Source organism: Mesocricetus auratus, unplaced genomic scaffold (genome assembly GCF_017639785.1).
Source record: "Mesocricetus auratus isolate SY011 unplaced genomic scaffold, BCM_Maur_2.0 Super-Scaffold_100023, whole genome shotgun sequence".
Taxonomy (NCBI): Eukaryota; Metazoa; Chordata; class Mammalia; order Rodentia; family Cricetidae; genus Mesocricetus; species Mesocricetus auratus.
The window spans coordinates 21368684-21440772 of NW_024429204.1; the positions used below are offsets into that span (position 1 = coordinate 21368684).

The 72089-nt window shown below is 47.1% G+C and overlaps 5 long non-coding RNA genes across 6 annotated transcripts in view; 2 read left to right on the forward strand and 3 right to left on the reverse strand.

The window, feature by feature from the left end:
* Window positions 1–4514: 4514 nt before the first annotated feature.
* LOC121133699 lies at window positions 4515–10018 on the reverse strand. The gene is made up of 2 exons (XR_005870667.1): window positions 9703–10018; window positions 4515–5372 (listed from the first exon to the last, which is right to left on the reverse strand). It is a non-coding gene; the product is annotated as an uncharacterized LOC121133699 (long non-coding RNA).
* A 24047-nt stretch (window positions 10019–34065) lies between these two features.
* On the forward strand, window positions 34066–34972 carry LOC121133666. The gene is made up of 2 exons (XR_005870618.1): window positions 34066–34109; window positions 34476–34972. It is a non-coding gene; the product is annotated as an uncharacterized LOC121133666 (long non-coding RNA).
* Window positions 34973–45234: 10262 nt separating this feature from the next.
* LOC121133688 lies at window positions 45235–55671 on the reverse strand. Of its 2 annotated transcripts, XR_005870650.1 has the most exons (4): window positions 55219–55671; window positions 54912–55025; window positions 46487–46527; window positions 45235–45853 (listed from the first exon to the last, which is right to left on the reverse strand). It is a non-coding gene; the product is annotated as an uncharacterized LOC121133688 (long non-coding RNA). The 2 variants fall into 2 exon arrangements; XR_005870649.1 differs by lacking the exons at window positions 45235–45853; window positions 46487–46527 and adding an exon at window positions 49337–52074.
* Window positions 46466–47180, forward strand: LOC121133689. Its single transcript, XR_005870651.1, has 2 exons — window positions 46466–46688; window positions 46896–47180. It is a non-coding gene; the product is annotated as an uncharacterized LOC121133689 (long non-coding RNA).
* A 15011-nt stretch (window positions 55672–70682) lies between the features above and the next one.
* Window positions 70683–72089, reverse strand: part of LOC121133647 — a 4592-nt gene continuing 3185 nt past the window's right edge. The window contains exon 2 of the long non-coding RNA XR_005870574.1: window positions 70683–71192. This is a non-coding gene — a long non-coding RNA (uncharacterized LOC121133647). The remainder of the gene's footprint in view (window positions 71193–72089) is intronic.

Consider the following 72089-nt stretch of genomic DNA (forward strand, 5'->3'; position numbering starts at 1 on the left):
AGAGACCTTGTCTGAAAAAGGATGGAGCAGGGCTGGAGAGAGAGCTCAGGGAGCAGTAAAATGCCTCCTGTGCAGACACAAGGACCCGAGTTCATATCTCTAGAACTCATGTAAAAGGGGGCATGCTGGGAGTTCATATCTCCAGAACTCATGTAAAAGGGGGGCATGCTGGGATGTACCTAGCACCCAAGTGCTGGCTGGGATGAGGGAGGTAGAGATAAGGGGATCTCGGAAGCTCATGGGGCAGCTAGCCTAGTCAAACCTAAGAACTTCAGGTTCAGTAAAAGACGCTGCCACAAAAGGCAAGCTGTTTGAGAAAAGACTGGGAGTCTGCTGCTGGTCTCCACACACGTGGGCACACATGTAAACCCTCCTGCACACATGCACATGCCTCAAAGTACATTCCACACGCACACACACAGACAAACAAAAAGGTCTGACCTCTGAGGTTATCTTCTGTATGAATACATATCTGGGCACATGGATGGACATGAGCGTGCTCGAGTGCACATACACACACACACACATTAAAGAATGTACAATGCCTATTATGTAGGTTCTCCTGCAGTGAGTGCAATAACCCCACTTCATTCACGAAGTGTACCAATAAGCGAGAGCTTAAGGAAACAAGCGATTCAAAAGCTAGCTGCAAAGTGGCACGCACAGCGCCCCCTTCAGGTTGCTCACGCAGTAGTAAGTATGGGGTGGCAGGGAGAGCGAGCTCTGGGGACCATCTGCTGAGATCTGGACCCTGTCCCACCACTTGTTGATTTGGATCTTGAGCGAGCTTGTTCTACTGCTCACTGAGCCTCAGTTTCCTCTGCTGAGGAATCTAAGAGCCTACATCAGGACTATTGTGGTCATTACATTAGATAATATGGTAAAGAATATAGACTTAAGTGATTCTAATACTGGGAAAGCTGCAGTTATATGTGTGTGTGTATACACACACAGACACAGACACACACACACACACACACATATATATATGTAGAGAACAACCCAGGAGAGCTCACAAAAGCAACTTTCTCTGTGACACATTCATACATTAATTCAGTTATTATTATTATTTGTTGTTATTGTTTGAGACAGGGTTTTACTGTGTAGCTGTGGCTGTCTTGGAACTCTGTAGACCAGGCTGGCCTCAAACTCACAGAGATCCACCTGCTTCTGCCTCCTGAGTGCTGGAATTAAACACGTTCACCGCCACCACCCAACTCAATTCAATTACTCTTACAAGTACATGTTAGCGTTATGTCAGATGAACAAAACTTTCGGTGGAGAAAGAACCCCTTGCATATCCAAAGCACAGCGAACGCTGCTGTGATCGTGTTAAACTGCAAAGGGCAGGCTGCGTGACAGGAATCCTGTCCATCAGGACGAGGGATTTCTAGAAAAGGAGCGGTGTGGTTGAGCTCAGCTTGGAATCAAGCAAAAAGGTTAGAGAAAGGCCCATGGGAGTGGCTATTCAGGGGATCTGGACCCTGGCTCCATGCTGTCTAGAAGGTGCCCTCTCTTATCGCTACACCCCTTCAGTCCCTGCAGCCTGAGTCCTCAGGGGCCTGAGGGACAGAGGCAGACTCCACAGGAGATAAGAGGCTGTCACACTGGCTTCCACTCCCCCTCTCATTCCATTCCCACTGCCTTGCATTTCTCTGTGAGGATGTGCTGCTCTTCAAGTGAGCCAGCCCAGGCAGAGACAAGATGTTTGGAAAGTTCCTGCACCCCCCCCCAACGCAGAAGCAGCCAGGAATTCCTAAATGGCATGCTAAAAATTTCTCTTAACCCCATGTCTTTAGGCTTAGTCGCCCTACACAGGAGAACAGATCTTACCCCTTAGTGTTCTCTTTATGGTGCTAAGTCCCCCACAAAAGCTCCTACAGATACAAGGTGGGGACATTGAAAACATTCAGAAGCAAAACCAGGACCAGGACCAGGCTGCTGGGCATTCAACTAGTGAGTTCAGTGGCTGCAAGAGGCTCAGGTCTGGTCCTGGCTTTCAAAGGCTGTCTAGATTTGAGGTGGGGACTTCTGGAATCGGTAACGGTGGGACATTGAGAAACACAGGCACTTGTCAAATCCCCGACCATGTGAAATCTGCCTGTCATAATGGAGTTAGGGGTCTGTGTTGCACATGCCCCTTTTCCAAGAGACCTTATTTTCGTTTGATTGTAAGCAACGAGACTTAGAGAGTTGTTCAGAAGCAGGCCAGTCTCTCAGGAAAACTATCTATAGCCATGAAGCCAAAACAGGACCCTGGGCTTCATTCAGGCACTGGGATAGTGAATTTTCTATAGAGAGTTGGAGGGTAATGCTGTGTGAGAAAGACTGTATTCCAGTGTCTGGGTTGGCTCACCTTAGAAGGCTTGACTAGAAGCAAAATAACCATGTCCATGATGTCGAGTCTCCTGGGTCTCTAGCCTGCTACCCACATGCCATGCTTAGACATGGGAGCCTCTAGCTTCTAGAATTACATACGTCCATTCCTCTCAGGAAACATATACTATTAGTTCCATTTGTCTGCATAATTTCAATATAGATCTTTTATTTTTTTCTGTCTGCCCTCTGTAACCCAACATGTCTCCATCTGGAATTCTGAAAAGCCTTGCCAAGCAAGCTTTCCGTCCCCCTAACTTTCTAAATATAGTTCTAGTATTTAGCGTCAGAGGAAGTCAGGCATCCAGTAGTTTAGTGCATTATTCTCTTTCCACTGGGGGGGCCGATGAGGTGAGAGCCAAGCCAATAACAATTATGAAGGCTGTGTGGAGACAGCGGGGCATTTGAAATTTCAGTGATGGGGAGGGGGACTGCACATGTGCGCACAGCTCTAACTGTGTGAGATGTGTGAGCTCTAGGAGATCTATAGAGCCAGGCGATAAGATGGAAACACACCCCCCAAAAAAATCGGGCGTTGGTGGCGCACGCCTTTAATCCCAGCACTCGGGAGGCAGAGGCAGGCGGATCTCTGTGAGTTCGAGGCCAGCCTGGTCTACAAAGTGAGTTCCAGGACAGCCTCCAAAGCTACAGAGAAACCCTGTCTCGAAAAACCAAAAAAAAAAAAAAAAAAAAAAAAAGATGGAAACACACATGATAACAAGAGTACTTACTCCTTCATGTCACAGTTGCACACTGAATGCCTACTGTGTGCTGCGCACAGTTCTTTTTTTTTTTTTTTTTGGTTTTTCGAGACAGGGTTTCTCTGTGGTTTTGGAGGCTGTCCTGGAACTCACTTTGTAGACCAGGCTGGCCTCGAACTCACAGAGATCCACCTGCCTCTGCTTCCCGAGTGCTGGGATTAAAGGCGTGCGCCACCAACGCCCGGCTCTGCGCACAGTTCTAATCACCTCGAAGCTACGGTTGTCAGATTAGGTTTCCTTCTTAAAGTCCTGCTGGCTACCCACCAGGATAGCTCCGATCAATAAAACGGGCAATAATCAACACTGACAAGGATGTAAGAACCCTGAATGCTCACGTGTTGAGAGGTAGGAACAAAAACATCACACACAGTCTTTGGAAAATGGCTCGGCAGTTTCTCAGAGGGCTGAGCACAGAGTGACTGCGTGACGTACTGAAGAGTTCTGGGCCCAGCTCATTGTGGTATTAGCTAGTGGCACCAGCATTATTATAAGATATGCAACAGATCATCTGGAAGAATCCACAAGATCAATTACTGATGGGGGAAGTCCTTCTGTGTATATGTTGTCCTATTGGTTGATTAATAAAGCATGGTTGGCCAATAGGGAAGCAAGATAGGTGGGACTAGGAGTTGAAGAGGAGTTTGGGAAATGTAGTCAAGAGCAGAGTTGCCATGTGATCCCAGGGAAGAGAGGACAGGTCAGGATGTCGTCCTCAGAAAGATAAGTCCTTATAGAAATATATATTAGTAGTCATGGGTTAATACTTTTTTATTTTTATTTTTTTTGGTTTTTCGAGACAGGGTTTCTCTGTAGCTTTGGAGGCTGTCCTGGAACTCACTTTGTAGACCAGGCTGGCCTCGAACTCACAGAGATCCGCCTGCCTCTGCCTCCCAAGTGCTGGGATTAAAGGCGTGCGTCACTAACGCCCGGCTCATGGGTTAATACTTAAGATAGAACTAGCCAATGAGAATCCCTGGATGTTGGCCGACAGCATTGTAATTAATAGAGTTTCTGTGTGTTATTTGGGGTTGACACGGCACTGGGACCAAGTTATGGGAATACACGATACAAATTACCATTGACAGCCGGGCGTTGGTGGCGCACGCCTTTAATCCCAGCACTCGGGAGGCAGAGGCAGGCGGATCTATGAGTTCGAGGCCAGCCTGGTCTACAAGAGCTAGTTCCAGGACAGCCTTCAAAGCCACAGAGAAACCCTGTCTCGAAAAACCAAAAAAAAAAAAAAAAAAAAAAAAAACAACAACAACAAAAAAACCCACAAATTACCATTGACAGTTATCCCAAGAGGCACCATGTACAGTCCCAGTGTTTCATCTATGCCCCAAACAACTGGACACATAGAAAATCATACATGAATGCTTAAATCAGTGTTATTTGTAATAGCCAAAAAGTCCATCAGTTGACATACGAATGAACAAACTATTAGTTGCCTACAGTAGAATATAATTCAGCCATTAAAAGGGCTAAGCATTAGTCCATGCTACCACCTAGATAAACTCTGAAAATATTCTACGATAGAAAGGGAGCTAAACCCAAAATACAGGTAGACTATCATTTTGTTTATACAATCAAGAGACAGAAAGTAACTTTGTAATTGCTTGAAGCAGGAAAAAAGGGGGAGGGGGAGAGTTGGGGGTGGGTAGAAATGGCTGCTGCTGGGTACTCTTCTTGGGGAAGCAGGAAGATGCTCTGAGTTTGATGGAGATGATTGCAGGACCCAGTGAGTACATCCACTGAGTTGTCCTCTGTAGAAGGGTGAATTTTATGGTGGTAAATTACACGGCAATAAAGCGGTTATTAAACATTACCTAATGCTGTTGTCATGTTGCCTTTGTAAATAAAATGTGTGATTAATGTTTTCTTTTCTAGAGGGTCCTCCCTCCCTTTTGCTCAGGGGGTTGTTTCTGGGGTCTTAAAGACCGCACCATGCCTCCAGTTTGCTTCAGGAAGATTCTGAGGAGAATGTCCTGGCAGCTGCTTGGTGCAGATAAGAGACACAGCAGGAAAAGGGGACCCCAGCCACCTCACCCGAGCCACAGTGTGACCTTACTTACTTCAGTTAACCCTGACCAGGTCCGTGAGAAAGCAAACAACTGGAATTGAGGAATTCCTTCATGAGTTAGATTTTCACCACAGAACAGCTGGAGCAGCCACTTAAAGGGGAAAAGACTGACTTCGGCTGGTAGTTTTAGAGATCTCTGTGTATTTCCTGTAGGCCTGTGGTGAGGTAAAAACATCATGACGGAAGGCTGTGTCAAAGGAGAGTTGATCATCTCGTGGTTGGCAAGTGTATAACTACACACCACTGTCGTGAAGTGAGGTTGTTGTGGGGTACCAGAGAAGTCTAGTCAGACACGGGTTTAAGACAATAGAAAGTCTTTGTTAGCTGGCCGTTGACTGCATTGGGTGTTTGGGGATCCCAGTGTAGTCCCCAAGTCTTTCTCAGGGTGAGCTTTTAAGCATAAAAAACATATCCTGGGTTGACATACTTTGTGGTGACACATTATTTATGATTTATTAAAGCTTGCCTGAGGATTCAGAAAGCAAAGTTAGCCTTAAGTTATAGAGATCAGGCAGTGGTGGTACACACCTTTAATCCCAGGGCTACGGGAGAGTGAATCAGAGCTCACACCTTTAATCCCAGGATTTGAGGGGTATAAAAGGTAGAGGCATTTATTACCTGGGGTGCTCTAAAGAGAGCATAGCAGTCTGGGGTTGCAGTCTGGGGTTTGGTGGAGCCAGGATCGCCTTTCATTCTGAGGTAGAGTAAGAGCTAGTGTCTGGCTGCTTTGTTTTTCTGATCTTCAGCTTGAAGCTTGAACCCCAATATCTGTCTCTGGGTCTTTTATTTATTATGCTGCAATACTTCAGTTAGCAGGAAGAGTTAGCCAGAAACAGAACTACCAAAGCCAAAAATAAAGGCCAGGCCACTTAGAGACTTTGTTGGAGCTGTGGACTGTGATACATTACTTCTTTGTTTTCATTTTGGCAGGTGGTGCAGTCTACCTGCTGAGTTTTGTGGCCTGAATGGTACCTCCATCATGGAGTCAGTTGTGCTAAGGTCTGGGGCCTTTTACCCCTTCCCCCTCCAGCTTTCCACTGCCTCCCCAAAATGCCATCAGGTTGTGACTCCATCAGCGGTGTGGCCCATCGATGTCAGAGTCTTCATGGTCAGATCACTCCCTCAAAGTCCCAAGCCTGGACACAACATTGGGAACTCTTACCCTGTGAGCCTTTTGGAGAGGCGTTTTTATACCCAAACCATAACAGCTGCCCAAACCATAACAGCTGGTAAATGAGCACAGTAAACTGAATGCCGAGATTAAGCAAGAATAACCACAGGGATGTTTGTTTTTGAACATCCTGTCTTGGGCCTTATCATTAAATTCTTTTTGACAAGTCAAGAGCAGCCAAGGCATCTGCTGAAAGTCAGGAAGCTATGAAGGCAGAGGGAGGTGCATTGCCTGTGTGCTCCATCGGGAATCTTGGTGACCTGCTGCCTCTGCAAGGCCTGCTCTGATGTGTTTGACTGGAACCTTGCTTTATTATATTTGGGTTTGTACCCCAGGGCATTGTATCCAGTAGATTCCAATGGGTGTGTGGGGAAAAGGCTAGATCCGAACCTAGGAGCCTGGGTCCAAGTCTGGATCTTGCCAGAGGCTTCTGGCCTTCACAATGTGTATGTTAGCAGCTCCGACCTTCCCTTCCCAGCTCCCTGGGATCTTGTCATTACTAGCTCAAGGCTGGCCTGCGCTAAAACAAAACCACCACCACGATGACAGAAACTCAGCAGAAATGCCTCCATCCCGGCGTGTCAGATGCCATCAGTCCCCATTTCTGCAGACGAGGGAAATGGAATTGTGAGTATCTTGTCCAACCTCACCATGGTGTGATAGACCCAGGACTCTGCGGTGGCCTTTTCACTGGAGAGCCTGCTTCCGGTTCAAGCCAATGGTGTCGCTTGTGTAGGGATACAGGCAGGCAGGGGCGCCTCACTACCATCAGTCCAGTAGCTCACCCAGATGCTTATGTTATAGGATCACCCAACAGGCTCACAGTGAGTGTCCCCTGCGTGAACTGTTGCCGGCTCCCAAGCACCTGCGAGGCTACTTCCGTTTAGTCTCCCTGGTTGCGTTCAGCCAGGGTCACGGGCTGAGAAAGGCTACGTTTACTCTGTTCCTCCTGCTGGCTTTTGCCTAATAGTGGTTTTTATTGGATTTGGATGTCCTGTTGAGTGAAAGGGAGTTTTTGTTTCCCTGGGTTCTAGAGGAAAAAAAAAAAGGTCTTATTTGCTTCCTGCCCACCCGGATCTAGATGCGTGACGGACTCTCCCTGTATTTCATTTAGGCTGTTTTTACTGACTACCCCCATAAAGGTCCCTCCCCACGAAGGCTTCCCAACAGCCATCACATTCAGGCCCTCTTCACTTCGCCCTCTCTCTCGAGGTCACCCACTTCTCCCTGACACCGTTTCCAGGGAGGTGTCCCCCTTCCCCCCAGCAGCTCTGTGGGACCCAGTGCACACGCCGAATGCCGCGGGATCCAGCTTAACCACTGGTGGTTGTTTTTTGGGTCGTTCATTTTCCTGCCTGGCACTAATAGCTTTTGCAGACCTCTCCTGGGATGTGGACTATTTTGTATTTGTAACCCATCTTCCCAGAAAAGATCATCGGGTTCCAAGGACCCTGTGATCACTTGTTCTGTTAAGGCAACTGACCAGTTCTAGGCTTCATCCACCACAAAGGGTGGCCAGTAGTATGACCTTGAGGAATGTCCTTGTGACTCGGGAAGTTCCCATAGTCTCCACTGAGGCTGACTATGAAATGATGTGGCATTGGTGTGTGTGTGTCGGGGGTGGGGGGTTGGGGGGTGGGGGTGTTGACTGATTCTGGGGATTGGTCTACCATCATTTAAAAGTAGGATGGAATAATAAGAAGGAAATGCGATTACCAGGGGAACAGGCTAAGAAAAGAGGAAGGAGGGGGAGTATTCAGGCTGAAGGGGAGAAGATTTTGCTCTCCCATGGCAGGGGCTGGCCACCTACCCAAAGCCCACTGTGCCCTGAGAAGTTTCTGGAAATATAATTTGAGCTCCTACTTTGTAACAGGCAATCTTCCACTATTTATCTCTATTCCAAGAATTTTTCTGAGGGAGTTTATTTTTCTTTACTCCGTGTCCTAGCTTGCTTCCTATTGCTGTGATGAAACACCATGGCCAAAGCAACCTGGGGGGAGAAAGGGTTTATTTGGCTTATACTTCCAGGTCAAAGTTCATCGCTGATGGAAGTCAGGGCAGGGACCTGGAGACAGAAACTAAATTAAAGACTATAGAAGAACCATGTTTACTGGCCTGCTCTCCACAGCTTGCACAATAGGTTTTTCTTTCTTTCTTTCTTTTTTCTTTTTGTTTGTTTGTTTGTTTGTTTTTGGAGACAGGGCTTTTCTGTGTAGCCTTGACAGTCCTGTACTCTCTCTGTAGACCAGGCTGGCCTCGACCTCATAGATACCCGCCTGCCTCTACCTCCCCAGTGCTGGGATTAAAAGCATGTGCCACCACTGTCTGTTCAAACCGAGGAACTGAGATATGTATGTATGTATGTATGTATGTATGTATGTATGTATGCATGTATGCATGTATCTTGGAATCAACCACTCAGGGCCACGCTGCCCACAGTGGGCTGGGTCCTCCCAGCCATTCGTTAATGAAGGAAATGCCCCACAGGCTTGCCTAGAGACCAATCTGATGGAGACATTTTCTCAACTGAGGGTCCCTATTCCCAGGTGCCCAGGGCTTGAGTCAAGCTAACAAAAAAACCTACCTAACGTGAACACCTCAGATAGGGAACAATCAACAGACATTAAAAAAAAGTTTCTACTCCAGTCAACTTTGCTCAACCATTGAGTTTGGGGGGCTGCTTAGGAGGATTGTGAGCGACTCAAAAACAGACCCACCAAAATCTCATGAATGGTGACACCCAGAGTGCCTGATTCCACACCTGCCAGGATCCCATGTCACTGAGTTGGGGCAGGAAACAGAGAGTGGCTGAAATTTGGGGGCAGGGAGCAGGGACCTTTCGCCTACTACAAGGCCTGATCTTGTGAGGGTCTCACACATGTAATCACAGCGTCTCCACTTCAAGTTATCAGCCTTGTCAGCCCAGAGAAGAGTGTCCCACAACAGTGGCCCAGAAGGTGGCTACAGAAAGTTGGTCCTGATTTACTTTGTATATTTTTTTTAAGATTACACCAGATTGAATTGTAGATGGTTGTGAGCCACCATGTGGTTGCTGGGAATTGAACTCAAGACCTCTGGAAGAGCAGTCAGTGCTCTTAACCTCTGAGCCACCTCTCCAGCCCCTACTTTGTATATTTTTACCAACACCCCGTGACCCAGATGACTTGGCCAAGGTTACCAGTCAAAAGCCAGGCCTTGGTCTGACTACCTGCAGGCTGACAAGGCCAGTGATCAAGGGAGGGAGACCCCACGCATTCCGTCCTCGGCTTGATCTGGTGGCTTGTTGTCACCTCTGGGATTTCCTCAGCTCTCACCTCTGGGTGCCTGGCCACTTAAGTCTCTTTCAGATGACACTGTAGCATCCCCCGGGGAAGGTAGAGTCTCCACGGCAGGTCTTGATGGGCGAGAATGCCCCAGAAGAGAGAAGAGCAGACGGAGGGTGGCACAGATCAGGGAAGAAAGGGCACAGGAGACGTGAGTCATCCTGGGTGCTTCACCACCAAGGGCCCGCCTGAGGAGGCTGTGGTGTTTGTTTGTTGCCATGGCTCCTCGCCCACCGGCCGTGTTCATTTCCTCTGTGGTACTGTACACTCTGGGCATTCCTTTCAAATATTTGCTGAGTGTTTCCATGGGCTGATGGGCAGTTAAGATTAGGCTCATCCAAACAGAGTGATGTAAACACACCCCGGGGGCAAATTTCACTTTTCTCTTACGTAAAAGTTTACAGGTGGCCATGTGGGAGACACACATCGGCTCCGGGGTGCTGCCGGGGACTCAGGCGCTTGACTGCTTCCTTCTTTCTAGCTGTGGCTTGTTTTCTTAAAGTCCCGTCGTGGTCTGTGGTGACTCCCAAAGGCCTAGGAAGGAGGAAAGAAAGTAGATTGAGGAAGGGCCTTTCCCAGCTAGTAGCTTCTTTCGTGCGGACTTCTGAGGTACGCTGGACAGTTATTTATTTATTTATTTATGGTTTTTACGAGACAGGGTTTCTCTGTATTGTTTTCGAGGCTGTCGGTCCAGCCCAGCCTCGAACTCACAGCGATCCACCTGCCTCTGCCTCCCGAGTGCTGGGATTAAAGGCGTGCGCCACCACCGCCCGGCACCACTGGATAGTTATGACCCCTGCTTCTGATTGCTGTCATTCATTCACATGCCCATCTTTGGCCACAGAGGTTCCTGGGTGTGGCGGTTTGGGTGAGAAACATCCCCTATACACTTACATATTTGAACACTTGGTCCCCAGTTGGTACCATTGCCTGGGGGAGGTTAAGGAATGTTTAGGATGTGGGTACTTCACTGTGGTGGGGATATTGAAGTGTAGACAATTTATAGCCTCCTCCCACTTTCATTTTATTTTGCTCCTTGTGTGTGGGTGGAGAAGTGACAGATCAGTTTCCTCTCTCGCTACCTGTGGCCACGCCCCTCCCAACATGAGGGATTATTCTACAGGCACCGTAAATCCAAATAAGCTATTCCTTCTCTAAGATGCTTTTTTTTTTTTTTTTTGGTCATGGCATCTTTCTCCCCAAAACAGCAAGGTATCTAATAATACATTAGGAAATATAGGTGGGTGTAGGGGATTGTTGGGCATGTGTATGGGGTTGTTGGGCAACAAGCTACATCTAAAAATGGGGACTTGGTGATAGAAGACTGTTTATGTTAATTAATAGCAAACGGTGGTCCATAGGTCAAATGTGGCCTGCTAGATGGTTTGTCAACAAAGTTTTATTGGTACAAAGCTAAGCTCGTTCATTTATGTATTATCTATGGCTTTTTTTATTGTAACAAATGATATTTGGTCTACGAAGCCTAAATGACTTACTTATTATCTGACACAGCAAAGGTATACTAACTTCTGGAATAGACAAGCAGCAAATTATCCCTTGTGTGTGCAGCCCACGGCCAGGAACTGAGCTTAACACAAAGGTCTCTGAGTGGGAACCCATACCAGACAGTCAAGCAAACGCGGATGATCACACTGTGTGATGAGTAGGACCAGAGTGGCATTCAAGGTTCTATGAGACCACACAGGCAGACTGGGGACAGAAGTTTCCAGATGAGAAGATTCACCCCTCTATAGACTGAGACAGGAGGACTGCTGTATGCTTGAGGCCAGCCTGGGCTACAAAGGGAATGTCAAGCTACACTGGGCTGCAGAATAAGAATCTGTCTCCAAAGAAGCAAAATAAAACAAAGAAACAAAAAACAGTACCACAATTTCAGTTGATTTTGTGTTCATCCCTCTGCATGTTAACCATGAGTGTCCCTCAAAGACGGGGGTGGGGGGTACTTTGGCCTCCCTCAAACGCCACTCTAATGAGGGGAGTGGCAACTTTGTCTCAAGGCTGTCCAAACAGCCAACAACAGTATCTGCTTCACGCCACACCTGTGTTCCTGCTAAACCCACTCCTGAGACCCTCAGCCCACGGGGCCAGGATATGGAGTGGGTGGAGTGGGGGAGCAGGGCGCTGAGGTCTAATTCCAGGCTTCAAAATCAACAGATATAGCCGGGGCTTGGATGAACATTCCCACCCACCCCTTCCTGTCTCTCAGAAGCCTGGTAATGTTGCACAGTCTTTGGCAGCTTCCTTTGTGTCCCTTATCAAAACGAGAAGAGCATCACCAGCCTGCTCATGGGTTCTGCCTCTGCTCGATCAACATCTCAGGCTGGGTGGTGACTTTTTTTCTGGGGATGGTGGGGGGCTCTCCTGTGCACCACAGGGTGTTCGGCACGGGAGGCCTCTGCCTGTTAGATGCCGGAAACGCCACCAGGTCTTGACAACCTAAACTATCTCCATACGTTTTTACGTGCTCCTCAGAGTCGCCTCTGCTTAAGGACCAATGAGCCAGTCAGTGGTAGGGATGAAGCGAGGTGCCGTGCATGTCACTTGCTTATTACACGTTTGTAGAATGTGGTGACTGCCGTCACTGTCTTATTTATGCTCTGAAAACATCTGTCGAAAGATTCTGTGGGCTCCTTGAAGAACAAGACCTTACAGAAATTCTTTCTGTTTTAGCCTGGCAAACACAGCAAAGGGATTTTCAGTCGCTGTAAACAACCTCTTCTGTGAACCCCACCTGTTGTGAACGCACACAATGCTAGGAATGTGGCTTGGGACAGTCTCGAGCAAACTGTGGGGACATCTGCTGTTTGGCTGCCCACTTCCTGCTGCCCGATTTAGCACTGCAGGAATTGCTTACCCTGCCTTCAGCCGAGTGTTCTGCTGACCTCTGTGTTGGATCTGGTGATGAGTCACGGGGACAAGGCCCAAGTCACCTGGGGGGAGTCCCTGTGTCTGGTGACAGTGGCTAGTTAGGGAATGGCAGCAGGGCATGAGCCAAAGCCTACCCAGAAACCCCCTGGGGTTTTCTTTGGTTAATGTAATGATGGAGCTGCAGGTCCCTCTAGGTTTGAATGTGAGGAGTCATAGGATCTGGATTGAGAAGAGAGGTTAGATCTCAGAAGAAGGCCCATGGGTGATGGTCCACAGACCTGAGCCGAGATAGAAACAGGACTCTGATGGTTTTTCTGAACTGCGGCTATGGCTTGAAGCTCAACCTATTCTCCGACCAATCTGCTTTTGTTTTTAAGATAATAGATTCTTTTGTTTGCTTACATAATGTGGGGTATGGGCTAGATTTTCTGTTTTATGAAACCAGAGGCTCCCACCATACACCTGATCCTAATTATATCAAGGAAAACACTTATTGAGGTACAATGGGACATTCCTGTAATCCTAATCCCTGGGAGACAGAAGCAGGAGGATCAAGAATTTGTAGCCACACCCAGCTTCACAGCCAAGTTCCAGGCCAACCTGGGCGGCACGATATCCTATCTCAGACAGATGCTGGTGCCTGTCTAGCTTTATGTCGGTTCTGGGGATCCGAACTCAGGTCTCCATGTTGCACAGCAAGCGCTTTCCTCCCTGAGCCATCTCCTCAACCCTCTTCATGTATTTTAGAAACAGGCCCGGGGGGACTGTAAGATGACTCAGTGGGTGAAAGCGCTTCTGCCAAGCCTCACAACTGGAGTTGGTTGTGCAGCACCCACGCGGCTGGAAGACAGACCCAGCCCCCACAGGTTGTCCTATGGCATGCATTTACTTGCACAATGTGACATGCAACTCCTACCCCTACTAGATAAACATTAAAAAAAAAAAAAGGGCCGGAGAGAGGGCTCAGCGGTTAAGAGCACTGACTGCTCTTGCAGAATAACCAGGTCTGACTCCCATTACTAGCATAGTGACCCAAAATCATCTGTAACCCCAGCTCCAGGATATCCAAAGCTTCCTAGGAACCGCAAACGTGTGAGGCATAGACATACATGTAGGCAAAACAACCTATACACACCAATACTATGTATGCACATATATATATAGTATATCTATATGTATGATGCATATAACATATTACACATATGCACATATTACAAACACACACACACACATATATATATATATATATATATATATATATATATAATTTTTAAAAGGACCTAAGGTTGTGAGATACTTCAGGTGACAACAGAAAACCCATTCCTAGATGGCTAAAGGGATAAAGGGAACTTATCAGCTGTTCTTGAGAATGTCCCAAAGTAACTTGGCCTGAAGCCAGGGCCCTGGCTGCATCTCTCTGTAGCTCTTCTGGACACACTGTCCCCGTTGCGTTGCTTTAGTTCGCCCTTAGGGTGACTTTCCTGGTAGCCAGGCCATGGCCGAGGTTCAGGCCTCCTGAACAGGTGGCACCTAGGATAGATAATCAGAAGCCACTGAACTTGAGTCCCAGCCTTCACCGTGGCCAGACCGGTGCAGATCGCATACTCATGGTAAGAGGAGAATCTTCCTGACTCAAAACCAAAGCCAGAGGCTGGACCTGGGCTTGGGTGACAGTCAGAGTTCCAAGCTGGGACACAGGGGGACCGGTACACTGCAATGCTGGAAACCCCCCCCATAATCAAAATAATATTAAATACTACCAAGGAATATGCCACCATCTAGGGACACCTTTTACTTTCTTGCATTGGATGTCTGAGTTCCTATTGTCTCCTTTAGGATTTTGCTAACATGTGTCCTAGCGGCCAGGTTGCTGCTGTTGTAATGGCTTGTCTGGTAACCATTTCTTCTTCCTAGATAGCAAGAGCATAGAGCAAATCTAATATCTCTAATTTCCATTAATGTAGCCTTACACTCAGGCGTACTCTAGTTGTTATCTAATTGTTGTTTTGAGAGTGTGTCACATAGCTCTGGCTGGCCTTGAACTTGCCGTGTAGACAAGGATGACTTTGAACTCTTGGTCTTCCTGACTCAAACTTGGGTGCTATGTTAGCATTGCAGTATTAAGCCCAGTTCTATATTATTTTTTCAGTCCAATTAGATTTGCATTCTCACAGAGGACAAAGATAAGGAGGGTTTCAAGCGTCACCTGAGGCTCTACCAAGTCTTTCCTCTACTTCCCTCCCAGATGTAGTCAAACTCTGCCCCAACTGCACATAGTCTCAGCGGAGGGAAAGCACCTAGAGCATTGGTTCTCAAGGAGACAATGGGACAGACTCAGCAGACTTCCTAGACGAGGCCTTACCCTCTCTGAGGAGCAGATGGGAGGAGGGTGGGGGCATGTGGGGTGAGCAGGAGGAGAGGAGGGAGGGGGAACTGGGATTGGGATGTAAAAAATAAATTAACCAAAAAAAAAGACTGCTTGCTAACAATGCTGCCTGTCCATTGCTGGTCTATCTCAGGGTAACACACACTGTTAACCTTGCCACATTCATTTGTACTGGGCCTGTAAAACTAGGCTAAGAGGCTGTCCTGGAATCACCTCGTCCCTGAATAACAAGAACTCGCAAAGGTGTCGGGCAGTTCTCATTTCATTTTCTCCAGAGAATTCTCCAAAATAGTTCACTTAAGTATCTCACTCAAAAAACTTCCGTCATGTCCTTTTAGCCCAGAAGCCCAAATCAGGGCTGAACAGTCCTCAGGTGCTGCCTCACCGGCCGATCCCCAAAGTTTCCCCACCAAGGCCTGTCTGCCGGTCTCTTCAGTGTAGGAGTCACTTGGTGACCAGCCGTTCTTTCCACCCACACTCTTGGGGGTTTTCCCCTCCTTGTCTGTCCTTTGCTTTTCTGGATAATGGGTAGAAACCCAGAACAGAGTCATCTCTTGTTCTCCAGTCTCATTCACTGATTGACCAAACCTCTCATCCGCTAGGCACCCATGTCAGCCAGGAACTCTGCTGGGGTCTAGAACATGAAAAAAGTCACTTGGAATACGGGTCCTCTCCTCGGGAAGCATGAAGCACACTTTTCCATGTTGCTTCTGGAAATCACTTGGAATACGGGTCCTCCCCTTGGGAAGCATGAAACACACCTTTCCATGTTGCTTTTGGTAGATATTTCCAAAGCTCGTTGTTTTAGCGATGATAACCCTGTTGTGGGATGGAAGGGGAACTTGAGGAGACAAAGAGGAGATGGACCTTTGCAGCCCCTCCCATGGCAGGTCCTCGAATGATCATTTTAGACGAGTCATCTATTCCCTGCATAACCTCACACGGTATTATCATCTCCATATCATGATGCAAAAATACAGGTTCAGAGAGGTTGAGGAATTTTTCTCAGGGTTGAGCTGCTGGTCCAGGCTGGCCTGGAGTATGACTCTGGAGGAGACCCCTTTACTTTCTTTGGACCTTCCAACCCATCTAACAAGAAGGGTCAGAAGTGCAGGGAATCGAACTTCAAGAGAGGAAGAAACATTGAGAAGCAAGAGCCTAGGGAAAATGCAATTTTGTCTTCGTTGAGAGTACGTTGTTTATAAAAGTGTGGTCCCTGCTAGAGTGGGACTGTCCTCTCTAGAAGATGGCATTTCTCCACAGAGCCATCAACTCTCAGGCTCTCAACACTACATGCTTACTAAAGTCATCCTACAGAGGATACGTTAGTTCTCTTTGGGTAGATGTGACCAAAATACCCATGAAAATAAGGGAGGAATGATTTATTGTGGCTCACAGTTTCAGAGGAGTCTATCCATCTTTCTTGGCCCCATGTGTCTGGGCAGAACACTCTTTCTGGGCCCTGTTCTGTGATGATCCCAGAACTTTGGGTGGAGAGGTGTAATACAAATGACCCATTCTATACAGAGCACTCCATAGTCCCTCATTTTCTACACCTTGACCAGTTGAAGGTCTCTGTGTTAGTCACCATCTACCGCAAAAAGAAGTTTCTCTGTTGAGGGTTGAGAGACGTGCCATCTATGGGTACAACAACAAGTCATTGGAGTGGGTTTAATACTACGTCCCTTTAGCAGGACAATGGGAATAGGCAAGGTAATCCAGGGGACGTTATGTCATGGTCACTAAACTGATTATGATAATCATTTCACGACAAAAACACCAGTCAAAACTTCCTGTTAGACAGTTGAATATATACAATTTTTACTGCCAATTATACCTCATAAAGCAGAAAAACAGTACAGTACCTGGGAACTGGGATGATACCTGTCCATTCCTAAGTCATAGTATGTCCATTGCTAAGTCAAACTCCTTTGTGTATTGTCAAATCATTTTTTAAACAAAGGTGCATACCACCGGGCATTGGTGGTGCATGCCTTTAATCCCAGCACTCGGGAGGCAGAGGCAGGCGGATCTCTGTGAGTTCGAGGCCAGGCTGGACCGATAGCCTCCAAAACAATACAGAGAAACCCTGTCTTGAAAAACAAAACAAACAAACAAAAAACAAAAAAGGTGTATACCATGAACTGTCTGGTTCCCTATGAATTCTGAGGGCTACAGAAGCTTCGATTTGGGCAGAGCTATCTGCCTCAGCGTTGCAAAGCCCTCAGGGTCAGGTAAATTACACGAGTAAAAGAAGTAAACTAACTGCACCTTCCCCGGCCCGTTATTGCCATGTACTGTGCAGGCCGCCTTGGCCGAACCTTCCCATGTTCAAGAGACGTCAGAAATCTAGATTTTTAAGAAAGAACTTTAAAGCCGGGCACTTTGGATGGAAGAGGCAAGCAGATCTGAGTTCGAGGCCAGCCTGGTCTACAGAGCGAGTTCCAGGACAGCCTCCAAAACAATACAGAGAAATCCTGTCTTCACCTCTCCACCCCCAAAAAATTATTTTCCCTGTAAAACATAGTTTTATAGAAGATCCTCATGGAGAAGGATATACATTGCCTTCTTGTGTGTGTGTATGTGTGTGTGTTCTAGTTTGAAACCTTTAAATAAACCTTAAAAATATAAAAGGAATCTTACCTAGCAATGACTTTCACATGACAATAATCTTTGCATACCCTGTCTACAAGGAGTGGCTCATGTGCACACAGTTGCCAACACACATTTATTTAATGATGCTGTAGACATGCTCACTGGTCTCTTAACCGCAGTGGGCGTGGGCTCCGTGCCCAGCTCCCTCACGCCCAGGCTGTGTGACCTTGAACAATGACTTTACCTTAAGAGGTTTCACTTAGCAGTCCTTATGTGTGAAATGAGAGGTCTGGAAGACTCTATCAGGAATGAAGAGGCAAGGCGCTTTTTAAGCTCCGGTTTCATTACTCAGGGCTGCAGAGGAAGCCCGACTGTGGCCCAAAGGGAGCCGTCCTAGTCCGCGCTGCCACCGAAGGGAACGCAGAGCAGCGGGTACTCTGGGGTGGATAATGGCCCCAACACGCTCTGAGAGAGGAACACACAGTCGTTTCTCTAGCAAAAAGTATTTTATTGAGATGGGATTTGGAGACTTGATTAGCCAGAACTTCCACAGAAACACTCCTCAAACGGTCCGTGGTTTAGCCCGAGCCTTTCCTCTCGTCTCCCCTTTTGGGGAAGAGTCGTATTTCTAAAAACAAACAAACAGTTCTAACGAAAATGGTGCCCACCGCAACATGAGGACGCGATCTCAAATCCTGCTTCCCCCATCTTGTTTCCTCGTTGCATCTTGGCAGACCCTACTGACGTGTCTAGGCACGGAGCTGCCTGGTGTGATCAGGAGCTTTGTCAGCACCTGAAGGGCCGGGTGGTCGTGAGAAGGGGGTCCGTGGATGCCATTGTGATGAGGGAATGTATACATGAAGCATGAACCCTCCGATAAGTTAGTGAACCACCAGTGGGTCACGGACTGGATCAGTAAATGTATGACTAGAAAGAAAAACCAGTGAATAGACACATGAATGTAGGCTGTACATTCGTGGTTAGAATAAAGGCCAAATCCGGCTGCCAGAAAGGAAAGCAAATGTGCCATAGCAGACAAATTAAACCAGGGAGGTGGGCTGCCGGCCCTCTCGTGTGGTGCCAGCCCCCTTTGCTTTCCTGTAGGAGCCAGAAAGAGTGTCACCTTCTCCTGTGTGGCTCCTCTTCCTCCTTTTTTTGGCCTCGGTGATGATAGCTAATCTTTTTTTTTTTTTTTTTTTTTTTTTTTTTTTGAGACAGGGTTTCTCTGTGGCTTTGGAGGCTGTCCTGGAACTCACTCTGTAGACCAGGCTGGCCTCGAACTCACAGAGATCCGCCTGCCTCTGCCTCCCGAGTGCTGGGATTAAAGGCGTGCGCCACCAACGCGGGGCCGATAGCTAATCTTGATTGTCATTTTGATGGGATTTGGAACTGCCAAGCGGACACCCCTGGGTGTGTCTGTGAGGGTTTCCAGTCGGCTTTAACTCCAATGGGAAAGCCACAGCTTCAACGTGGGCAGCACTCACGTGGGCTAACGTCTTGGGCTGAATGAAGAGGAGAAAACAAGGGAAGTACTGGTATTCACCCGTTTCTCTGCTTCCTGACTGTGCTCGTGACAAGACCGGAAGTTCCCTAGCCAGGACTTCCCAAACACGACGGCCTGTCCCTCCAGCTGTAAACCCCTTCTCCCTTAAGGTGCCTTTGTCACAGCAGCAGGAAATGAAAGCAGGAGTGAGAGGTGGCAACACACAGCTGCGTGCTGAGCTCAAGCTTCAGTTCTCTGGAGTCACCTGGTGAGTTTTCCACAAGACAGATTAACACTTTTCTTTCTAGGGCCTATCGCTTCGTGGCCCCCCTCCCCCGCTGGCCTGGGACTCACCGTGATCTGCCTACCTGAGCCTCTCGAGTGCTGGGAATAAAACATTTTGAATTCCCAGAATGGATGTTACTGTTAGTTGCTTTCCGTCGTCATTAAATGACAAATGCTTGAGAAAACTACATAGAGCAAGCAAGTTTTGTTTTTTGTTTTTTTTTCCCCTCACAGTTCAGGAGTTTCATTCATTCCGTGATCATTTGGCTTCCTGGCTTCTGGGACTGTGTGCGTCGAGGTAAATTATCTACTTGCGGCAGAACAAAGTGTCCCGCCTCATGACAAGCAGGAAATAGAAAGAGGAGGTACCAGAGACAAGATTCATCTTTCAAAAATCACACCATTGTGGTGATGTGTTATTTACGATTTATTAAAGCCTGCCTGAGGATTCAGAAAGCAAAGTCAGCTACAAACCATAGAAGCCAGACACACACCTTTAATTCCAGGACTCGGGATTAAGAGTCAGACGGATCTCTGTGAGTTCAAGGCCACACGGACTACACAAGATTGATCCAGTCCTAAAGAGAAACAGGACCCACAAAGATGATGCCAGCACCTGGGATCACACGCCTTTAATCCCAGCATTAGGGAGATATACAAGACAGGAACATGGTCTCAGAGCTGACATTCATTCTCCAGCCACGTTGAGGCTGGAGACCTTAGAGTCTCCAGTCGTGTTGAGGAGAGCATAGCAGTCTGAGGTTTGGTGGAGCCAGGATTGCTGTCCTGAAGAGGTGAGAGCTAGTGGCTGGCTGCTTTGCTTTTCTGATCTTCAGCTTGAAGCTTGAACCCTAACATCTGTCTCTGGGTCTTTCATTTATAGTGCTACACACCGTCAGTGACCTGCTCCTCTAGCTGGGCCTCACCTCCTGATGGCACATCCTGCATGATCGTCGGGGGGATAAACCCACCTGTGGAGCTTACCAGATGGAGATCGAACCCTCGACATGTAAGCCTTCCCGGAACCACAAGTGTCCCTGAATCCTAGTCACTAGAAGCTGCCTCCTGGTCCCTCTGTCTGCTGGCTATTTGAGTAAGTGTGTGAATATCGACCTCCCTGCTGGGTGACAGGACGCACACCTCCCCTCCCTTCCCCTCCGCTCCCCTTTCCTCCCCTTCCCTCCCCTCCCCCCCTCACTCCACCCTGCCAGTGCAGAGCCCTTTGGCGAATCTGCAGAACGACTGTTGGGGTTTGCGAGTGCCAGCTTTACATAGGGGATTTTCTGCGGACAAGGGCGGTTTCTTCCAGGGTTTTTATTGTGCTAACTTGAGGGGTTGCATCACACGCTACCCTGCTTGTAAAGTTTTACAGCGTGCAAGCCAGAGCTAATAGCTTTAATTACTTAACTAAAGGCTTCCAGCCCTCCTCGTAAAGGCTTTTACATCTTACAGCTTCCATACGCATTGTTTACCTCCAAAAGTCAGTGTTTGGGCTGACATTACACTCTGAAGTATTTTGATTCTTTCTCCAGCAAACCTGAAACACCGGAGATTGGCCGTCAGGTCTTCACCCATTGGTTGACAGATGACTGGTGATTTGGATGAGAATGCCTCCCATAAGTTCGCCTGTTTGAACACCCGGTCCCCAATTGGTGGGCCGTTTGGGAAGAATGGAAGGTGTGGCCTTGCTGGAGGAGGCACATCACTGGGGATGGGCAAAGGCCACGCCGTTTTCCCTGCGGTCGTGTCTCAAGATGTGAGCTCTCGGCTACTGCTTCAGCTCCATGCCTGCCTGCCTGCCATGCTACCCACCATGACAGTCATGGACTCTACCCCTCTGAATCATAATCCCCAAAGAAACTCTTCCTTCTATAAACTGGCTTTGTCATGGGATCTTATCACAGCATTAGAAAGGTGACTGAACCAGTGACCAACCCTCTTTCCACCTCAGTTTTCTCATCTGTGAAATGGGAAGAGTAAATTAAATAAGAGAATCCAGTGGGGGGGGTTGTAACATGGACACACACACACAAAGGGGATTGTGATTTTCTAACAATAGAGCAAGAAAGTAGATTTTAGTGACCCAGATCTTTCAGTATGTTTTTAGAGATATAATGAAAGGCTCTTTGTAGGGAGGCTGAGGGCTCGGAGCTGCATTATCATACAGCAAGCATAAACTATCACTTTCAATGGATATCTAAGCCATTTTTTTCCTATAAGTTGATCCATCTAGTGCTAGGTAAATGGAGTTATAAGTATCCATAGGAAACCCAAAAAAGGCTAGGTGGGAATTTTGGAAATAAAGTTTCATAACTGTGTTCTGGGTCAGAAATGGTCAAACATCACTTTGGGGTTGGGGGGCGGATGATGACTGTTTTAGGCCCCACAAGCCTAGTCTTCTCTGATACAAGATCATAAGAGAACTATGTGGTTGTGTTCCAGAAAAACATCTGTAAAGACAAATGGCAGTTTTTACTGAAGTTTTCTGTCAGGGACCTCCGGCCATCAGCCAGGTACAGCTGCCTCGAGTACTCATAAGAAAAGACCCTCATAGACAGTATGTGACTCAGGACCACCCTGCTACCTGCCGAATTCCAGAAACAGACCTGCGGCTTATCTAGGGCGTAGGCTTGAACAATAGAAGGTGGATTGTGAAAGATAAAGTTAGAGCCTGCAGTTAGGTTACCAGAGGACGCAGGATGCCCTACCCATCCCACTGACCTTGGCTCCGCCAGGTTCATCGCAGCTACAGCACACCCCCCATTCCTTCCCCTCCTCCCTTCCCCTATATACATCCCTTTGGGATGAATAAAGTTGTCGCCTTCATCAGACTCCTGTCTTGGTGTCTGTCCTTGTGTCCCCTGCCCCCCATCTTTTTCCTAGGTGTCCACCAGACCCACGATGAGTGTCCTGCAGGTCGGGACAGTTTTCCAGTCCCTGTTTGAGATGAACCCAATTGACCGATACTGGTTGGCGGCAAAGAAACTGCACATTGACGCCTCTGTGTTCAGCTAGATCGAAGGAGAAAGGATTAGCCTTTACCAGGCACTGCCTAGACACGAGGCTGTGTATGCACTCCACGCGCAGTATTATTTAGTCCCGTGAAGCAAGCACATATCAAATCTCTGCCGTGCGCTTGAGAAAACATGTATGACCAAGCTGACAACCAAGGGTAGGCTGGACTTATTTTCAAAATCCCAAACTCTGTCCACTTCATGTTATATCACAGGTAGGCTGCCCCTTATTTATTTCATGTGTGTTGGTAAAACTGCGTGTGTGTGCACACGTGTGTGTGCGTCTATGTGCACGTACGTGTGTAGTGCAGGCATGTATGTGCCACAGCATGGTGTTGGTCTTTCCACCTGGAGACGGGCTGCTGTCTGCCTCTGCTCACCCAGGCTGGCCGGCCCGTGGACTCTCTAGTCTCTCTAGGAACCCTGGGGTTTCAGGCACACACTGTTCATTTTGTTAGGCTTTCTATGGGTTCTGGAGACCCAAACTCGGGTCCTCACGCTTTGCTCTCAGAGCTGTCTACCCAGTCCTAGACTGATTCTTTCAGCATTGTGCTCAGACCCTTAATCTGTAGTATAATTGTTGACACGCTTGCAAAGTGAGACCTGCTATCCTAACACAATCATACATAATGATGGGCCGACCAAAGGCCCACCACATGTACCAAATTGGTCCCATAACATTCCGTTGCCTAGCGTTGCTATGGCTGTCTAAGTTTGTGTCGGCACTCTGATGTTCAGATATCAGGGAAACTCCTAACCGCACACTTCTCAGAATGTGTCTGTTGCTTAGCAACGCGTCAATTGTCTCTGTTACTTCTCATCCTTCAATCAGTTAACTCATCGTTCCTAGGTTCTTTCATTTTCTTTCTTTTGGCTAAGTTCAGCGCCCCTCACCTCTACCCCATTATCAGCACTTGATCTTAGACAAAAGTCTAAAGCGTGATCAGTTGTCGCCCTCCTAATGAGGTATTTAGGTATCTTCCCCAATCTTAAGTTTTAGCCTCACAGGTACACTGAGCACTTGTTTGTGCGGTGTGTATAATAAATGCTTCAGACATGGAGTTGTCACTATTGGAGCTGATAGCACAGTTATCTAGGCAGGGGGCCAAGGAAGGAGAATTGCAGGCTCAAGTTTGTCTCGGCCACATAGGGGGTTCAAGGCCAGCTTAGGCAACTTTGAGAGACTGTCTCAAAGTTAGAAAGGAAGGAAGGGATGGATGGATGGAGGGAGGGAGGGAGGGAGGGAGGGAGATAGAGAGAACAAGGACTGAGAATGTTCCTCTGTGGTAGAGCACTTACCCATCATGCATTAGGACCACGTATTCAAAGCCTAGTACCATTAAAAAAGAAAAGGACTAAGATTATTACGCTGTGAAGAACAAATTTTCAAATCTTTTTGAGAAAGTGTGGTTTAAGTCTATATATGGGCATTTACGTTATGCCTCTCCCTGGCATTTTGGGGGATGCTCCAAGTATAAAATATACGTCTGTAATTTTTTCTGGCGCATTCAGTGTCACACCATTTCAGGTACAACGTAGGAACTTCATTTTATAGAAATCCATCTCCACACCCTCACATTCTCTGCTGTCATTTGCAATCTGTTTAAGCAATAAGTCTACAATATTTTATTTTTGTTAACACTTATATTTTAAGGAAATTAACAGGAAGAGATATCCATTTGTATTTACCTACCAATTTATAATTTCTGGTCTTACTTTGATTCCTTCCTGAAGGTAAGCTTCTGTTTTGCAATTTTTAAAAACTTGTTTATTTTTATCTGATGTGCATTAGTGTTTTGCCATGGGTGTTGGCAGACAGTTGTAAGCTGCCATGTGGGGTGATGGGAATTGGACCTGGGTCCTCTCGAAGAGCACTTGGTGCTTCTTAACCCCCGAGCCATCTCTCCAGCCCGTTTTGTACCTTTTTTTTTTTTTTTTTTTTTTTTTTTTTGGTTTTTACGAGACAGGGTTTCTCTGTATTGTTTTGGAGGCTGTCGGTCCAGCCCGGCCTCGAACTCACAGAGATCCGCCTGCCTCTGCCTCCCGAGTGCTGGGATTAAAGGTGTGCACCACCACCGCCGGGCCCGTTTTGTACCTTTTAATTCAATGCCTTGTGGGTCCCTTGACAACAAATCTCTTAAAGGAAACTTTCAGCTGAACGTGGAACCCTGAACTGTCAGGGTTTCCTTTTTACCCTTTCAGCACTTTCAAGATGTCAATCTACTCTGCACTTATTCATTTGTTTATTGTGAAAATACAAGAGCTACTCAAATTAATGTTGCTTACTTATCAGTATTTTTAATAGAAAATTTTCCGTAAAACTGTAAGATTTTGTTTTGTTTTCAGTTTTCAGCAGTCTGGCAGATTTCACTACGCTGCATTTTTCTTGGGTGCTGCTTGTCGAGTTCCTAGAATCTGTAAATTATGCCTTCTAGCAAATTGCAGAATACTGGCCTCGGCAGGGTATTACTTTTCTCTCTTCTCTCTTTGGGACTTCCACTCCACACACACAAGGTTGGTAGAGATCTCTGTTTGCTCATGTTTCTTCAACCTTTTCTTTCTCCTTCAGATTGGATATTCTTATCAATCTATTTTTAACTCATCCAATTAGTTTTAAATTTTGGATATCTTATTTTTGCAGAATAATTGATTCTTTTTATTTTTACTTCTCTTCTGAGAGCTCCTATCTCTTCACTCATTGCAAGTATGATCCTCTTATATCTTTGAACATAGTTTCCCTAAAGATCTTTGTCTGCTAGCTTCAACACTGACCTCTCTCCATAATACTCTTTTTTCCCCCCCATGGCAGAGTTTCCTTGTGGCTTTGGAGGCTGTCCTGGAACTAGCTCTTGTAGATCAGGCTGGTCCGGAACTCACAGAGATCCACCTGCCTCTGCCTCCCGGGTGCTGGGATTAAAGGCGTGTGCCACCAACGCCTGGTTTCTCCAAATATTCTTTCCTTTACAGGAGGTAACCACGTTATAGCTAGTGTGCTGGGTGTTTGGAATAGAATGCTGTAAAAGTTAACACTCCAAAGCAGGCATTTGACTACTGGACTTAACTAAAAACCGTCTTCCAGGTAGTCAGCTCAGATGTCTTTTAGTCATAGCTGGGCTGTTTGGATCCTGCTCTGTACAGGAGCTATGGCTATCTGTGGTTTGATAGTTAAAGTCACGGACACTCCAGCGCATCTTACAAGGTTAGCTGCTTTGTATGGCTGTCGCAGACTGGGACTTAGTTTCAGGCCCCAAAGCCCACGCATGGGAAACAGCTGACCTGGTCCTCTGCTGACGTCACCGGGAGGAGGGAACCTCAATTCAGAGAAAGCCTCTGTGCTGGCTGGTCTTGTGTCAACTTGACAGAGCTAGAGTCATCAGAGGAAGGAGCCTCAGCTGAGGAAATGCCTCCATGAGATCCAGTTGTAAGGCGTTTTCTCAGTTAGTGATCAATGGAGAACAGCCCGGCCCATAGTGGGTGGTGCCATCCTTAGGCTGACAGGCCTGGGTTCTATAAGAAAGCGGGACCAGGAGAAAGAAGCCAGTAAGCAGCGCCCCCCCATGACTTCTTCATCAGCTCCTACCTCTGGGATCCTGCCCTATTTCAGGTCCCGTCCTTGACTTCCTTCAGTGATGAACAGCCGTGTTCAAGTATAAGTCGAATAGACCCTTTCCTCTCCAACTCGCTTTTTGGTCATGGTGCTTCCAGTTACAGCCATAGAACCCTAACTAAGACAGCCTCGATAAGACTGGGCTGTAGGCAAGCCTGTGGGGCATTTTCATGATTAGTGGTTGATGGGGAAGGACCCAGCCCATTGTGGGTGGTTCCATTCTGGGCTGGTGGTCCTGGGTTCTATAGGAAAGCAGGTTAAGCAAGCCACGAAGAGCAAGCCAGTAAGCAGCTCCCCTCCACGGTCTCTGCATCAGCTCGGGTTCCTTCTGCCTTTGAGTTCCTGTGCTGACTTTCTTCAACGATGAGCAGTGATTTGAAAGCTTAAGGCAAGTTAACCGCTTCCTGTCCACTCTGCTTTGGTCATGGGGTTTCATCATAGCAGCAGAAGCCCTGACTAGCACAGTAGCCACAGAGTTTGCTTCCTCTGAGCGTTAGGTCTCCTACCTGCTCTACTCCACTTGGCAGTCTCCGGGTAGTGTGTGTAGCTATAGGTGCTTTGTAAACTACTTTTTCTGTGGTTACCATGCGCATGTCAGGTTGGAGGAGGCCAGAGAGGAGAGCTGGATCCTGCTGGAACTGGAATGATAGTCGTGAGCCACCGTGTGGGGCTGGGAACGGGAGCAGCAAGTATCTCTCCATTCCTCATCACTCTGAATATAAAGCACATGTTCAGGCTGGTGAGGTAGCACCTGAGGACCTGAGTTCAATCCCTGAGACCCACACGGTAGAAGAAGAGACACACTTGGAAGGTATCCTCTGTCTTTCGAGCATGTGCCCATGGCAGGAATGTGTCATACACACATACATGTGCCCATGATAGGAATGTGTCATACACACACACATGTGCCCATGGCAGGAATGTGTCATACACACACACACACACACACACACACACACACACACACACACGTGCCCATGGCAGGAATGTGTCATACACACACACACATGTGCCCATGATAGGAATGTGTCATACACACACACATGTGCCCATGGCAGGAATGTGTCATACACACACACACTTGTGCCCATGACAGGAATGTGTCATACACACACACACACACACACACACACACACACGTGCCCATGGCAGGAATGTGTCATACACATACACACACACATGTGCCCATGACAGGAATGTGTCATACACACACACATGTGCCCATGATAGGAATGTGTCATACACACACACATGTGCCCATGGCAGGAATGTGTCATACACACACACACACACACACACACACACACACACACACACATGTGCCCATGGCAGGAATGTGTCATACACATACACATGTGCACATGACAGGAATGTGTCATACATACACACATGTGCCCATGACAGGAATGTGCCATATACACACACATGTGCCCATGACAGGAATGTGTCATACACACACACATGTGCCCATGACAGGAATGTGTCATACACATACACACACACACATGTGCCCATGACAGGAATGTGTCATACACACACACACACACACACATACACACACGTGCCCATGGCAGGAATGTGTCACACACACACACACACACACACACACACACACACACACGTGCCCATGGCAGGAATGTGTCCTACATACACATGTGCCCATGGCAGGAATGTGTACACACACACACACATGTGCCCATGGCAGGAATATGTACACACACACACACACACACATACACACACACGGCAGGAATGTGTCATACACACACATATTCATGCACACAAAATACAAAAAATATAACAGAGTACACTTTCATGTGAAACAGCCTTACCACTTCTCGGAAACACTCATGGCCCTTGGAGCTCTTAAACTCTGTTTTCCCCTCCTTGTTGTCCTGCTCACAACACACTCTTCACACCGCAAAGGAGGAAGAAACCAAAACATTCAGGCTATTGTTTCTGGATGGTGAAGACAGGGGAGGAGTATGGTCAATTTTATCTGCATATCTTGCTCTTTCAATAATAAGCATGTATTGCACAATAATAACTTAAAGACCGGAGGAAAGAAAGGACATGTGCTGGGCAGACCCTTACACCAGAGCCCTCCGTTTCTGCTCAGCTGCTTGGCAGTGACCTCCCCACTGCCACAGGGGACAGTTGGGTGAATCAGAATGCTGGCTGGGCGGGGAGCTACTGGGAACCCCACAGATCGGGGCAGGCTGCAGTCAGTCACCGCTCAGACAGTCTGAGAGACAGTCCAGGCCAGGTGAGGCAGGCCTCCCGGCCCCCCTGCCTCAGGAACTTGTTGTGATGGGGCACAGCTGCAAGCATGATCTGTAGCTCCACACAGTGCCTGCGATCCTCCCTCCTCAGACTCTGAGTGCGGCCGGCGTGGCTAGACTCATGGAGCACGTGAGAGCATAAGACGAATGTGAGAGCATCAGACGCAGGCCCACGGTAGCCTCCTGTTCCCCACACTGCCTTGCTATTGCCCTTGGCCTTTTGTCCAAGTCACGGGGCGGGGAGGATGTCAAACTCAACGCCTCAGACCTCTGCATACCTCTGATTCCTGAGTCAGGCCCATTGCAATCTAGCTGTCTGGGACCTGGTTTATGCAGGCTCTACCCTCTGCTAGGCAGATTAAGTGAAAACATGGCTTTGCATTTTTCTAATGCTTTTGAACTCTTTCTATCCAGATTTTTTTTTCGGCTCCCAGCAAATGTGCACCGGAACCGATGCCCGATGCCTTGTTTTCCAACACCAGACTCGTAGAAAAACCTGTCTCTTTTCCCGACTCTATAGTTTTTTTTTAAGATTTTTTATTTATTTATTATGAATACAACATCCTGCCTCTATGTATGTCTGCAAGCCAGGAGAGGGCACCAGATCTCATTACAGATGGTTGTGAGCCACCATGTGGTTGCTGGGAATTGAACTCATGACCTCTGGAAGAGCAGGCAGTGCTCTTAACCTCTGATCCATCTCTCCAGCCCCCCAACTCTATAGCTTTAATGCAAAAAGGAATCATTTAAACTCTCCTTTACCTATTATGTGTGTACTTCGAGGGCACAAAACCAAAGCTATGAGGTCGTCAGAAGTCACCCTTGTACTTCGCATGTGCTGTGTTAAGTGGTACATACCAGACACTCAGTATCTGGATGACGACACAATGAATCGGCCGCTCTTGGCATCCTAGCTGCAGGATATTACTCACTGTAAAACTGACGATGAGGCATTTCGATGCTCAAACAAGCCCAGCATCTCTCTCCTTATTCATCATATTAAAGTATTTCTCCGTCAGTTAAACAATCACATTTTAAACAAACATTATGGTTGGAAAGCATTCTTAGGGAATTTTAAAAATATGATCTAGTTAGGCACACATTGGGTCTTTCCTAGCTAACTTGAATTCTCACATTATATCATCGTTGTCTTCTCTTACAACCACAAAAATGATAAGAGTCAATGACGAAGGGCTGTCCACGCCACGCGCAAGCTCACTTGTTCTTCCCGGGGCCCCTGAGGTGAGAGCTAGTAATATCTCCCTTCAAAGACACAAGAAAGAAGGCTTTGACATGAAGCAAATGGCCCTTCCAGAATCTTGGTCAGAGAATGGTAAAGTCCAGCCTCTAAGCCACAGGGCACACTCAGCCTTTTCTTTTTTTTTTTGGTTTTTGAGACAGGGTTTCTCTGCGGCTTTGGAGGCTGTCCTGGAACTCGCTCTGTAGACCAGGCTGGCCTCGAACTCACAGAGATCCGCCTGCCTCTGCCTCCCGAGTGCTGGGATTAAAGGTGTGCGCCACCAACGCCCGGCTCACTCAGTCTTTTCTCTTGGCCTCCTTCAATACTTTTTGACAGAAACCATGTACTTCTCTTCTTAGTGTATTTATGTATATTGATGTTTTGCCTGCTGCATATGTATGTTGGACGCGTTCCAGCCTGGTACCTACAGAGGTCAGAAAAGCGCGTTGATCACTGGGAACTATGGCTAGGGCAGTCGGGAGCCTCTATGTGGGTACTGGGGTCTGAACCAGGGACCCCTGCAAGAGCAGGAAGTGCTCTTAACCACTGAACTATCTCTCCAGTCCCCTGTACATTCACCTACTGAAGTTAGATCAAGAGTAAGTTTTCAGTGATTTCCCTTTGAGCTCATCCAAATCCATTGCCTATTTATTAAATATTGACTGTGTAGAAAGCACTGTGCAAGCTATAACATTGTAGAAGACATAAGTATGTAAAGAATGGTGTCCTTCCTGTTTGGGTTTTCTGTTTGTGTGTGTGTGTGTGTGTGTGTGTGTGTGTGTGTGTGTGTAGGGGTGCAGATGTATGTGGGTGTAGCTGTGAGTGGCAGTCAGAGGTTTACCTTTTTTTTTTTTTTTTGGTTTTTCGAGACAGGGTTTCTCTGTATTGTTTTGGAGCCTGTCTTCTGCAGACCAGGCTGGCCTTGAACTCACAGAGATCCACCTGCTTCTGCCTCCCGAGTGCTGGGATTAAAGGTGTGCACCACCACCGCTAAATTTAGTCAGGACTTTATAGATTAGAAAAGACTTTAAGAAGTCCCGACTGGAACACCGGATGAACATTGGATACACACTAAAATATAAGAAAATAAAATGAGGAAGAGTCAGCTAGCTAGCATTTTACTGGGTCAGGAACTGTGGATAAATTATGTGATTTATTTAGTTTAATGTCATGATTTTTTGTTTTGTTTGTTTGAGAGAGAGAGAGAGAGAGAGAGAGAGGTTAGAGCAGTGGTTCTCAGCCTGTGGTCTGGACCTTTTTGGGGTCACATATCTGTAGCACGAGTTCCAATATGTCTTAATGATAAAAGCCCGGAGTCAGATATAGGGGAAAATGCTGAAGGATCAGTCACAGTTACCTTTACCTCACTAACTTCCCAGTCAAAAAGAGCGAGTTCCTGTTTCCTCCCGCCTTATATTCCTCTCTCCACTCATCCATATCATTTCCTGTCTGTCTGTACAGACCTCCAGACCTCTATGGTTAACTAGTGGCTAGCTCCACCCTCTGATCTTAGGCAAACTTTGTTAGAGTATAAACAAGATATAATTATATATATCAGAGATTTACATTATGATTCATAACAGTAGCAAAATTAGAGTTATGAAGTAGCAACAAAAATAATTTTTTTTCGAGACAGGGTTTCTCTGTGTCATTCTGGCTGTCCTGGAACTTGATCTGTAGACCAGGCTGGCCTTGAACTCACAGAGTACCACTTGCCTCTGCCTCCCATGTGCTGGGATTAAAGGGTTAGGGTTAGGGTTAGGCCACCACTGCCTGGCTGCAACAAAAATAATTTTATGCTTGGGGGGGTCACTACAATATGAGGAAGTATATTAAAAGGTCCCAGTGAGTCTAATCCCCATTACAAGAAAAAAAAATACATTTAGGGCTAGAGAGATGGCTCAGTGGTTAAGAACGCCTGCTTCTCTTCTAGGGGACAAGAGCTCAGTCCCCAGCGCCTACATCTGGCAGCTCATGCTTGTACACCTAAAGATAAAAGCTTTAAAAAGAGAGGGGCATTTAATGGTGGGGCTGAGGCGGGACTCAGAGTGTTTGTAGAGTGACAGTCTGTTGGGCAGAAGATGAGATGTAGGGACTCTGTTGAGGAGGTGGTGTAGGTTCCATGGCAGAGAGAGTTCCTGCAGGCGACGGGGACGATCCCAGCCTAGGGCAAGCGTGTGCTGGGGCAGGGGCTGCATGGGAGGAAGATTCGCTTTATGAGCTCTGGGCTGACTCAGGGCCGCATATATATCCTGCCTCCTGCTGGCCCCAAATGCTAAGCTTCCCTCTGTCCTGAGTGGGAAAGCGAGAACCTCAAGTGTGTGTGTGTGTGTGTGTGTGTGTGTGTGTGTGTGTGTGTGTGTGTTCCGTTCAACATCTTTCTATTTCTTCCTCCGGTAAGAACTTTAAATGACAGGGAAACAGCTTTCCTCAGGAAAGTGGTTAATGAATACACTTTACAAAGTTTCAAATAGGCGACTCAGTGGACGAAGGTCCCCATCACCCAGCCTGATTGTCTAAGCTCCGATTCTGAGACCCACATGGCAGAAGGAGAGAACCAAGTCCAGCAAGTTGTCCTCTGACCTCCACATGCCCTCCATGGCATGCTTGCACACATGTGTGAATGTGCGTGCGCAGTGTGCAAATCTGACACTCGAACCCAGGACCCTGATCAGGCTGGGCAAGCACCCGTAACCCAATTCCCAGCTATCTTGTAATCTGTCTCTGCAGAGCCTTACAAAGATGTTTCCCATGTGTTCATAGAAAGCTCATATTAGTATTTTGGTGTGTTTTTCCCCCTTGAATCAGACTTTATGAATAATTCCGAAAATTAATTAATCATGAGGGAAAATACTTGTGGTGTACCACTCCCTGTCCTCTGCCCTCCCGTCTCCTTCCATCCCAGAGAAGTGTTTTTACATTTCATCTTGCAGAAGACCAGGGATCCTACCTTCCCTCCGTTTCCATCCACCCCATGGGCAGGGCGGCAGATGTCATCCTTCTACCCAGAACAGTCTTAGTGTCTTTGCCACAATAATTTCAGACGGCTGTCTCTGTATCGAGTAGAACATTCTCGGTTAGAAACCATTGCATAACTCTACCACACAAGTCTGCTTAGCATGGGCCACAGCTTCTGTGTGCTCCACCACTCAACTAAGTCTGTTTGAGACCAAATCACGGTGTCCCAGGCCCTTCTTACCATCATCGGCCTAGTCAGCCTCAGTTATAGCTGTGACAGGAGAGACAGAGACAGACACACAGAGACACAAAAGAGACAGAGAAACAGACACACACAGAGATAGACACACAGAGACAGAGAGAGAGACACAGAGACAGAGACAGAAAGAGAGAGGGAGAAAGAGACAGACACACACACACACACACAGACAGATAGAGAGACAAAGAAAAAGACACACACACAGAGACAGAGAGAGAAACAGAGAATAAAACAGACACACACAGAGACAGAGACAGACAGAAAGAGACAGACAGACAGACACACACACACAGGGCACATATGTGTATACGCTTGTGGAGGCCATCCTCAAGTGTCATTCCAAAGTGGCTGTCTCTATCTCAACCCACCCCCAACAGAGTCTCCCACCAGCTGGAACTCTCCAATTAAGGTGGACTTTCTCACTGAGGAGTGGGCTCACGCTTATGAGCTAACACTCACTGACTGAGCTGTAGCTGCCTAGCCCATGCCCTCCTTCCTCCCCCCTTCGCCTCTCCCCTTCTCCCTCCCTACCGGTACATATTGAACTCTGTCATAAAAGGCAGTTTTAGCTGAGGGGAAACAGGAATGAAACACCAGAGCGCTCTCTTAGCTCCCACAGAAGCAGGGGGACAGCACTATGAGACCAGGTCTCAACAGGAGGCCAGGCAGAGTTCTGGAGAGAGGTTTTCGTGAGAAAACATACGGGTTCCACATAGGATGAAGTTTCTATAGGGAGGAAGGGTCCACCTCCTGCCCCTGAGCTGAGGACTGGACCAGGCTAGCCTTGAACTTGCTAGGCCAGCATTCTACCACTGAGAGAATCACCAACCCTTAAGAAAAAGTTTTATAGCCAGGCAGTGGTGACACCACCTTTAACCCCGGCACTCGGGAGACAGAGGCAGGTAGATCTCTGTGAGTTCCAGGCCAGCCTGGTTTACAGAGCGAGTTCCAGGACAGCCTCCAAAGCCACAGAGAAACCCTGTCTCAAAAAAACAAACAAACAAACAAACAAACAAAAAAACAAAAAAAAAGAAAAAGAAAAAGTTTCATATGGGGGACAAAATGAAGATGGTGGCATTCACTATTCATCTTTGGGCAGCCACGGCAGGGTACAGGGAGGGCAGGCTCCCTCAGAAGTTGCTGATGCGGCAGCCCCTGCCCCCAGCTCTCCGGGGATCTCAGCCTCAGACTACCCTGCAGTGGCGTTTCCCTCAGGCCCACAGTGGGACTTCTGTGGAGAGGTCACGGCAGGTCCAGCAGGGCTCCTTTGGAGGGAAGGCCAAGGTCCTGGCAAACAGAGGGGTGGGTTGGTCACGTGAGGGGCCGTACCAGAATTAATCAGACTAGTTAAGGAGACAAACATCCGCAGCCCCTGGACAGCAAGTCCTTCTCTCTTACAGGTCAGTTTGGCTCTCAGGGCAGGGACAGATGGACACTTTCGGGGGACAGGAAGATGAGAGGGGGTGCCAAGCTGCTTGTCGGGTTTCAGTAGAAAGTCAGGGTGGCTGGGGGCCCCTGCCCTGTCTTCTCCCGTTGTCATCTCTGTGAGGCCGTCTCTCTGGGTCTTCACACGGGGCCTGCTGTTCCTACCCAGCAAATGGGCACTGCTCAGGCCTCCTTACCCTCTGAGGATGAAGGACAGCTTCCCCTGCCCCTGCCCCTCCACCCTACCCCACTCCCCTCAGGAACTTCCTGGGCCAGCCTCTGTTTGGAAGACACTTCCTCTGGCTTTTCAAAAGTTGGCAAATGAAATTTTTTTCTTCCAGGGCCAAGGAATTTTGGCTCCTCGGGGAATTTGTGACAGCCCACCCTCCTTGAGTTGTTTTTCTTCCCTTGAAGACTGAGGAGAAAGAACCCGTGTATCCCGAAGGCATGCGTGTTTGATTATTTTGAAAAAGAAGACACAGATAACCAAGAAGAAAAATGAAACACCTATGCAGCCCAGAGCTCAGCTTCTGAGAGCCATTATCCACTGAAGGCAACCAGGCCCCTTGGAGAAATGGCTGATAAGTCTGGAATGTCGAGCTATGCCAAAGAAATGTGAGAAGCAGAGAGGAAAATGATTATGAAGCATTTCAAAACGGCACAGAAGCCAGCTTGACAGGAACCCCAGGGCCAAACCTAGACCAGCTTCGAGCATGGAGATATATTTAGATGACAATGAGTTATGGCCTGTTGTGTTAAAATAACATTCTGGAGTCTGTTTTAGAAATAAACCAAGCTGCGTGGGGATTTTTCTTATAACTAATAAACATAGAAGCAATGAAAAGATGATTCCATTAGAAATTAGACTATGGCCTGTGGTGGTGGCACACGCCTTTAGTCCCAGCCCTTCTGGAGGCAGAGGCAGGGTGATCTCTGTGAGTTCAAAGCCAGCCTGGTCTACAGAGTGAGTTCCGGCACAGCCAAGGCCGTTACACAGAGAAACCCAGTCTCAAAAAAACAAAAAATAAACCACAATAGCAAATAAGAAATTAGACTATGTAGTAAATGTACATTATATTATGTAGTGCAATTGGACATAAGCAAGGTTCATCATTGACTTCTAGTAGGAGGCTTCCCACATAGACATACAGGCACAGCACCAGCAATTGCCAGTGACAAAAGTTAACAGCATTGCTGTTGAGGAATGCTCCCGCATTGTGTGTCTCTGGATGTGATGCCCTGAGAAGGATACATTGTTACCTAGGTGATATTAGCTCCAAATGTAGTTGAAGTAGACCGTGAGGAAAGCACCATACCACAAGCGCTGAAGGTGACCTGTGAAATAACCAGCCTTGCCCTGGAAAACCAGTCAGGTCAAGAGAGGCTGATGAGTCCTTGCGGATTAAGACAACAAAGGACTGACTAGTGAGTACCATGCTCTTGGGGACAGTTGCCTCAGAATAGGGACGGTGGCTTAGAGGACTGTATCGTATCAATGTTAAGTTTCTTGGATTTGTTACTGGTCCTTAAGAAATGCATACTGGTGACACATGCTTTAATCCCAGCACTCAGGAGGCAGCGGCAGGCAGATCTCTGAGTTCGAGGCCATCCTGGTCTGCAGAGCGAGTTCCAGGACAGCCAGGGCTACATAGAAAAACCTTTTTCAAAAATACTGAGACACCAGGGCGTTGGTGGCTCACGCCTTTAACTCCAGCACTAGGGAGGCAGAGGCAGGCGGATCTCTGTGAGGACAACCTGGTCTACAGAACTAGTTCCAGGATAGGCTCCAAAAGTTACACAGTGAAACCCTGTCTCAAAAAGCCAACCAACCAACCAACCAACCAAAAATAGAGAGAGAGAGGGGTAGAGGGAGAGAGAGAGAGAGAGAGAGAGAGAGAGAGAGAGAGAGAGAGAGAGAGAGAGATATGCATCATACTGGGCTTTCAAGATGACTCAGAGGGTAAAGGGCTTGCGGCTAAGGCTGTTGACCTGAGTTGGATCCCTGGGACGTACATGGTAGGAGGGAACCAACTTAGCTCCATTTTTACTATGTAATTTCATTTCTATTTTACTATATACTCTGTCCTCTGACCACCCCCAACACGTGTGCATGCGTGCACACACACACATACATACATGTAATTAAAAGAAGAATGCCTATGAGACATTAAAGGCTAAAAGGACAGACTTTATAGAACTCAAACGGCTCATAAACGTAGCTGTGTGATTGTTACTGTGAATCGTCAGCTGGGCAGAATCTGGGCTAGCTTGGAAGGTGAACCTCCTTTCTCCCTCATGTCGCTTTCGACAGAGCATTGTGTCACAGCGACAGAAGCTACGGCATGCAGGCACAAACGGTTAGAGAAAGCAGGACTGCCCGTGACAGGAATGACCACGAATAAAGCTCTGTTAAAACAGGGAACTGAGGGCTGGTGAAATGGTTCAGTGGCTAAGGGGCTTGCTGCCAAGCTGGACGACCCGAGTTCAATCCCTGTGACCCACACGTGTGTGTGTGTGTGTGTGTGTGTGTGTGTGTGTGTGTGTGTGTGTGTGTGTGTGTGTGTGTAGAACTACTTCCCAAAGTGTTCTCTGATCTCCATACCGCGCAGTGGTGCACACGACACCCACAAGTAAATACATAAACGTAGTAAGATTCGGAGATCTGGGTAACATGCAGAGTTGTTTGCATTGTTTTTGAAACGTAGGAATGAAGATAATTGGAAATAATTTCGGCATAATCTCATCTTCAGAGCGAAGCAATGACATTGGAATGGCCTGTTTTCCAGAAGCTAACTCGGCTGTGAAAACAGAACACCTGCAATCTTATTAACCTCAGTCTTCCTCATTAACACCACGGGCTTTTCAATCTGGAATTGTTTCTAAAGGGAAAATTGAATCAGAAGGAGACTGAGTTTTGCTGTTAAAGGGGAGTCTTGCAAACAGCTGTTCTTGTGCTCGTGTACACACACACACACTCACACACACATTTGTAATTACTTGTAATTATTAATGGTATTGTAGATTGTTCAACTACATAAAACCACCTTCATGTATCAAATCAGCAGCTGCCAAACGAAGTGTGCTCACAGTCCAATCAGGCTTCTGAGGATTCGCTTGCTAAAGAACACCTAAGTGCAAACGGGAGTTTGTCCCAGGGTAAATTCCTAGGTCAAAGGGCAAGAATAAACCGGGCGTTGGTGGCGCACGCTTTTAATCCCAGCACTCGGGAGGCAGAGGCAGGCGGATCTCTGTGAGTTTGAGACCAGCCTGGTCTACAGAGTGAGTTCCAGGACAGCCTCCAAAACAATACAGAGAAACCCTGTCTTGAAAAACCAAAAAAAAAAAAAAAAAAAAAGGGCAAGAATATTTTTGATGTGTCAACAAACGCCCTGTCCCCCAACATTTACAGCAGCCTGGGGCGTCTCTGAACTGTGGGGAGGGGCCTAGTTCCTTTGTCTCTTACCACAGCACCTTCTTATCATGGCATCTGTCTCATATAATAGGGGGCCGTGTTCTCCTCTCCACAGCTGTAATTTGCATTCCTTTGATTATTAATGAGGGTGGGCCTGACCGCTGTGTATTTTTTTTTTCTGGTTATGGCTGATGATGCGTCCCTTCAAATCTAAGGACGTATTGGTTAGAACATATGTCACATAGTTTTGTTTTGTTTTCTTGTACCATCGAAGAAAGAAAAATGGACTCCACCCACTGACATGTTGGAAAACATGCCTTTAGAATCTGGGGAAACAAACGCTGTTTGCAAACGCCTGGGAGAGCTCTGGTTTGACAGCTCCGATGCCGTGCAGGAGATGAGGCTGCCTTGGGCCCCGGGCAGCTGAGCCTCAACTTGCTCAACCTTTTCTTGCTTGGCTCCAAAAGGCCTCTGGGAATTCTTAGAGCCTACGACGCACGGATTATTAAAACAAAGACGGTAATACCGACTGGACCAACTTGCTTTTCACTTTTACTACTGTTTACTAACCGAACCACTCATGCTCTGTGTCATCCACAAGCCTCCACATGAGGCTCTGCAATTTAATGAGAGAGACAGATCCTTCTTTTGCCTGGGCCATGAGGTCAAGCTGAAAGAGTGGGGGCGGGGGGGTAGTGAGAGAGATCTTGATCTTAAATCAAATTAAATTTGGATTTCTCCATTGGGCAAGTATTTGTCCATCTTCTAATATTAGTTGAGGCTGTACTGGGTTCTGGGGTTGTATGGGTATTTGGGGACATAGCAGAGGAAGGGACATCCCAGACACAGGGAACACTGAGAATACTGAAGCAAAGAGACTTGACCCAAGAGATGTGTTTGGGAAACAGAGAGTGGTCCAGAGGATGTAGGAAGCTACAGAGGTGAGGCCAAAGAGGAAACCGAGGCTTCAAAGGCCCTGTCAAAGAAACCGTGTACCTGCTTGATGACTGGAGGCAGAGAGTGTGTGTGTGTGTGTGTGTGTCTGTCTGTCTGTCTGTCTGTCTGTCGGTCTGTTTACAAATGCACGGGTTCACAGGGCAGGTGGGAGGGCACAGTGACTGAGGGACAGAAAGGAGTGATGGATAGATTCAGACAAACCTGCACTTTGAAAAGCCTGGTGTCACCGTGCTCCTTACTCCTCTCCTAGTCTTCCAGGGCCTATCCATGTACTCTACCCAGTCTCTATATAATACTCTACCTAGTCTCTATATAATACTCTACCTAGTCTCTATATAATACTCTACCTAGTCTCTATATAATACTCTACCTAGTCTCTATATAATACTCTACCTAGTCTCTCTATATAATACTCTACCTAGTCTCTATATAATACTCTACCTAGTCTCTATATAATACTCTACTCAGTCTCTCTATAATACTCTACCTAGTCTCTATATAATACTCTACTCAGTCTCTCTATAATACTCTACCTAGTCTCTCTATGTAATACTCTACCTAGTCTCTATATAATACTCTACTCAGTCTCTATATAATACTCTACCTAGTCTCTCTATATAATACTCTACCTAGTCTCTATATAATACTCCACTCAGTCTCTATATAATACTCTACCTAGTCTCTCTATATAATACTCTACTCAGTCTCTATATAATACTCTACCTAGTCTCTATGTAATACTCTACTCAGTCTCTATATAATACTCTACCTAGTTTCTATATAATACTCTACCTAGTCTCTCTATATAATACTCTACCTAGTCTCTCTATAATACTCTACCTAGTCTCTATATAATACTCTACCTAGTCTCTATATAATACTCTACTCAGTCTCTATATAATACTCTACCTAGTCTCTCTATAATACTCTACCTAGTCTCTCTATATAATACTCTACCTAGTCTCTATATAATACTCTACCTAGTCTCTCTATATAATACTCTACCTAGTCTCTATATAATACTCTACCTAGTCTCTCTATATAATACTCTACCTAGTCTCTCTATATAATACTCTACCTAGTCTCTATATAATACTCTACCTAGTCTCTCTATATAATACTCTACCTAGTCTCTATATAATACTCTACCTAGTCTCTCTATATAATACTCTACCTAGTCTCTCTATATAATACTCTACCTAGTCTCTATATAATACTCTACCTAGTCTCTCTATATAATACTCTACCTAGTCTCTATATAATACTCTACCTAGTCTCTCTATATAATACTCTACCTAGTCTCTATATAATACTCTACCTAGTCTCTCTATATAATACTCTACCTAGTCTCTATATAATACTCTACCTAGTCTCTATATAATACTCTACTCAGTCTCTATATAATACTCTACCTAGTCTCTATATAATACTCTACCTAGTCTCTATATAATACTCTACCTAGTCTCTCTATAATACTCTACCTAGTCTCTATATAATACTCTACTCAGTCTCTCTATAATACTCTACCTAGTCTCTCTATAATACTCTACCTAGTCTCTCTATATAATACTCTACCTAGTCTCTATATAATACTCTACCTAGTCTCTCTATAATACTCTACCTAGTCTCTATGTAATACTCTACCTAGTCTCTATATAATACTCTACCTAGTCTCTCTATATAATACTCTACCTAGTCTCTATGTAATACTCTACCTAGTCTCTATATAATACTCTACCTAGTCTCTCTATATAATACTCTACCTAGTCTCTCTATGTAATACTCTACCTAGTCTCTATATATAATACTCTACCTAGTCTCTCCCTGTGGCCTACAGAGCTGCTGTAACAAGGGGTAGGGAGTGGCTGGGTACTCAGTGAGGGTCTTGTGATCCTCCCTCTCCCTGTCTGAGGATCCGGATGCAGACAGTCATAAGCTCGGAAGGGATGCACTGTTGCCTGCAGGCACAGATGACCCTCCACGATGGCAGTCGTCTGGCTGGGAGGATAGTCTGTACAACTCGGCACTTCCCGTTCTCGCATAGGCTCAGCCCCACCCGACTCTTAGCAGTGCAGAGCTCAGCCATCAGTAAATGCCCTGCTGGTGGGCAAGTCCTTAAACGCTGCCCCAGAAAAGTAAAAGCCAACTTCCTTTTCCAAGAAGGGAGCTACACACCCTATGCTCGAAGCTTCTGATTGAAGGCTGTCAGCTTTCTGCTGGTCCTAAATGCGGGAGATCTGAGGCATGCGCTGTGCCCCTCTGAACAAGAGGCTGGGGTCGGGAGGAGAATGAATTGGGAACATGGGCTTCACTGCTGAGCGCCATTGTCGGCTTAAAAAACTGAGATCTAGCCAGTAGGTCCTCATGATGGTCACTAGGCCAGCAGAGTTTCAGAGAAGTGGGACATGCCCGCACGCACATACACCACACACACACACCACACACACCTTACCACACACACCTTACCACACACACCACACACACACCACACCACACCACACACACATACACACATACACACACACCACACCACACATACACACACACACCACACCACACACGCACCACACACACCTCACACACACACCACATACCACACACACACACCTCACACACACATACCACATGTAAACACACACACACACATTGCACAAAAATACACACACCACACGCAAACACATACATTACACACACACAGTGTAACCCCACAGCCCTAAGATGTTTTTGTACTTAGAAAAGCAGGGAAAAAACCCACATGTGTATTTTTTGAAGAATTACAAGTGATTTTTTTTTTTACCATCTTAAGATTTTTCTGGTTTTATCTGTTTCTAAAAATTATTACAAGGGGATGTAATGCTCACTGTGGCATATGTGTGATACACACAGACACTATATATATATATGTGTGTGTGTGTGTATATATATATATATATATATATATATATTTTTTTTTTTTTTACAGTTCCGTGAACTTCCAATGAGGATCTCAGTGCCAGGCTCTGTCCCAGATGGCAGAGTCAGGCAAATATGTGGGGGCAGGGTAGAATCCCAGGGGAAGGTGAAGAGAGGATGGAGGGAATTGCGACGCAGGGAGGGAGCTGAACAGTCAGTATGTCATTTCAGGATGACAGCTGGGATGAACCCTACAGAATGAACAGGGCTTGCCCATCGAGAGGGGGCTGAGGGTGAGGGAAAAGAACAGCCCACAGGGAATTGGTATTCCCAAGTTGAAAGGACAACGTGCGTCAAAATGCTTGGATTTGACTTTGAAGGCGACGGGGTTTTGCTTGTTTGTTTTGTTGCTTTTGTGAGATGGGTGTCACTAAGTAGCCCAGGCTGGCCCTGAGCTTACAGTCCTCCTGCCTCAGCCTCCCCACCAAGGCCAGCAGCAAGAAGTTTTACTTTAATTACGTACATGTGTGTGTGCGTCCTTGTGGGTGTGTTCACAAACAAGACCCGTCAGAACAAAAGATTATTGCCTGTTCTAGATGACAGGCTAGGGTCACCACCATTGTCCCCGGGAGACCGTGTCAGGCCACTGGTGACTCCTCTGGGAGGAATGTTGGTGACGGCAGGAACAGCAGGCTGACCTACTTACGGTGTGTCTCTTGTCTGCTTCTCTCTCTATGCGGCAGCTGTGTTGATTCCATCATGAAACAGAGAGAATACACTCTTTTTTTCTTGGTTTTTGGAGACAGGGTTTCTCTGTGGCTTTGGAGGCTGTCCTGGAATTTGCACTGTAGACCAGGCTGGTCTTGAACTCACAGAGATCCGCCTGCCTCTGCCTCCCGAGTGCTGGGATTACAGGCGTGCGCCACCACCGCCCGGGCAACACACTCATTTTTAAATGGGGTTTATAGAGCTCTGATTCGGTCTCCATAGCAGCTCACACTCTGGACGCTTGCCCACAGGCAGACAGCGGAGTGTTCTAGAGTGTCCACATGGAGGATGACCAGCTGAGGCCAGACTTCAGGCCATGCCACCTGCCAAATGCAATCTGCCAGCTATTACCCGTGGCCTCGGAATCCTAAGACTCAATCAGCAGTGGCTCAAAAATATTTGGCGAAAAATACGTGTGGGCTAAACTTGTACAGATTTTTCCCACCTTGCCTTTGTCCCCTAAACGATATGGTATGATGACCATTTGCACAGCATTCAAACCAGTAGGACAGCTAATCCGGAGAAGGGTAGCAGGTGGGCACAGGTCATATGCAAGCAGTGTGCCGTTTTGTGCAAGGACCCGGAGTACCCAGGGATTGGGTATCTCAGGATGAGCTGGAACCTCTCTTCCACGAATGCCGAGGGAATGACTGCTGTTCATTGGCAAGTTTCCAAACCGCTCTGTGCCTTGGATCTCTCTCAGTAAAGGAAGGTGACGATGATGATGGTGATGATGATGATGGTGTTGGTAAGAAGCACACTTAAGTGTTACTCTGTTCAGTGCGTAAGTGCATGTGGTGTCCATTCCGAGACCCAGGGAGTGTTTAATTCTGTTCTCGTCACTTGCTAGCGTCCCAGGGTCCCACCGGCCAGGTGACTAATAGGAAGGCTGTAGGCACACTGAGGGCGTTGGTGGTGCACACACCCTCAGCATCTCTTCTTGGCCCCACGGGCACGAGCCTAGCAACCCTGCTGGACTCGTTCATTGAGCCAGAGCAGCTGAGTGAGTAATCCGAGCTGCTCCAGTCCGATGATGCTATCTCCTGGGAAACCGGCTCTTTCCGGGGCACAGCCATTCTATGAGCCCGGGCAAGCCCTTAAATTGAAGACATATAAATTTGGGAACTATGAGGTGGAAACCAGCAAGCCAAAGCAGAAAGAGGCAAACAAAGTAAACCTTGGGGGAATGGGAGCTAAACTATCCTGGAGACAGAGAGAGAGAGAGAGAGAGAGAGAGAGACAGAGAGACAGAGAGACAGAGAGACAGAGAGACAGAGACAGAGACAGAGACAGAGACACAGAGACAGCGACACAGAGACAGAGACAGAGACAGAGAGAGACAGACACAGACACAGAGAGACAGAGAGAGAGACAGAGAGAGACAGAGACAGAGAGACAGAGAGAGACAGAGAGAGACACACAGAGAGACAGAGAGACAGAGAGACAGAGAGACAGAGAGAGAGAGAGAGAGAGAGAGCACGGTAGGGGGTGGCCTGAGACATAGAAATGAAGACGATGATGATGGAGATGGAGATGATGATGGAGATGGAGATGATGATGATGGAGATGGAGATGGTGGCCCCTTTGTTCTGGATGTTGTAATTCCTAAGAGGGAATGCATGTAAGTGTGTTGGCTGTGGGGCTGGAAGTGTTTACTTTAACTTTCTGTCTTTCTCCTTATTAATTATGTAATTTTTGGACAAATAACATCCACTCTCCTGTGCCGAGTCCTCTGGTGTGCGCAGGATGAGAAACACCCCTGTCTATGCATTGATTGTTCCGTGGTACCTTTGTGCAGGTGGATTGTGGGTACTTCATCCCTGAACCAAAACAGATACCATTGTGAAGAGAAAAGGTTTCCTTAGTGTACAGCTTTAGAAGTTCAAAACCCAAGTGTCAGCACCATGCGTGTGGCCTCTGGAGAGGCGGGTAAGTGATGACACACCATGACTATGTCATGTGGTAACAAGCAGGCCTATCTGGAGAGAGATGGCTTGTGTCGGACCAGGCTCACTTTTCAATACTAGCCTTCTTCTGAGGGGTCCCAGGGTAATAACCGGAGAGTCGTGTGAGAACTCCACACATGTCCTTCCCCACCAGTGAACGAAGAGCCTCCTGAAATGTCTCACATCTAGGAGATTCTACTCCCTCGCTAGAGAGATAGCCCTTGAGGGGTTAACGTTAATGCCTGGAGCCTGTATCTTTTCAGGAGTTTAAGGAGTTAAGAGTTGCAGTCTTGGCTCTGCCTTTTGGGTTCGCTTTGAGATTTGGAATATTTATCTCCTCCAAACCTCATCTTTTTCAACTGTAAAATGCAAAGGTATCCATCTGTAGGGATGGTGTGAGGGGCTAGCCATCAGTGTTTATCACTGGCTCTTGGGACAGAACGCGATTTGTAGCATCTGCTCTTTCTACCGTGCAAACGCCCGTGCAGCTGACTTCAAGGTAGCATTGCGGTGTCTCTGAAGGTGGAGTTAGAAGAAAGGGCATTTTCCATTCCCACAGCACAGATACAAGACATTACCTGAGCCTAGATAACAGTTAAGGGCAGCGAAGTAATTAGGAACTGGTGGGCTTTTATTGCACTTGTTTTTAATGTAATTTGTTTAATTGTGAGCTTACATAATGTAGTTTTTAATAACTGCTGTTCATAACCGGCTTGCAAAGTTCTTGAAAATTTAATAATCAGCTCTTGCAAGCTGGTCCAAGCTGGCTGTTGAAATGTGCTAAAGCCCCAATGAGGCCTAGGAGAGAACATAGCAAGTATGCAACGCTCTATCATCGGTAGCCTATGCGACTCTTGTTATGTGTTTTATTATGCAATCTATTATCCTAGTAGAAAAAAAAAACAGCCATGGAAAACAAATCTGTAGTAGTTGCCTTTTTCAACTCCTGTATCAAAAGACTCAACAGAGCAAGTTTGGGCAGAGAGATTTCTTTTCTTTTCTTTTTTAAATAAATTTTATTTATTTTTATCTTATGTGCATTGCTGTTTTAGCCTGTGAGTATGTCTGGGTGAGGGTGTCAGATCTTGGAGTTAGACAGTTGTGAGCTGCCATGTGGGTGCTGGGAAGTGAACCAGGGTCCTCTGATAGAGTGGTCAATGTTCCTAACTACTGAGCCATCTCTCCAGTCCCCAGGCAGAGAGATTTCTTTAGCTCACAGTTTCAGGTGTTAGTGGTAGTGCATGATGGGGGTGTTGTTAGTACACGATGAAGTTGTGGTCCTGATGGAGATGCTGTTAGTACACAGTGGCGTTGTGGTCCTGATGGAGATGTCCGTACACGATGGTGTTGTGGTCCCGATGGAGATGTTGTTAGCACACAGTGGCGTTGTGGTCCTGATGGAGATGGGCCAGTGGCAGAGGCTCCTCCTATCTTGGTGATAAGGAGCTAGCACGGGACTGGAAGCAGGGATGGCTGTAGATGTCAATATCCATCTCTAGGGCGTGGCCAGGACACAGCATCTCAAGGTCCCAACACCTTCCCACAAATAGCACCCTGGCCGGGGACCAGGTGTTCAGAATAAGAGCATTTGAAGGACATTTCCAACTCAAACTGTAACAGCTTAAAGGCACGTCTTATGAAGTTAGGGTCATTCTGTTGAATTAAGGAACATGAGCTGGGGGTATACAGTGACAGCAACATGATATTGCTGTCCTGGGTACAAATTCAGAACTCAGGCCCAAAACTAAAAATTAAAAAAAACAGAGTTAAAAAGCTTATAAAACTCTGATTTCCCTGGCAGTCACACACACACACATACACACACACACACACACACACACACACACACACACACACACACAGACTCATATCTGGATCTCACTAGGCCAAGATGTGGTGGTGCACACCTTTAATATCAGCACTCAGGAAGCAGAGGCAAGTGGATCTCTAAGTTTGAGGTCAGCCTGGTCTCTATAGCGAGCTCTAGGATAGGCAGAGTTGCACAGAGAAACCCTTTCTGGCAAACAACAACAACAAAAACAAGACCTCCCACCCCCACCCTCCTACCCTGTAGCAATGCAGACCAAATTAAAGGGGTGTCAGGGTATAATCAGGAAATAGGGTCTTATATGGAGGCCAGCGATAATCCGCTTTGTTAAACACAGCACACCTACACAGGCACAGTCAATACATTATAAGGATACCTGCATGTGATATCTATATCTCTCATAGCCCAGGAAGGAAAAGCTGAGCATAAGATTGCACCCCTAAAAAATTAATTTAGAAAGGAGAATAACAACAAAGGTGTGAGCAGGGCTGGGCAGGGCCCTTGGTGGTGGGAGGAAGTAGCGAGAGCTACGACAATCATGTGACCTACCTGCCGGGACCGGAGGGCAGCTGGATTCACAGGTGAGCCACCTAAAGAGATAAGGGAGACTGCAGCTGCTCTTCAGAGGGCTAAGGCCCACCAAAGAGGGATACAACACTCTGGCTTCTCTTTCTACCGCCTCTGCATCTCCGGATGATGCCAAACCCAAGCAGAAGGCCTGGCTTGCACTTCTATGTACACATGCCCTACGGTGAGCTCCCTGGGACCCAGAACTGGGTAACGAAAAACAGAGCTATTGGAGGATTAGCAAGAGCATCCGACGAAGTGCTCCATACTATAAATCAGACAGGCTGGGAGGGTGTGACTCCGGGAGAAGAGAGGAAGTGGGCTTTCGGGGTATAAAGGAACACCCTGGAGCAAGGTCTTAGCATTAATGTCTGATACTTGTGACTTGAAGGTAGGAGTGTAATGAACTCAACTGGGAAGCATCAACCAGGGTAAAGAAACTTCTGGAAGATGCCTTTGCACCCCTTGCCACTTGTGTCACACGCCAGGCCTTCGCAGATGAGCTCAGCTGGAGAGGGAACTGACTCTGGGTTGGAGACTCGGCTGCCCGCTGGCCTGGGCTGAGAAACACAAAGCGGAAATGTGGAGTAAGGGGAACAGCAGCATGGGTATCCGTCGTGTTCCTGAAAATCTGTCTTCTTCAAAGGAGAGAAAAAGAAAACATGGACACAAGTAAGATGACCCTTTGTTTTTTTTTTGAGAAAGTATATACACGCTCAACACACCAAAACACAAATGGCGGCCGTCTGGGTCTGGATGTGGCCCATGGGCTGCTTTCACTTACTTCATTTACTTTCTTGTGTTTCCTAATTTTTATAAAGCCAGTCCAAGTTATTTATGCAACGAGAATTGGAATTTTAGCCAAAGGGTTAGTAATGCTTTAAAAACAAACGAATAGCAGAGAAGAATGGGTACAGATAGTATTCAGCCTCCCCCCTCCCCCTCTCTTCCCTGTTGTCTATGCCCGGGTTCAGCTCACAACTTCTCTGTTCAGGGAACACTGACCAAGAGACATTTGGCCCAGAAAGTCTGAAAGATGACCGAAAATAGGTTGCCAAACAATTAAGTTAGAAGCACACTTGGGAACGTTCTCTGCCTTCTACTAAGACAGTGCATGAGGAACCCAACATAATCCCTCTTGGAATCGCAACCTGGGGACTATCTCATAGTCAGGAGCCCAGGAGTCAGAGCCCAGGAGTCAACAGGATTAATTTCTTCTGGCCCCAAGGGGGAAGCCCTTCCATGTTGCTGTAGGTGACCCACGACATCTGTGTCACTGTTCTCCTGTGTGTCACATCATCTTCTTTCCAAAGGTCGATGTGTCCAAGCCTCCTTCCTCCCATAAAGACACTAGCTATTGGATTTAGGCTCCACAGTAATTCACTGTGACTTTATTTAATTGGATTATATTCACAATGATCATATTTCTAAATAAGGTCACAGGTAGGGGTAGGGAGGTTGCCCGTCCACAGCACAGTGGACACTCACGGTTGGAGAGGCAGGCATATAAACCACGCAGCATGGTGTGCCCTATAATAGATACACCTCCCCCAGCCTCACCACCCTCCCTTTGCTCCAAGTTGTCTTTTAGCACTCAAGGCAGGCTTTCATTAGACTTGAGTATGGTTCTAGTTCTTGAACTAGGGGATAAACTATGGCTAGACCACCGTTCACAGAGCTGAACACTTACAGATTAGGGCTGGAGTAATGGTGTCCCTGTCATGCTATGCTTCTGGAGTCTTAAATATTCATGAATCATAACCATCAGGAAAATCCCCAGGTGGGTGTCTTTGGTGTTATTGAAGATCAGTGTTGTGAGCTGACTTATGGATCCCCAAAAGAGATCGTTGAACATAGTAGATGCTCAGTAAATTGTTGAAATAAAAATTCCTAGACAAAAGCCTAGGTCCCACTGCCAGAGCTGCAGACACCCCCTGCAGACTTCACTTAGACTCTTTATTTTTCTTACTTGTGAAGGAAGGTAGTTGCAAAGTGGGCAGATCGATACCAAACTCGGATTGTCATTGTGAAGATGGAATGAGATTCCAAATGTGAAAATAAGTCTATCACCATGTAAACATTAGTTAGGGCTCTTGTGAACAGATGACAGAGAGACCACCAGACTCTAGCTCTCTGAGACACCTGGCACATTGTCCCTTAAAATTTCACTTGCAAGATCAATTCAAATTGGCTTCGGTACAGGCAGTCCCTCATGCAAGGACAGCCAGCCAAAGCCAAAAGACACCGAACAAAGAGCTGTAGTGATTGTTAGCATCCCAAACAACAAAGGCCATGTTTATGGGAGAGGCCAGATACAGAAGCAACCTAGGAGGAAGGCTCTGATGAGCCAGTTTTAAGCCTAGCAAGAATTCTAGCAACTGTTTTCCAGGGAAACAGGCCGAAGGAGCTTACGAAATCCATTCATTTACAAATTGGAGGTTTAAGGGCCTGGGGAACTTCAGTCGTGCGATGGATGCGAGGGGAGTGCTTTGGAAGACACTAGAACCTCCTATCACACTCTTCATTCTCAGAACAGGTAACCACGTGGTATTCTCTTCTCGGAAAAGTGGTGAGGGCTTCAGAACAGGACCTGCAAAGCTGAAATTCAAACTCAAGGCAGTGTGACCCCAACTCCCAGGCAGAGGCGGGGTTAGGTGTGAAGGTTTGCTTGGGGCTCAGGCTTTGTCCTTTGTTCTTGGAGCTCGGGTCCCCTCCTCCCAGCTCCCTGTACACACAGGCACACACAGACACACACAAACACACACAGACACACACAGACACACACACACACACACACACACACACACGCATGCACGCACGCACGCACCTTGAGATAGTGTTCTCCTCTTTGTGTGTGTGTGTGTGTGTGTGTGTGTGTGTGTGTGTGTGTGTCCCCGTGCCCTGATCTGGGGCGATGGTGTCGGATCATCCTTTGCAGTTCTGGGTGAGGACAGTCAGCTATTTGTCTGAGAGCCAAGGGCAGCCAGCAAGGGTTCAGATGCCTTTTGCTTCCTGAGTAGGGAGGTGGCCTTGCCCAGTGGGAAGCATCAGTTGGAGGGAGATGAATTTAGCTGCCCTCCCTGGTTGGTGATGGGGGAGGGGCCCTGTCAGCCAGAGGATGTAGGCTTAGCTCCAAAAGGGCTTTTGTCTAAGGCTGGGCCTCAGGCCAGGGTGACATTCTTTGGTGCAGGCTGCCAGGCCACCACTGAGTGGGCACCTGCAGGGCGGCTAGGGAAGGAGTGAGGGGCCTGTCTTTCTTCCACAGAGGACAGCATATGGGGATGGAATCTGCCATTCAGGGGCCCCTGGGGTGCAGAGGCCATGCCTGTGGTTGCTCCTGACTCCAGAAGACATGCCAAGGCCCAGGCTACCCAGGGATGTGGGCAATTAACATTTTAGCTCCTGTCATGTCTGATAAAAATCCCCACAAGATGAAAGGCATCCACTCCATCTCGAACAGAAACCTAACACCCTAGAAAGACCTGGGAACGTCTGGCACAGCTCCCCTCGAAGTGAGGGTGTGTTTTGCCCCACCCGAACCCTCTGAGCAGGTGGGTGTGCCATATCTCGTGCTGTGAGTGTTGACAGCTGATTCCCACAGCTGTCTCTTCTTTGGGAACCATCTCTCTTGGGAGGTTGCATGAATTCCTTGAGTCCTGACAGGCCTCCACTACAGCTGGTGTCTCATAAAGGCCCCCAGGGAGGTAGCAGGCCTAGGGGATAGTTCATGGTCCAGGGCCCTGTAGGACCAGGCTGAGGCAAGGCTTTGACTGACATTCTCTGTCCTTAGCTCATCCCTTGCTGGTACTGTATGCTCTCTCTGTGTGTCTCTTTCTGCCTCTGTCTCTGTCTCTGTCTCTGTCTCTCTCTCTCTCTCTGTGCTAATATAAGGATTTTGTTTTCCTATCACTCCTTATTTTTTGAGACAGGTTCTCTCTTGGAGCCTGCAGCTTGCTATTTTGCCTAGACTGGCTAGCCAGCATGCCCTGGGAATCCTCCTGTCACTGGGCTGCCTAGTGCTAGGATCACAGATGTGCCACACCCAGCTTTTATCTCAATATCCCAGTGGTCACACCTGGTGGCCCACAATTGCTTGTAACTCCAGCTCCCAGCGAAGCGGCACCCACTTCAGTTTCCCACAGACATCTGCCCCTCTATACATAAAATAATATTGCTTCTCTTGTCAATCTATTCTAGTGGATGGCTATTGAGGACTCCCTAAACTCCAGATGTTTGTTATGCGTGAAGACAGCAGGAAGGCAAGTCAATGCAGCTTTTCCATACAGTCAGTGTAGCTTTCCACGTAGTTGGTGGTGATCAAATTCGATGTCCCCATACGGCATTGTCATCTTCACATGTGCTGGGCCACATTCGTACATCTGGGACACATGGAACCTGCAGCTTGGCCACGCCTGGTGGTGGTGGATGAATGTTAAATAATGACAACAGTTCAGTCCTGGCTGTGGTTGGCATTCTGCATCAGCGGTATGAGCTGTAGAGGACAGCACATCTGTCCTGCTCTTGACTCTGGACCAAACCCCATTTCGAGACAATAGCTGTCTCTTTGTTGGGGTCTGCGAAGAGGAGACACGAGGAATGCAGGGGGAGAGAGGGCCACTTTTTTGTTTTTTCTTGTTCTTGCCAACCTCACGGCACCTGAGTGTGTCCCTTCTTAGATGGCTGAGTACCTGCTCTCCATAGCAACATGTGGCTCCCACCCCAATCCCCAACCCCAACCCTGCAGGGCTTCTTCAGATGTACCAGCAGATGCTATGATTTCCCTTTTCTGGAAACGTCCCCATGTCCCTTTGTCTCCTGGTTCTAGGACTGGCAACTCTATCCTGCTGATCCTTGAGTTACCTCAATGTCTCTGTGTGCAACCTAACAGCACCCATAGTTCCCTAGTACTAAAGTCCCCCGGAGGTCCTATAGTCCTACCTGGACCTAAACCAGATATGGAACGTTCAGTCTGGGTCAGTTCATCAACAAAGGAAACTCTAAAGAAACACATACAGGTCTCTGGCTTAAAGGGTCAGTAAGGCTCATTGGGTGAGGGTGTCTGGAAGAAATAAAGTGGAGAGAGAATGCAGCCTCTAGAGCAGAAGGAGACGGAGAAGGCCGTAGGTCATCTAGAAGGTCATCTAGAAAAATGGAGGAAAGTAATGGTCACATGATGCAGACAAATGAGAAGACTGGGAGCTACCGAGGAATGTTGGAGAAGGGCACCGATGACAATAAGGGTGCAGGTGGACATTCTCCACCCCCAGGGCCTCCTTCTGGTGTCGAAGGACTCTCGCCTTCCTCTGCTGTTGGAATTCGTTCTGTCAGACGCACAGAAGCGATGTAGCTAGATTTGAGACGGGGACTGAGAACATAGTTCCGTGGTAGAACACTTACTTGCCTACTATGTGCAAGGCCACAGTTTCAATCCTCAGCACTGAAGAGAAGAAGCCGAGGAGGTGCCTCTCTGGGGTGCGTGCAACCCACTGCAGGGCTCAGTTAAAGGAAAGATCTTGGTGCGAAGGATACGTCATGTCTCCTCCTGCAGACGATAATGTAGTCTCCGTGCACTGAAAACATGCACAGTGGTGGGTGAGTGGCAGCCTTGAGCACAGCCCTGTCAGTCTTCAGGGCCAGCTTGAATTCCAATGCTGCCTCTGCTTCCGATCCTGAGAACACAAACTGGCCTCTCTGAGTCCCGGCTGCCTTGCCTGACAGTTGTGTCTCCTAGACAAACCCAGCTGACAGATTTGATCATTAGTAGATCTAGGAGAAGGCTAGGTCATATTGGTACAACACCCAGCTTGGTACCTGGTACCCAATAGTCCCTTAAAATGTACTATTAGTTTAACAGTTCCTTTGACGTCAAAGCAATCTTCTTGTAACCTCTACGTCAATAGAAATCCTGAAAATGTAGTCTAATCTCTCTCCCACCTGAGGACATTCCTGCCATGATACATGCGCCTTCTTTGGGGTGGTGTTGTGTTCTTAGATGTTCTTGTTGGCCTCCTGGCTCAAGTCCTGAGTTGTCTTCACCCAGATCCCCAAGGCCCCAGCCTATAAGCCCTCTCCTAGATCTACTAATGATCAAGTCTGTCAGCTGGGTTTGTCTAGGATTATCATACTGACGTCACAGGCTTCAGATTAGACATTTGCTGATTGTCTTGCCTCTTTGGTGGCTGTTTTGACACGACCATTGTTCAGATGAAAGTTCTGTGTGTTTTTCAGGCTTGCAAGAGCATGCATTTGTAGGAGCTGACTTCATCAGGGACGTGAGAAACAGATTTGTCTGTTGCCCTGTGATTATGCATCAAGTCTGTGCCCTTCCCCACCTTCTCCAGATTCTCACTGCACATATAGGAAAAATAAATGGGGACCTGGACAATAAATGGCACTTAGCAGTCCCCAGCCTGGCTGGGCAAGATTTAGCTGTCAATCATTTATTGGTCCTAGATAGTCTATGATGTGCAGTCCACAACTCCCTGATCTTTACCCATTCCGGCCATGCTTATGTTTGCTCTTTCATGTATCCATTCCGCGTTATGAATTCAGTATCAGTCAGTCAGGGTTCTCTAGAGGAACAGAACTGATAGAATAAAGATATACTAAAAAGGAATTATTAGATTGATTTACACAATACGAGCTGGATAGTCCAACAGTGACTGTAGATGAAGTTTCTGTCCCCCCTGGTCCCACAGCTCTTCAGTCCCAAATAAACACACAGAGGCTTGTATTAATTATAAACTGTTTGGCCAATAGCTCAGGCCTCTTATTGGCTAGCTCTCTCTTAATTATTAATCCATTTCTATTAATCTGTGTATCTCCTGTAGTCCTGGCTTACCAGAGGATGCCTGAGCATCCTATCTTCCTGGTAGCTACATGGTGTGTCGCTTGGGACTCATTCTCTGTGTTCCTCCTCCCAGAGTTCTCCTAGCCTGGTAGCCCCACCTAATACTTCCTGCCTGGCTACATCCTGCCAGGCCATTGGCCCAAACAGCTTTATTAATCAACCAGTAAGAGAAACACATTGACAGCGTAAGAAGGACGCCCCCCACCCTCTATCTTCATACCAGAGAGGCTGGGAGCTTGGATGGCTTCTCAGTCCACTCGTCTGGATGTCTCAGCAGTACTGAAAGCCTAGTGGATCCCAGGAGAGTTGCTGATCTCCAGTCTTCATTAGAAGCCGGAAAGGCTGGGTTCTGCCCTCAGAGAAGGAATACTACAGCAGCAGCAGCAATGGTGAAAATGAACCCATAAATAAGACGAACTTGCCAACAAGATGCGAAACCAAACACATAGAGAGATAAAAGCTTTTCCCTCTGACCGCCTCATGTCTGGCTTCCGAGACAAGATGCTGTCCAATGGTTAGGGCAGATCTCTCCATTTCAGTTAACCTGGTCATCACCAGTGTGTCCAGAAGCTGTGTCTTACCCAATTCCAGATCTAATCAAGTCCACAACCAAAACTGGCTGCCACACGCGTTTACCTGCTTTGTGCTGGTTCCGTGCTGGATGCGCACTTTTAGCAACTCATTGTCTCTGATGACAGCTAGGTGGGCCCTTAACAGCTGCTGCTGCTGCTGCTGCTGCTGCTGCTGCTGCTGCTTCTTCTTCTTCTTCTTCTTCTTCTTCTTCTTCTTCTTCTTCTTCTTCTTCTTCTTCTTCTTCTTCTTCTTCTTTGGTTTTTTCGAGACAGGGTTTCTCTGTATTGTTTTGGAGCCTGTCCTGGAACTCGCTCGGTAGACCAGGCTTGGTCTCAAACTCACAGAGATCCACCTGCCTCTGCCTCCCGAGTGCTGGGATTAAAGGCGTGCGCCACCACCGCTCGGCTAACTTAAACTTCTTATCTGCTTTTCCATGAGCGTAGTTGAGAACAAAAACCATGGTCCTGTGCTATGGAACAATCCTCTTGTACACTGTAAAGATGTGTCACTTGAATTGGCTTAATAAAACACTGACTGGCCATTAGCCAGACAGGATGTGTAGGTGGGGTGACAAACCTAAGGATGATGGGTTAATTGAAGTGTGAGAGTTATCTAGTAACAAGCCTGAGCTATTGGCTGAGTATTTACAATTCATATTCAGCCTCTGAGTCAGTTATCCAGGCCGTTAGGACAGGAAACGTCCACTGACTTCCAAATCAGTGTCTCGGGACCCCACACTGTTTTCACCGTCCTCTGAGAGACCACCTATTATATAGTAATTCACCACTGTACCTTCTTTCCCAAGAGGAATGCTTGCATATGTTTGTGGGTGAGATGCATGAGGTGTGTGGTTAGAAGCCTGCCCTGCAGACAGAGGCAAGGAGTTCAGTCTCAGCCCAGAGTCTGACTCAGGGCCTAAGACCTGAAGCTTGCCCTTTTCCTCACTGCACCATGCCCTGTCACGTGTCCTGGGGATGTACTCACCTGGTCACATGAGCTTTCTGAAGCTGTGTTAGCAGCATCACATGGGGGAGAGCAGCCGTGTGTCTTCTTTGCCTCCAAGCCGTATCGAGCTGCCATCCTCTGGTCCAGCATTTCCTGAAGGATTAAGTGGATCTGCTTACTGAGAAGTTCCAGGTTCCCTAGGGGAGAAATCACCTCTGCCCAAGGAGCCAATGCAAGACCGGGTTCCTGTTCACGGTGCCGCTCTGACACAGACCGTCCAGAGCTCATTTAAAGTTGCCCATCCATTTGTAAATGCTTAGGCTGCACCTGTGAGGCTCACACTCACCTCAGAAACACGGAGACAGGAAGAACAACGCTCAGTCAGTCGTCTGTCACTAAAATGTGTGCCTTGGGTTCCTGGGCCTAAAGACCTCTAGGTCTTGGCTCTCAGTGTCTTGAATATAACGTACTGGGGTAAACGAATGTGAATGCAACTCCACAGAGCCCGACAGGAGACAAAACAAAACGGCCTCTGAAGAGAGAGCATTGACCTCGGAGTGAGGAGACCTGGTTTCTATGCCTACTTCGTGCTAATTGGGGTTCTTAGTTTGGGCTCAGGTGTGGGGTGTCTCCAGCTCCCTCTCTTTGTGCCCCTCAGGCACCTGACTGATCCAAGCATTTTTTTCCCCCTCTTGGCACAATTTTCAGTCCACAGCTCAAATAATTACGTTCTTTTGACTCACCCCAGAACCTTCCTCTGGACCGCTCTTTCTGAGCTGCCAGTTACCCCCTCTCCAGCCCTGGTCTTACTCAGAGAATGCTCAGAAAAAACGGGGAGGTAGTTTGAAACCCAGGTCACATGAACACTCACTCTGATTAACATTAAACCACATCTTCTTGGGTTCGCTTTGTGGTCTGGTCCCATGAGCATGATACACACTGGTCACATTTCTCTCGTGGCCTCATGGGTAAAAAGAAATGCCTCTGTCTATGTTTGCTCTAAGTTAACTCTGAATGCAGGCTTTTAGAGTGATTCACTGGGAAGAGATGAACCAGGAAGTTACTGGAACAAGGTAGAAAGAGAAGATGTCAGGCCAAGAGGCGACTTCATCCAAAGCCCAGCTCCCTTTGACTGGCTGGGGACTTGGAGTGCATCTAGTCCCTAACTCATGATGACTTGTCTTTTAAATTTTAAGTCCATGGCCAGCACGTGTTGTTTAGGTAATAAAAAAAAAAGGCACAGCGGTTTAGATGTGAATAACTTTCAAGTTACAAAAATGCTGTATGGGTTGCTCACCAGAATTTGACTTTAGTGTGTACGCGCGCGCGCGCGTGCGTGCGAGTGTGTTCACATGAGTGCACATGGGTGACTTGGGAAGGGTTCGCACGTGCCACAGTTGAGGAGTTGCTTCTCTCTCCTTATGTGGATTCTGGGGACTAAACTCAGGCCACCAGTTGTACATGGCAGGTTCCTTGAGCCATCTCACCAGATTCACAGAACCCGGATTTTTAAGGTGGGGTACTAGCTGGTAGTTTTGTCAACGTGACACAGACTAGGGCAGCCTGGGAAGAGGAAATGCCTTTTCTTGGTTAATGGTTGATGTGGGAGGGTCTAGCCCACTGTGCGTGGTGTCTCCCTTGGGCGTGTGGTATATTAAAGCAGGCTGGCTGAGCGAGCCTTGGAGAGCAAGCTAGTAGGCAGGATTTCTCCACGGTCTCCACTTCCGTTCCTGCCCCCAGGTTCCTGCCCAGACTTCTCTTGATGACAATAAAAATGTGGGAGGGTTAGACAAATAAACCTTTGCCTCTACAAGTTGCTTAAAAAATCTTTTATTTTGCATACCAACCCCAGTTTCCCCTCCCTCCCCTCTCCCCCACCTCCCACCCTTCCTCAGAGGGGGTAAGACCTTCCTTGGGGTCAGCATCAACAGAAAATAAAGCAGGGCAAATAGAGTCTGTAATGCTTTTGTTCACCAACTAGAAATGAAGACCCCCCAAAGAGTGCAGTTTTATAACAATGGTTCTCGACTAGAGACAACTTTGCCTGTCACCCCTGCCTTCAAGGGACATTTGGCAATATCTAGAGATAGTTTTGGTTGTTATAAATGAAGAGCGGGAATATTCTACTGTCATTTGATAGGCAAAGATACAGAGACGTGGAAACTGCAATCCAATAGCATTTTGAAGGATAATTAGCGAAGCATGGAGTTGTTTTAGTTATGGTTACATTGCAATGAAAAGACACCATGACCAAGGCATCTTATAGAAAGCAGAATTTATTGGGGGCTTACAGTTTCAGAGGGTTAGTCCATGACCATCATGGGGGAGGGGCCTGGCAGCAGGCAGGCAAGCAGCTGCTGGAGCTGAGGGCTCATAGCTGATCCAAAAACAGGAGAGAGGGAGGGAGGGAGAGAGAGAGAGAGAGAGAGACAGACAGACAGACAGACAGACACACAGACACACAGACACAGAGAGACACACAGAGAGAGCCACAGCACTTACATGAAGGTCAGAGGACAACGCTTGGGAATCAGTTCCTTCCCTCCGCTTGCTTGGGGCCTGAAGTTCTCGTTTCTGTCCCACGGCACACATCAAGCCGGCTGCCTCTGATGCTCTGAATGAGAAATGTCCCCAGAGGCCACCTATTTGAGTGTTTGGTCCCCAGCTGGCACTGCTGTTTGGGGACCATATGAGAAAGTATGTCACTGGGGTGGACTTTTGGAGTGTACAGCCTTACCCCGCTTCTAGTTCTCTCTCTGCTTTCTGTGGCTGGCTGGGATGTGATCTCCCCGCTTCTAGATCTCTCTCTGCTTTCTGTGGCTGGCTGGGATGTGATCTCCCCGCTTCTAGATCTCTCTCTCTGCTTTCTATGGCTGGTTGGGATGTGGTCTCCCCGCTTCCCGCTGCCATGCCTACCCTGGCACAACAGACTCTTATCTCTCTAGAGGCTTGAAGCCAAAATAAAGTCTTGTATGAGTCATTTTTGGCTCTGATATTTTATCACAACAAAAGAAAACTAAGGCACTGGGCCACAGGCTTTGGAGTGATTCTCCTCTCTCTGCCCCCATACCCGCCATATCCTGACGGGAGCACCCACCAGGATTTCAGATGTGTCACTGATCCCTCCTCCCCCATCTCCTGTAGGGAGCACCAACCTCCCCGCTGTGTCACGGGAGCACTGGGATTATAGATGTGCCACTGATCCCTCCTCCCACATCTCCTGTAGGGAGCACCAGCCTCCCCGCTGTCTCACGGGAGCACCGGGATTACAGATGTGCCACTGATGCCCCTCCCACATCTCCTGTAGGGAGCACCCACCAGGATTTCAGATGTGCCACTGATCCCTCCTCCCCCATCTCCTGTAGGGAGCACCAGCCTCCCCACTGTGTCACGGGAGCACCGGGATTACAGATGTGTGCTACTGCACTGTCTTTTTCTGCCTCGAGTTCGGGGATCAGGTTGTTGGTGTGGCCTTTTTACCCAGTGAGCCATCTCAACTGCTCTGTATTTAAACCTTCCTACCAGAAGGTTCCGGTGCCTTCTGCAGCAGGCAAGCACCAACCTGTCTTGGCAATGCTTCAGACCGGACAGTACACATCTAATGCATCGCTAGAGACCTTCGGATGCTTGTGTTTGCCCCAGATTCACAGGGTCAAGTCCCAGCTCGCACCGTAGGCTGTGAGGAAATGAGGCCTTCGAGGGGTGAGTGGTAATAAGAGTAATCACGACGGAGTCAGCGTCTGCTACGGTGTGACAACGTCCTCTACCCGTGTCTGAGCAGTTAGCCGCTGGCAGGTGGAGCTGTTGTAGGAAGTGACAGACTTAGGGAGGCAGGACCCTGCTGGAGCAAGTGGGTGGTTGTGGGTGGAACCCATGAGTTCCAGCCCAGCTGTGGTTCCAGATCAAGGTCTCTCTGCTTTGCGGTCTGCTAAGATATGAACAAGCCACCACACAGTCCATTGTCCACCATTATACCTTCCTGCCGCGGCGGACTATGTCCCCTCCCTCTGTTAGCCAAAATAAATTCTTCCTCTTTTAAGTTGCTTCATTAAAATATATATTTATTCATGGTGTGGGTGTGTGTAGGTAGGTTCCCATAGAGGCCAGAAGAGGTCATCCGATCCCCCGGATCTGGAGTTACAGGCGGTCGTGAACCTGTGGAGGGAACCAAACTCCAGTCCTCTAAAAGGCCAGGAAGCACCCTTAACCACAGAGCCACCCCTTAGGTTGCTTCTTGCCATGACAACGATTAAAATAGCTCATCAAGGAAACTAAAGGCCCACCAGAGAGCTCCTCCTTCCCTTTGCCATGTAAGGGTGGAGTAGGGCGCCTATCTGCCAGCCAGGAAGGTATGAATCTTCAGCTACTAAGTCCTAAGACCCAATCTTACGTTCCCAGCCTCTAGAACTGGGAACAGTACACGCTTGCCATTTAGCCTTTGTACTCCGGACAGCAGCCCAAATGGCTTGAGTTACGAGTCCCCGAGCAACTTGATTCCAGTATTATTAAAGAGGAATGAAGCGCCGCTGCTGTATCAGTAGCTTGGCCTCGTTTGCACATAGTTGTGTGTGAGTAGTCATCTAAGCCTGCTGGACTCCGGCTGTCCTTTTAGTGTTTCTGGCATGCCTGAATCAAGCCTTATGTGTCTGGACAGAACTTTCTGGCAAGGCTCACAGTAAAATGCCAAAAGACGGACAGCAGGGACATCTCCAAACTGGGAGGGGCAGCTGTGGTTTGTGCGTATCTGCTAATTATGTTTGTGCGTGGGAGAATGCAATCTTGGAGTCGCTTTCATTGGAACATTCCTCCCAAACAGTAAGGCCGTGGGGGGAGAGAGAGTGGTCACCTCCTGTGGTCATTGGAGGCCACCAGTGTTTACCAAAGTCCCTGACAAGTGATGAGGTGCTGGTCTGGCTTTGATCATGCATGGCTCAGTGACACGTAACAACACAGCTCTGATTTCTGGCTTGAGCCGCAGGGGATGGTGAGGGCTTCGGGGAGGTTACGACTGGTCATGCGACCAATGAGCAGAAGAGAGGCCACCACAGCTCTACACTGTTTCTAGAACATGAGCCTCACCTCTGGGATCCTTCTTACAAATCAGCTTTCCCACCAGATTCCCAGGCTCCTGTGTGGGCCACTGTCAGTGACTAAGGGGACGCTTAGGGGCAATCAGACCCTCTGTCTCAGATTCCTCAAGGCGGGCAAACCAAGAGTACAGTAGGGACTGAACCCCACTCTACTCTGGGCCCCAGGACTCAGATCTCATTGGAGAACTGGGTGTTCTTGTCAAATTAATCTGCTGCCCCCAGGGGATACATTTTTAAACTCTTAAAGATATGCTCAATGACAAAGAGCTATAAGAATACATAATGTTTGGTTTTGTCTTTCTGGATTTTTCCCCCCCACTGCTTATCAATCTGTGGTGGCCCAGGACACTCCTACAAAGAATTGTTGGGCCCGGCTAACAACATAGAATTTTACAGCTCACCTAGATTGGCATACTCAGAGTCCCTGGGAGGTAAGGCCTGGTCATCTGCATCCTGGCAAGCTCTTGGGGACACCCTGTCCACTGACATGTCCGCAACTCATTTCAGGGTTCCCTGCTGGTCGCTCAGTTTCTAACTCTGAACCGGTTACTGGGTCCCAAACCGGCTCTTGGCTTCTGGATGGAGCCTCGGTTTGCCCTGCCCCCCCCCACTCGCTGGGCGCTGGGGCTTGCCAGTGTCGGGTCTCCCCCAACTCCGCCTGCAGCTGGCTGCTCTGTAGCATGCACCTGAGGTAGGGCCCCTTGTTCTGGGTGACATTACCTGCCACACCTTACATGCTTCAGGCTTCCCCTGACTGCTCTGCATTCTCATTAGAGTCTGTTTAGTTTGTGGAACCCTTTATAACTCCACTTCCGAGTCACCGGGACCCCCACTAAAGACCAGGTCACAGGAGTGCTTAGTCTCACAGGATCTGTCTCTGGGAACCCTAGGAACCTGTCTCCGTCCCCAGCAGGGAGACATCACCAGCATGGCTTGGCCCTGTCTTTCCTCTTCAGCTGGGGCTGGCCCATGACCGCGGCGGGAGAAGCATGGTCGTGCTGCGTTTCTGGTTTGTAGGTTTGGAGAGGCATAGTCGTGCTGTGTTTCTGGTTTGTAGGTTTCTGGAACCAAGAGAAAGGCTCACGCATGAGTCATTCTGACTCCCTGTTCCAGCTGGAAGCGGCTCTTCGAGCTGAAGAAGCTGACAGCAATAGGTTGGATGTTCCTCTTGCAGTGCTCAGCTTGCCATTTGGTGGTTCCTAAGAAGCTTCGGGTGCAGCTGCTCCTCCTCAGAGGAAAGGAATTGATCACAGTGACACCGCCTCATCATGGTCCCAGCGCCGACACTCACAGGTTGCATAGTATATCTCACTTGATCATCTCAGAATACGAAGGGCTTCTAACTACCTCCTTATGCCTCTGCATGTGTGTGAGACAGTGTGTGTGCATGCGTGCATTCGTGCATGCGCACCTGTGTGCGTGTGTGCTTGTGTGTGATGTGTGCGCGCGTGCAAGCGTGTGTGTGCATTCGTGCATGTGCACATGTGTGCACGTGTGCTTGTATGTGCATGTGTGTGCTTGTGTCGCGTGTGCATGAACGCGCGCACGCACGCGCGTGTGTGTGCGCGTGTGTGTTTGAGTTCATGTTTGTGTAAGTGCACATGTGTTCGGGGACTAGAAGCACTATTCCTCAGAAGTCAGCCTTCATGTTCCTTAGAGGCGGGGTGTCTTGCTAGCCTGGACTTCACTGTGTCGGTTTGCTGGCCAGTGAGTTCTAAGAAGCCATCTGTGTCTGCTTCCTCAGCACTGGGATTATAGATGCTCTCTGCCATCCTCTGCTTTTCAAACGTGGGTCCTGGGGACCAAACTCAGGTTCTCATGCTGTGTGGCAAGCACTCTTCTGACTGAGCTGGCTCCCCAGTCCTGCCTTATGACTTTATGAATGTTACGCCTTAGCAGTGCAAGGAGGTTTAGTAACCTTCCCAGAGCCACACAGCAAGGATCTGCACCATCGCTATCTGTATCAATAGCTGAGCCCCACTACAAGGGTAGACACACCCCACTCCAGGGTGTGTGTGTTTCAGATCCCCATGTTTCCTGTGAAAGACTGAAGATGGAAGAGGATATGACTGGATAAATCACTGTGACTTCTTTTTCCCCCTGAGACAGGGTTTCTCTCTGTAGCTTTGGAGACTGTTCTGGAACTCGATCTGTAGACCAGGCTGGTCTTGAACTCACGAAGATCCACTTGCCTCTGTCTCCCTAGTGCTGGCTTTAAAGACATGTACCACCACTGTCCGCACACCATCACAGCTTAAGGGGGTGCCGCAGGAGGTCAGAGCACGCCACCCAAGTTTTAGTGGCCTTGTTCTTAAAGTCTTTGGGAGAACTCCTAAGAGACTGGCAGGACCTTGACAGCGGGCCTGCAGATCCGTGGTCACTTTGTAGGATCGGGATAAAAACACCTTTTGAGGATTTTCTGGGTGTTTTGTACTTTCCTGTGCAGCTATGTAGAGCAAATTGAATTCCCATTAACGCATGCGTTCATTTAGCGAGAGTGTTGGGCCAGGTAAGGAGGTCCCAGAAATGGACAGCCCTAGTCCCAGGCCTCAAGAGTTTGTGTGTATGTTCACACTTGTGTGTGTGTTTAGGGGTTGTGTGTATATTCAAGTGTGTGTGTGTGTGTGTGTGTGTGTTTGTAAATGGTGGCTTACCAGCTGTGTAGGAAGTGCACAAGGGTGTTATGGGATTATAGAGGAACCAAGAGGGAAGGATGGAGCCAAATGATATTGAAGGGCGGTCTCCTGGGGAACAGGCATCTACGTCTAAATGGGCAATTAGAAACTTGCTAATCAAAAACAGGGAGGGCCTGACCATCTATCTATTACATAATGACTTCTAGAGTACTGACTCCCGAATAGCTAGAAAAGCTAGACCACGAATTAAATAACCAGCTGAACTAACTAACTAACTAAAAACAAAGTCAGCACTCTTAAGGGATTAGGGAAAAACTAAGGTAACCAGGATTTACGAGGCCAACAGGGGAACACAATGGAAAAACAGGAACGTGAATCTGCTGTTTTATATGGTATTTCCCTTAAGGTATTTGCCACTTACCAGGGAGTATCTGAAAAGCCCACAGAAGGTGGTCACCAAATCTAAGTGAAAATTCTGACAGCCCTCACGCACTGGGGGTTCAGGTTCCGCAGGAAGTGGAAAGGCCTTGGCTTTTAGAGAGGCCAGCATGAGGAACAATGGCAACCAGCTGGACAGCAGGTCTTCCAGAAACACCCTGCCTCCGGTCCCGTCCGCCTCAGTGCTGAGCAAATTAATGGACAAAAGGAAATCCTCGCTAGAGCCACGGAACCATACAGATTCCCCATAACTTGGAAAGGAGACAACAGACTTTAATAAAACATTAGCAGACGTGCCAAAGGGAGAGAAGCAAAGTTCAAAACTGTCAGACTCTAGGAGTAGACCCCGCAGTGATCTGGACTCTATGGGTTACCAAACAGTCTTCCAAAGAACCGAGTCAGCCCCCCAAGGGAGTGATGGTCCAGGAAAGAGTTTTACAGAGAACTCTCTGGAGAGAAGAACAAAACAAATAGAAAAATCTCTCATTGAAAATCTAGTAACTGAATCAAGAACTTAATATGTGGGTTTCATCGCAGAGATGACGTCAGGCGGCTGATAAACTTGAAGGAGAACAGTAGGAAATATTCAGACTTAGAAGAAAGATGGACAGGGCAGGAAAGAAATGCCAGGACACACAGTGCATGGATGTGTGCCTTCGTGGGAAGCCTAGGAATATGTCAGCTGACTCATGGCCCGTGTATCTGAGCTTTTCTGGGTAATGCCAAGCTCAGACTCTTCGCACAAGGGTTATTGAGATATTTAAAAGCCCTAAATTTAAAGTTGCAATGAGTCTTTTTGTAAAAGTAATGCCAACCAGGGAAAAATAAAACTGCACATTTAAAATGATAAATTGTTTAAAATGAGTGACATTGGGGTTGGAGAGATGGCTCAGTGGTTAAGAGCTGTTCTTCCAGAGGTCCAGAGTTCAATTCCCAGCAACCACATGGTGGCTCACAACAACCTGTCATGGGATCTGATGCCCTCTTCTGGCATGAAGGCACACATGCAGGCAGACAGAGCACTCACACCAAAATAAATAGATGAATAAACAAATAAATAAATAAATAAAATGAGTGACATTTTAAACAAAAGAATCAGCCCACAAATTAACAGTAGGCTATTTAAACAAATTATTTGTACAGTGAACTGTGTTATAAGAAACTAAAGGAATTGGCTCCAAATGCATCAATACGACTGAAATCTCATGAAATGATATTAAATGAGAGAAGTCAAATAAAAAGGTGTGCACCGTGTGATTCCACTTAAATTTCAAAATTTAGCATACTTACCAAATTGTAATGATAGCAGAATATTTGCTGTTTCTTGGGATGGGGTCTGGGAAGAGACTTCTGGGGTTCAGTGATATCCTAACTCTTGATTTAAATGGAGGTTGCTTGAATCTGTCAGTAAAATGGTAAAAATGGGTCAAGCTGTCTATAAAGCACCTATACTGTTGGGGAAGTCCTGTTATTTGCCTGTGCATTTGTCAATAAAGTACTGTCTGGCCAATAGAAAACCTAGATAGGAGGGACTAGGAGTCAAGGAGGATTCTGGGAAGGGGAAACACAAGAGAGTCAACATGTGACGCCATGGGGGTAGGACGCCAGGAACTATTCTCCGGTAAGAAACATACTTAGATTAACAATTATGGGGTAATTACTTAAAGCAGAGCTAGCCAGTAAGAGACAAGCAAGGCCAACAGCTTCATAATGAATATAGCCTCCTGTGTGTTTATTTGGGACTGATGCGGATCTAGAACCAGGCTGGTGGGAAAGTGGCTCTGGAACCAGGCTGGCGGAACGGCTCCTTCTCAAGGAAAAAGCTTCTCTTAACATATTCATTTTGCTGTATTTGTTCCATCTGCCATTAAAATATTTCCTTTTGAAAAGAGACATTATGAGACTACTGAGCTGACTCATCAGGTAATGGCACTTGTCACCAAGCCTGATGACCTGACATTGATCCCCAGGACCCACGTGGTGGAAAGAGAGAGAACCAATTCTGGCAAGTTGTCATCCGATCACCAAGGGCATTCGGTGTCCGCCAAAATGAATGAATGTAATGAAAAATTAATACAAAAATAAAGGTGATCACTAGCATGAATAAACCCTGGGAGAAATAATAGCATTGGAGAAAAATTATGGGTAGCTTGGTGCTGCTAGGACATAGAGATTGGGTGGGTTAGAGAAGTGCTGAAGGAGATATAGGGCCATAGGATGGGCTGTGCATGTATCCTGTGGAAGGGCTTCACTGGTGAGGGCAGTCTAGTAACACTGAAAAAGTCCAAGCAGGAGGTGACATAATATTTAATTTTTAATGAATCCCTGCATCAAATTGCAAAGGGGATTAAAGCAACAATAGTAACAACAACAACAGCAACAATAACAGCACCAGCAACAACAATTACAACAGCAGCAACAGTAACAACAGTAACAACAATTACAACAGCAGCAATAACAGCAGCAGCAACAACAATTACAACAGCAGCAACAGTAACAACAGTAACAACAATTACAACAGCAACAATAATAACAATAGCAACAGCAGCACCACCAATAACAATAACAACAGCAGCAACAGTAACAACAGTAACAACAATTACAACAGCAACAATAATAACAATAGCAACAGCAGCACCACCAATAACAATAACAACAGCAGCAACAGTAACAACAGTAACAACAATTACAACAACAGCAACAGTAACAGCAGCAGCAACAACAACAACAACAGCAGCAACAGTAACAACAATTACAACAACAGCAACAATAACAGCAGCAGCAACAACAACAGTAACAACAACAATAACAACAGAAGCAACAGTAACAACAATTACAACAGCAACAATAATAACAATAGCAACAGCAGCACCACCAATAACAATAACAACAGCAGCAACAGTAACAACAGTAACAACAATTACAACAGCAACAGCAATAACAATAGCAACAGCAGCACCACCAATAACAATAACAACAGCAGCAACAGTAATAACAATTACAACAGCAGCAACAGTAACAACAGTAACAACAATTACAACAGCAGCAACAGTAACAACAGTAACAACAATTACAACAGCAACAACAATAACAATAGCAACAGCAGCACCACCAATAACAACAACAACAGCAGCAACAGTAACAACAGTAACAACAATTACAACAGCAACAGCAATAGCAGTAGCAACAGCAGCAAGGACAACAGCAGCACCACCAATAACAACAACAGCAGCAACAGTAACAACAATTACAACAGCAGCAATAATAACAATAGCAACAGCAGCACCACCAATAACAACAACAACAGCAGCAACAGTAACAACAGTAACAACAATTACAACAACAGCAACAGTAACAGCAGCAGCAACAACAATTACAACAGCAACAATAATAACAATAGCAACAGCAGCACCACCAATAACAATAACAACAGCAGCAACAGTAACAACAGTAACAACAATTACAACAGCAACAATAATAACAATAGCAACAGCAGCACCACCAATAACAATAACAACAGCAGCAACAGTAACAACAGTAACAACAATTACAACAACAGCAACAGTAACAGCAACAACAACAACAACAGCAGCAACAGTAACAACAATTACAACAACAGCAACAATAACAGCAGCAGCAACAACAACAGTAACAACAACAATAACAACAGAAGCAACAGTAACAACAATTACAACAGCAACAATAATAACAATAGCAACAGCAGCACCACCAATAACAATAACAACAGCAGCAACAGTAACAACAGTAACAACAATTACAACAGCAACAGCAATAACAATAGCAACAGCAGCACCACCAATAACAATTACAACAGCAGCAACAGTAACAACAGTAACAACAATTACAACAGCAGCAACAGTAACAACAGTAACAACAATTACAACAGCAACAACAATAACAATAGCAACAGCAGCACCACCAATAACAACAACAACAGCAGCAACAGTAACAACAGTAACAACAATTACAACAGCAACAGCAATAGCAGTAGCAACAGCAGCAAGGACAACAGCAGCACCACCAATAACAACAACAGCAGCAACAGTAACAACAATTACAACAGCAGCAATAATAACAATAGCAACAGCAGCACCACCAATAACAACAACAACAGCAGCAACAGTAACAACAGTAACAACAATTACAACAACAGCAACAGTAACAGCAGCAGCAACAACAATTACAACAGCAACAATAATAACAATAGCAACAGCAGCACCACCAATAACAACAACAGCAGCAGCAACAGTAACAACAATTACAACAGCAGCAACAGTAGCAGTAGCAGCAATGGCAACAACAACTAAACAGCTATAGGACAATTGGATTGGAGGGTTGGGGTGGGAAGATCGCTATCAGGAAAGTGCTTGCCTTAAAGGCACAAAGACCTAAATTCAATCCTAGAAAACACACACACACACACACACACACACACACACACACACGCCGGGCATGGTGGCTTGCACTTGTCCCAGCCCTGAGAAGGCAGAGACGGCAAATCTGCGGGCTGCTGGATAGACAATCTAGTTTACATTGTGAGTTCCAAGCCAGTGATGGATGCTGTCCAAATAAATGAACAAGGTGGATAGCACCTGAGCAATGACATCTGTGGCTGCCCTCTGACCTCCACATGTAGGCACACCTATCGACACAGGCACCCCATGTATGCTCGCACTGCACATACACAAAGATACACACGTACCTGCAACCCTTCAACCCACCCCACAAGAACGCATGAAAAGATTAGATTGGATGCTCTTGCAAAAACCCGTTTTTGGTTTTGTGTTTGTTTGTTTGTTTGTTTGTTTTGCAAGCACTCAACTCAGGCAGCGGCTGGGGGGCGGGGAGGGAGGTGTGAAGAGGCTGAGACTTGAGATGTATTTAGATGTAGAAAATGATATGGTCGAACTTGATTGGTAGTGGGAAGGGAGGATGATTCCTACATCTGTAACTTATGACTGCAGGAGCAGTGGTTTACCCGGTGGGGCGGAAAACATTCCAGAGTTCGGGGAAAGGACAAGGGCATGTTCAAGTTGACAGTTTGGACAGGCTCACTAGATAAGGCAGTGCCCAAGTCAAGCACCGTCCTTTGGGAGTTATTTTGGGGTCTCCTGTTTGCCTGGGATGGATGACCACTTTGAATGGCAGATCTCTGCTGGTTTCCACAATGACTGGTTTTCTTGCCTTTTCTGGGCACAGCACACATTCAAGACACAAAGGCATGGTTGTCAGCAACAGAACCAGCGGCTGCGCTGCCCTGGGGTCTGAGAGACTTTACCACACTGTCCTCTTTTGTACACAAAGGCTGTCTTATGTGCGCTATCTATTTCAGTCATTTTTATGAGCGCCGTGGAATATTTTCAAGCTATCCATTTTTAAGCATTATCTCTTGGCAGTTAAGAAAATAGATCCACTGCGAGCACGGGGGAGGGTGGGACTTCTGAAAAGGGGGTTTAAAAATAGCTCAGGGCGCCAGACAGCTGCAGCTATTAGAACCTCTGCTAGTTCCCATTTCAGCCTTGCAGCTGGACGTCCGTTCTTCCTTGTTGGGGACAGACGCTAAGGGAAGAAGGCAGGAGAAGAGCCCCCCTTGGGGTCACACTTAGGCACTCTGCCTGCTGAGAGGCACCAGGGTTACAATCTTGGGCTTGAAAAAGTTTATCCAATACATCTTTGCATGTGGAAATGAACAGAACGAGCCTGTTGGCATTGTCATGCAAATGACAGGACACAGATTGGACAAAGTCCCTTGGCTGGTAAGGATGGCAGAACACACACACATGGACAGAAAACAATGATTCCCGAGTGTTGCTTCAAAGGGCCCGTGACAATTCTGTGACATGGTTATTTTTGCCAGTGCTACCTGACAAGTGTCAGAGCAGGGTGGCAACGGAGGATGCTGGGCCAGACTCCATAGCCTCTGCTCTTAGGCCGTGCAGGATCTTACACACACAAAGCATCTCAGAAGGGACGTGATGTGATGTGTTTTAAAGCAGAAACACCCAGGCACAGACCATAAACAGCCCTTTATCTAATCGTAGTATAAACAGCCCTCTATCTAAGCGTAGTTTGCCACCCATGATACCTACTCAATAAATGTTTGCTGAACATATGAATGGCAATGTTTTAAGTAAACGAAAGACCCTGAGCCTCTTTGCATTCCATCGCTCTACCCGTAAAATGGATGGCATGCTATCTTTTGGCAGGCTTTTCAGAACTTTCAGTGAAGTTCAAAAAAGATGAGATACTTCTTGCTGTATTACTCTGGGCTTTATTCAACAGCTAATTGAACCAGTAGTTACCAAAGACTTACTGCATGGTGTGTACTATTCCAGATGTTAGAAATGCATTGGCGATTCAAGGAAATGAACTATCTACTTTTATTCTAGTAAGGGGCAATGGAATATGAAAAGGAGACATAAAAATCATAGTATAAGGGGTTGGAAAAATGTCTCAGCAGTTAAGAACACCGATTGCTCTTATAGAGGGCCAGGATTTGATTCCCAGGACCTACATGGAAACTGACAACTGTCTGTAGTTCCTATGAGAGCAGACATCCTCTTCTGGCTTCCTTGGTCACTACACACACACACACACACACACACACACACACACACACACACACACACGATACACATACGAACACATGTACACAAACACACACAAGCATAAAATAAAGATTAAATAAATCTCAAAAAAAAAGTACAGTGTTATATTACACAGTGTTGTTCCTTTGTGTCTTGGGGACCTAGTTCCACAAACTGCACAGAGATTGCAAAACCCACAGATGTTCACGTGGGCACAGAGAGTGGACAGTGATCTGAACAGCTTCATGTAATGTACAATAGTCATGTATAGCATGTTGTATGCTCTTTTAGGTTTTTAAAAAGCAGTATTATGTCTGTGGTTTGCATTCATATGTGTGGAAGGCAAATCAGTAAAAGTTGTATCCATTTATTGCTTTCAGCACAGAGTACTGTTTATAGATAACTTAAATTTTTTAAAAAAGATTTAATTTTTTGCCAGACAGTGGTGGACACCTTTAATCCCAGCACTTGGGAGGCAAAGGCAGGCAGATCTCCATGAGTTCAAAGCCAGCCTGATTTATAGAGTGAGTCCCAGGACAGTCAGGAATATACAGAGAAATCTTGTCTCAAAAAAACAAAAACAAGGGGTGGGAGAGGGAGCTGGGATTGACATGTGAAGCATTCATGTTTCTAATTTAAATAAAAACATATATTGAGGGAAAAACCAAAACAAACAAAAAAGATCTATTTTTATAAACTGGGTGGTGGTGGTACACACCTTTAATCACAGCACGCAGGAAGCAGAGGCAGGCATATCTCAGTGAGTTTGAGGACAGCCTTGTCTACAGAGCGAGTTCCAGGACAGTCAGGGCTACACAGAGAGACTGTCTCAAGAAACAACTAACCAAACAACTCCCCCACCAAAAAACAGGGTGGAGGAGTTTCTATTGGGGGAAATTGAATGGGAAAAGGGGTAGGGGAGAGGGGAGACTGGCCTCTGGGGACAGGAGTAGCAGAAGAGAAGAGGAGAGAGACAGAGGGAGAGAAGGAAGGAGGGAAGGAGGGAGGGAGGGAGAAGGAGAAACAGAGAGACGGGTAGAGGGCTCACAGTGTTTTATTCATCAACCAATAAGATAAACATATACACAAATACACAGAACATTCCCCATCAGGACTAGCCCATGTCCTGAGCTAGTACAAGCAGTACGTCATGCTCAGGTTGACAAGACTCAGACTCATTGGGCACGGAGTCCCTAGGGAGGGCAAGATGGATTCGAGGGTCTTGGCCCAAGTCATCTCTGTGGACGTAGTAGAAGGATGATAGTGTCTTCCCATTCACCCCCAACTCACTGCCCACTTGTGGGATAGAGAGATGGGAACCCTGGTGAATGACCACCTACAGCCCAAGTCCCCACTCCCCAAGACCCACCAGCCCGGAGGTCAGGAGGTCCAGGTTGGGGCGCCCTCATTGCCAACGCGGCCCCTGCCTTTCCCAGTGTCATTCATTTGATGCCTTTTGAAGTCATGACAGGGTTAACACTCTGCAGCAGCGGAAGTAGGTTGCACGTTGAATGGGCTTCCACTTATTTAGTTAATAGCAGGAGCAATCTGTCAAGGTCAAGTGACAAAACCCTGGAATCAGGCTTGCTTAGTTCAAAGCTTGACTGTTTCCTCCGCTGGGATCTTTGATGCCAGGTAGCCATGTCTCTGAGCTAAATTCATTTCTTTATAAAAACACAGTTCCTTCTTCTACATTCAATTACCCCGTCAAGTCACGTAGTCCACAGAGTTTTCATTTATTTGGTATTGACTGATGAGTGTTTGCTGAACGTTTTAATGTCATAGGTACTATGTCAATGGCTGAGACTACAGAGACAGCGAGATCTCACTATCTAACTTTTACTAACATAGTCTAATTTTGAACATACCCCATTGGTTAATGTGTCAGTTACTTTTCTCATGTTCTCTAACCTCTGTTAGTCTGGTTCATCTTTTAGGCATTCTAATTAGCTCTCCTCGGTGGCCTTCTTCCTGCTGAAGAAAAGTCCTGGTGGTACCCGCCACCCTCCTCATTGAATGGACTACTGTCTACAAACCTCATTGTAACTACATAGAGTATAACGCAGGAATGGCTTTTTGCTGATAGCTGAATGTCTGGCCAGGCACTAAGTCAAGTATTTGACCTGTGTCATTCATTTGTTGCTCAGCAACCCTAAGAAAACAGGCAAGTTTCCATCATGTTCCACAGAGGGGCAACCCAATGATGATGGAGATTAGGTTCTTGCCCAGAGCCACTGGCTTCAGGGCTACGGATTCCATATCTGACACACAACATGGTCAAACACCAGCAAGAATTACTTTCCCACACTGCCTACTATTCCACAGGCTCCTTTGCCCCCCCCTCTCACTGATTCTGTATTCTGTCTAAGCCTTTTTCTTTCACACTGGAGAGGAAGTCCATGAATGACCAGGGCAGCAGCCACAGGCACGGGACCTTGGAACGGA